General features: G+C 47.6%; 2 protein-coding genes across 2 annotated transcripts; one reads left to right on the top strand and one right to left on the bottom strand.

Moving 5' to 3' along the window:
• Nucleotides 1-31610: 31610 nt before the first annotated feature.
• Nucleotides 31611-49092, bottom strand: LOC144496842 (E3 ubiquitin-protein ligase TRIM39-like). The gene is made up of 6 exons (XM_078217409.1): nucleotides 48643-49092; nucleotides 44797-44892; nucleotides 39358-39588; nucleotides 38495-38517; nucleotides 36543-36658; nucleotides 31611-34379 (listed from the first exon to the last, which is right to left on the bottom strand). The coding sequence occupies exons 1-6, from the start codon at nucleotides 49069-49071 to the stop codon at nucleotides 33853-33855; spliced, it is 1422 nt and encodes a 473-aa protein (XP_078073535.1). The 5' UTR covers nucleotides 49072-49092; the 3' UTR covers nucleotides 31611-33852.
• Nucleotides 49093-58589: 9497 nt separating this feature from the next.
• LOC144497829 (zinc-binding protein A33-like) lies at nucleotides 58590-65425 on the top strand. The gene is made up of 5 exons (XM_078219269.1): nucleotides 58590-58969; nucleotides 61162-61359; nucleotides 62838-62860; nucleotides 62955-63070; nucleotides 64125-65425. The coding sequence occupies exons 1-5, from the start codon at nucleotides 58634-58636 to the stop codon at nucleotides 64685-64687; spliced, it is 1236 nt and encodes a 411-aa protein (XP_078075395.1). The 5' UTR covers nucleotides 58590-58633; the 3' UTR covers nucleotides 64688-65425.
• Nucleotides 65426-72089: the final 6664 nt, after the last annotated feature.

Genomic DNA, 72089 nt, shown 5'->3' with positions numbered 1-72089 from the left:
GGTGTAGAGAAAGATCAACTTAGTGCAAGGTACGTCCATTCAAAGGTCTGATGGCAGCAGGGAAGAAGCTGTTCTTGAGTCGGTTGCTACGGGACCTCAGGCTTTTGTATCTTTTTCCCGACGGAAGAAGGTGGAAACGAGAATGTCCGGGGTGCGTGGGGTCCTTGATTATGCTGGCTGTTTTGCCGAGGCAGCAGGAAGTGTAGCCAGAGGATGGGAGGTTGGTTTGAGTGATGGACTGGGCTTCATTTCTAACCTTTTGTAGTTTCTTGTGGTCTTGGGCAGAGCAGGAGCCATACCAAGCTGTGATACAGCCAGAAAGAATGCTTTCTATGGGGCATCTATAAAAGTTGGTGAGTGCCGTGGCGGACATACCAAATATCCTTAGTCTTCTGAGAAAGTAGAGGCGTTGGTGGGCTATAGTGTTGGCATGGGGAGGCCAGGAAAGGTTGTTGGTGATCTGGACACCTAAAGATTTGAAGCTCTCGGCCATTTCCATCCCCATGGAACTCAGTTGCGTTATTACTACTTTCCTCCAAAGCATCTTTTATATCAAATTACGAATTAAACTTGTTACCTTGCCTCATCATGTAATATTTGATCTAACAAAGTGTAGTCCCAATTTGTTTCACAATGTATTGCTCCAGGAAGCTGTCATGAAAGCATTCTACCCTACGTTTGCCAATTTCATTTGACCAATCCATCATAAGATTTCAGCCTCCCGCGACATCACATTGTCTTTGCTGCAAGCTTCATTGATTTCTTGCTTAATGCTCTATCCAATGGTATAACGACTGTTGACGGTGTATAAACTACTCCCACCAGTGTTTTATAACCATTGCCATTCCCAATCTCCACCCTGGAATGTTGCAAACATTCTCCAGATGTCATGTTTTCATTCAACATCCAAACGTCAACATCTTTCTCCAAGAGCCACCGAAGAAGGTAATGACCATTGACAGTGTATAAACTATGCCGGGTGTGTGGGTTTCCTCCAGGTGCTCTCGCAGTCCAAAGATGTGATAGTTAGGTGGATTGACAATGCTAAATTTCCCCTTTTTGTCAGACGTTTAGCAGGGTAAATATGTGGGGTTACGGGGATAAGGCCTGGGTGGGATTGTTGTTGGTGCAGGCTCAATGGGCTGAATAGCCTCCCTCTGTATGATAGGGATTCTATGAACCTATGGAACGAAAGGAAATCCACGCAGACACGAGGAGAACGTACAAGCTCCATATAGACATGCACCCAAGGCCGGAATTGAACCCGTGTCCCAGGCGCTGTGAGGCAGCAGGACTAACCATGTCCACCTGCATCTCCCTGACCCTCATGCCCTCCTCCCTCACCTCCATACCTCACCCCTACCCTGGAAACCTCAACATCAGGTAAAGACCACAAGTCATGTGTGTTTGTGGTGGAATACAGACCACTGGGCAGCGCGAGTGTAGCCATAACATTACTTAAGAGACTCAATCACATCCCAATTAAAGGGCAGTTTCCTTGACCCATGCCCCCCAGCTCAGTGCCCACTTCCCCCCATCGCTGGCACACGATGGCACCTGCAAATACAATCCTAAGGATATGACCCGCAACAACAAGGTATTTTTAACACGGTAACCTCATCTCCTGAAACTTCTCGTGCAGAGAGAAGGACAAAGATAACAGAACACCACAATGTGCCACTCACACATCATTCCAGCTCACAGGTCTGTTGCCATTCTTTTATGGTGGCTATTTCCAGAAACCTAGAGCTGCCTTCCTAACGTTATCACTGGCGTACCATCACAAGGAAGGCTGCAGTTAAAATTGCCGAGGAATTAGTCATGCGCAAAGCCTTGCCCAGCCCCAGAGGAAAGTAAATCAAGTATCCGGTGACAAAATGAATATGGTAAAAAAAAATTGCAACGCCAGAAAACGGTCCTGGGTGTCCTTGTGCACCAGTCGCTGAAGGTAAGCATGCAGGTGCAGCAGGCGATAAAGAAGGCAAATGGTACGTTGGGCGTCATTGCGTGAGGTTTCGAGTACAGGCTTGGGTCACTGTCTGTGTGGAGTTTGCACATTCTCCTCATGTCTGCGTGGGTTTCCTCCGGGTGCTCCGGTTTCCTCCCACAGTCCAAAGATATGCGGGTCAGGTTGACTGGCCATGCTAAAAATTGCCCTTAGTGTCCTGAGATGCGTAGGTTGGAGGGATTAGTGGGTAAATATGTAGGGATATAGGGGTAGGGCCTGGGTGGGATTGTGGTCGGTGCAGACTCGATGGGCCGAATGGCCTCTTTCTGTACTGTAGGGTTACTTTCTTTCTTTCTACAGGAGCAGGGATGTGTTGTGGCAATCATACAGGACCGTGGTGAGGCCACACCGAGAATTTTGTGTGCAGTTTTGGTCCCCTTGTTCTGACGAAGGATGTTCTTGTTCTCAAGGTAGAGCAGCGAAGGTTTACCAGGCTGATTCCGGGTTTGGCGGGACTGATGTATGAGGAGAGATTGACTAGGTTAGGATTGTTTTCACTGGAGTTCAGATGAATGAGGGAGGATCTCATAGAGACTTATAAAATTCTAACAGGACTAGACAGGGTAGATGCAGGAAGGATGTTCCTGATTGTGGGGGAGTCCAGAACTAGGGGTCACAGTCTGAGGATACAGGGTAGATCATTTAGGATGGAGATGACGGGACATTTCTTCACCCAAAGAGTGGTGAGCCTCTGGAATTCATTACCAAAGTAAATAATTGATGCCAAAACATTGAATATATTCAAGAGGCGGCTGGATATAGCACTTGGGGTGAATGGGATCAAAGGTTATGGGGAGAAAGCAGGATTAGGCTATTGAGTTAGACGATCAGCCATGACCGTGATGAATGGAGGAGCAGGCTCGAAGGGCCGAATGGCCTCCTCCTGCTCCTATCTTCTATGTTTCTTTGATTCCATGTCGGTCATTCGGACAAATTAGCCTCTGTCAGTTGTTGCTTTCTGCATAAGCTACACTTTTAAACATATCTGGTCTCCTGAGTCCGATATAAGTTTATTCCAGCGCTTTAATATCCTGGCAAATCTATTTTTTCAAATTGAGCACGGCTCCTGACTCAATGTTTGCACAGTTGGGCGATGAGGGAACGCGGATACTTCACCATGTTCTTGATCTCGGCTCGGAACCTCCGCTGGGTCAAGGCGTAAATGCAAGTGTTTGTGCAGGAGGTGGTGCACACCAGCAGAACCGTCGTTCTGACCGCCAGGTACAGCGAGCTCGAACCTCGGAAAGCGACGGTCTGCGTCACGCCGACGCAGATGTGGATAACGGTGATGGGCGCCGTCAGCACGATGAAGCTGCCGGAGATGCTGAAGAGTAAAATGATGGATGTTCTCCTGTTCCTCAGTTCCGGATCAGTGCCGCTTTGCCCACCGCTGCCACACTTCAGGGCTCTGCGTGCCCGACTGGCCACTAGGATGTGATGGGCGGTCAGGGAATTCAACAGGAGCAGCAAGGGAATCGGAAGCAAGGTGCTGGCGAGGTTGGTGATCCATTGGTGAGCTGTCCAGGCCGGTGAGGTGAAATACTCGGCGACAGTGCGGCAGCCCCACTGTATGTCGTTAAGAACATAATAGGGCTCGTAACGGAAAGCCATGGGGATATTGATGAGAATATTGAGAAGACACACGGTCGCTATAACCGCCGTGGCAGTTCTGGCATTGCAATAAATTGTCTTCAATTTCTGGCAACAAATTGCCACAAAGCGGTCAAAGGTGAAGGACATGGTGAACCAGGTGGAGAGTTGGATGCTCGTCCCTTGCATGAAGGCGCTGAAACGGCAAGCGTGCGTATAGTTCAGCAGCGAGGCTGGAAAGTGATACTTAACGATTTCGTTGACGATGACATTGAAGACCAGCACCATGAGGTCTCCCACTGCCATGGCCGCCATGTAGCGAGTGACTCCTTTGGAGAGGCCACACTTTCCTCGGTGAAGGATCACAACGGTCAACAGGTTCGCTGGAAGGAAAGGCAGAACTGAGACATTAACCCAAACATTCAGCTGAGACGCTCACTAACAGCCCACTGGGGTCCAGGGGATCAGGATCTGGAGACTGATGGAGTCATGGTGGGGTGGTGGCAGTAACCCTAGCCTCGGGAAACAGTGTAAGATAGTGAGATCTCTTTGTCAACACATTTTCTGACTAGAAAGTTATTGGAAGGGAATATCAGACGTGGTGTACAATGCTGGTCAGATCAATATTACCCAATTTGACACTGCGGCTAATAGATAACCTCGATCATAATAGTCATGTTAGTTGGAAACTTTCGCCACCTCGTCACTATGCTTTTTCCACTGTGCTAACTTGTTAATAAGATCTCTTAATGGTAAATACACAATAAAACAGCCATGATCATATTGAATAGAAACAAAGAAACATAGAAGGTAGGAGCAGGAAGAGGCCATTCGGCCCTTCGAGCCTGCTCCGCCATTTATGACAATCATGGCTGATCATCCAACTCAATAGCCTCATCCTGCTTTCTCCCCATAACCTTTGATCCCATTCGCTCCAAGTGCTTTCCCCAGCCGCCTCTTGAATACATTCAATGTTTTGGCGTCAACTACTTCCTGTGCTAATGAATTCCACAGGCTCACCACTCTTTGGGTGAAGAAATGTCTCGTCACCTCCGTCCTAAATGGTCTACCCTGAATCCCCAGACTGTGACCCTGGTTCTGGACTCCCCCACCATCGGGAACATCCTCCCTGCATCTACCCTGTCTTGCCCTGTTAGAATTTTGTAAGTCTCTATGAGATCCCCCCTCATTCGTCTGAACTCCAGTGAAAACAATCCTAACCGAGTCAATCTCTCCTCATACATCATGTGGAATGGCAGAGCAGGTTCGGAGAGCTGAGTGGCCTACTCTGCTCCGGGTTCTTGTGATTCACATAATATAAGTGAGTTTAGTTGAGTGTTAATCAAAGGGGTTCTTATGTTTTGATGTGAAACTCTATTGTGGGGTCAGTGAAATGGGATTGGACTCTCCTGAGTGACACAATCGGACAATTTTTCTAGCTTAGTGAAGTCAACACAAAAACGGCAACAACCTTATAAGTGAGCATTACTAAAATTACAAAATCTAACACGCCACATTGCCACGTTAATAGCATTGCGTTAAAATGAAACAACACCAGTTACTTGTTAACATTTCATGCATTAGATGGTGGGGTAAAATGAAGAAAGTCAACATAAAATGAAGGCTGCCATTGTAAAAGGTGTCTAGAAGCTTTGGGATCCGGGGACACGTATCCACTGATAGTCCAAGATGGCGGGGTGGGTGGAGAAAATGGGTGAAAGGACATAGGATATCCTGGAGGTTATAGACACAACCACAGGGTACAAAGCAAGGGAGTTTCAGCAAACTTTCCAGAAGGTTCTGTCCAGTTGAGGGCATCAGACTTTCCCACAGATTTGATTACAGAGGATGCAGTAAAAATCTTTTCTGGGGACGAGAGGTTTCAGTTAGCTGGATGGATTGGAGAATCTGCAACTCTTCACCTGACGAGAGGGAGGTTGAGAAGAGATTGGATACATTCATTCAAGAGCAGGAGGGGTCTGGGTGAAGGAGGGAGGGAGGATACCTGTCTGTCCCTGTTTGCAGAAGACTGGAGGACCCGAGGTTGGGGGGGAGGAACACCCGAGGTCAGGAGAATGGTGATCGATCTCCAGCACAGAGACAGAAGGAGACAGAACAAAGCAAGCGCATTGTCGCCCTGGTTTGCGGTTACTTACCAGGGACACCGATGATGACCAGGATGGGGTAGAAAATTTCTATCGGAAACGCGTGGCGCCCCATTCTCTGTTAAACTCAACAACAGCCCCAACCACAGAGCTGATTTATAGACTGATTAATCCCCCAGTGAGGGTGTGATCACACAGCAGGTATCTTTAGACACACTCTTCCTGACAAACAAGCTGGAATCTCCCTTCACTAATCACCAATTAAGATGAGCTCTCCAAAACCCGGGGAATTGGAAACGGCAGCTCAGGTTTGACAAATTCTCCCCTCTGAGGCTCTTCCAGCTCTGCTGAAGCTTCCTGTCACCGCCTCTGCATTGATGGCACATTGAGTGCCACTGGATCCGAGAGGCAGATGTTTAGACCACCAGCTTTCACCATCCTGATGTTGTCCCACCTCCACCCCTCTGGCAGCCAGTGCACCAGATGCTGAAAGCTGTCACACTCTGGTCTAAGGTCCACATTCGGAACAATTATTCCTGGACATGTTCCTGTTCTCGGCCTGCCTGGAGCATCATTCCATCCTCAGCGTTCTGTCTGTGTCACTGCTCCAGCTCTGAAATCCCAGCTGATCTCCTTCCCTTCCACCCTGAGCAGTCTTTTCCCCTCCATCCCATCTCCACTGGCAGCCTTGCCTGGACTCAGTGGCTCCTGATTATGGAAGCTGCTCTCGGAACCTTTCCATCTTATCCTGGCTCCTTTCCCTTTCAGATTTTCCCCATCACACACCTTTCAAATCTTTGATTTGATTTGATTTATTATTGTCACATGTATTAGTATGTCGTGAAAGGTAATGTTTCTTGCGCACTATACAGACAAAGCATACCGTACATTGTGAAGGAAAGGAGACTGAGTGCAGAATATAGTGTTAAAGTCATAGCTAGGGTGTAGCCACACCAAGCTGTGATACAACCAGAAAGGATGCTTTCTATGGTGCATCTCTAAAGGTTGGTGAGAGTGATAGTGGACATGCCAAATTTCCTTAGTCTTCTGAGAATGTAGAGGCATTGATGGGCTTTCTTGACTATAGTGTCAGCATGGGGGGACCAGGACAGGTTGTTGGTGATCTGAACACCTAACTCACAGACCACAATCAGTAAGGATAGGCAACAACACCTCCTCCACAATTATCCTCAACACGGGTGCCCCACAAGGCTGTGTTCTCAGCCCCCTACTATTCTCCTTATACACCTATGACTGTGTGGCCAAATTCCCCTCCAATTCAATTTTCAAGTTTGCTGACGACACCACATGGTGGGTGGGATCTCAAACAACGACAAGACAGAGTGCAGGAATGAGACAGAGAATCTGGTGAACTGGTGCGGCAGCAATAATCTCTCCCTCAGTGTCAACAAGACGAAGGAGATTGTCATCGACTTCAGGAAGTGTAAAGGGGAACATGCCCCTGTTTATGTCAATGGGGAAGAAGTGGAAAGTGTCGAGAGTTTCAAGTTTTTAGGTGTTCAGATCACCAACAACCTGTCCTGGTCTCCCCCATGCCGACAATATAGTTAAGAAAGCCCACCAGCACCCTCTAACTTCTCAGAAGATTAAGGAAATTTGGCATGTCAGCTACGACTCTCAACAACTTTCACAGATGCACCATAGAAAGCATTCTTTCTAGCTATATCACAGCTTGGTATGGCTCCTGCTCTGCCCAAGACCGTAAGAAACTACAAAAAGTCATGAATGTAGCCCAATCGATCACGGAAACCAGCCTCCCATCCATTGACTCCGTCTACACTTCCTGCTGCCTCGGCAAAGCAGCCAGTATAATTAAGGATCCCATGCACCCAGGACATTCTCTCTTCCACCTTCTTCTGTCAGGAAAAAGAAACAAAAGTCTGAGATCGCGTACCAACCGACTCAAGAACAGCTTCTTCCCTCCTGCCGTCAGATTTGTGAATGGACCTACCTTGCATGAAGTTGATCTTTCTCTACAGCTATGATTGTAACACTACATTCTGCACTTTCTCCTTTCCTTCTCTATGAACGGTATGCTCTGTCTGTATAACGTGCAAGAAACAATATTTTTCACTGAATGCTAATACATGTGACAATAATAAATCAAATCAAAGTCTATAAAATAATGAGGGGCATAGATCAACTAGATATTTAACATTGATTCCCAAAGGTAGGGAGTCTAAAACTAGAGGGCATAGGTTTAAGGTGAGAGGGGAGAGATACAAAAGTGTCCAGAGGGGCAATTTTTTCACACAGAGGGTGGTGAGTGTCTGGAACAAGCTGCCAGAGGTAGTAGTAGAGGCGGGTACAATTTTGTCTTTTAAAAAGCATTTAGACAGTTACATGGGTATGATGGGTATCAAGGAATATGGGCCAAATGCGGGCAATTGGGACTAGCTTAGCGGTTAAATATAAGGGCGGCATGGACAAGTTGGGCCGAAGGGCCTGTTTCCATGCTGTAAACCTCTATGACTCTACAGGGTTGTGGGGATAGGGTCTGATTGGGATTGTGGTCAGTGCAGACTCGATGGGCCGAATAGCCTCCTTCTGTACTGTCGGATTGTATAATTTTATGATTCTGTGACTCTCTGGTGAATCTATCCTGCACCCTCTACTGCAGCGTTCACGTCCTTCCTGCAACGGGGTGCACAGATTTCCACCCCGGACTCCAGCTGAGGCGGATATTTTGTAAAGGTTCATTGCCACATCTTTGCCTTTCTTCATAAATCTCCAGATCCGGCACAACCTTTTCCCGCTGCTTTCAGATCCAGTTCCACCACAAGCAACAATCCATGTACAGAAACCGCCAAGTCTCTCTGTAACCACTTGATATTGTATCCCAATGTGGCCTTCACAAGCTTTCTCTATTCTTCCAGGAGATGTGGACAACATTTGATGCCTATTCCCAATTGCCCTTCCTCGGTCACTCCGGAAGACAGATGTTGCCTTTTGTCACAAAAACAGAAAATGCTGGAAAATGTCAGCAGATCTGACAGCATTTGTGGGTAGAGAATAGAACCAACGTTTTGAGTCTAGGTGACCCTTCGTTAGGGCTCTGATGAACTGTCATCTAGATTTGAAACGTTGGCTCTGTTTTCTCCCCACAGACGTGCTGAGATTTTCCAACATTTTCTGTTTTGTTTCAGATTCCAGTATCCTCAGTATTTTGCTTTTGCCTTTTGTCACATGTAGGGCAGACTTCCTGCCTCAAGGGAATTAGGGAACCAGATGGGGTTTCACTACAATGCGTTGTTGTGGTCACTGTTACTGAGACTAACTTTCAATTCAAGATTCATCAATTGAAATTCAATTCTACCAGGTGCCGTGGTGGGATTTGAACCTGCGTCTCTTGAGATTAAACTGCTCTCTACAACATTCGTACAGCGAAGTTACCACTACACTTCTCCTTACTACATCTCTCCTTAAATTGCATCTGCCATTTGTCTGCCTATTGCACAAGCCAGTTTCTCACTTTTTGATTTGATTTGATTTATTATTGTCACATGTATACAGTGAAAAATATTGTTTCCTGCACACTATACAGGTAAAGCATACCGTTCATAGAGTACATAGGGGAAAAGGAAAGGAGAGAGTGCAGAATATAGTGTTACAGTCATAGCTAGAGTGTAGGGAAAGATCAACTTAGTATGAGGTAGGTCCATTCAAAAGTCTGAAGGCAGCAAGGAAGAAGCTGTTCTTGAGTCGGTTGACGCGTGATCTCAGAATTTTGTACCTTTTTCCCAAGGGAAGAAGGTGGAAGAGAGAATGTCCGGGGTGTGTGGGGTCCTTAATTATGCTTTTCCGAGGCAGCAGGAAGTGTAGACTGAGTCAATGGATGGGAGGTTGGTTGGCGTGACGGGCTGGGCTACGTTCGTGGCCCTTTGTAGTTCCTTGTGGTCTTGGGCAGAGCAAGAGCTACACCAAGCTGTGGCACAACCGGAAAGAATACTTTCTATGATGAGTGATATGGAGGATTGGTGCCAAGGGAAGCGAGGATGCGGGTAGTTGCCCCCTGAAAGCTGATGCTTGCTGGGCAATTACCTCAGGCAATACTGTAAAAAAATGAAATGAACCCAATCAAATGCTGCAAACTGCGTCAATATCACAAACTAAAGCACCTTGGGCCAAAGGGCCTGTTCCCATGCTGTAAACCTCTGTGACTCTGACCTGACAGAAGCCCACGTGGTGATTCACCCCTCAGGCATCTTCTGTTGCTTTATACAACCCCTTTATATAAAAACAGAAAGCTCTGGCAAAAAAAACTCAGCAGGTCTGACAGCATCTGTGGAGAGAGAGAAAAACAGAGAGCCGGGTTCTCCGACCTCACCCGCGGCTGGGATTCTCCTGTCCCGCTGCAGTGAAGGGAGATTTGGCTGTGCGCTAAATTCTCCCTTCCCGCTGGCAGCAGCACTGGAGCGGGAACAGGCCAGAGAATTCCGGCCACAGAACTGCAGACATTTTGGCCAACGTATCAATTGGTACCAATCTCCCTTCACTGCAGCGGGACCAGAAAACCCGAGGGCAAGGTCGGAGGACGAGGTCCTCTTTCCCACCCTGGTTGAAGTTTGTGGCAAAAATGTGAAGGCTACCTGGCCAATCGGCCCATCACCAACCAGAAAGCTAGACGGGCTAGCCCAGGGAAAACCGTTGACAATTAGCAGCAATTGAATACGGACTTCTAAATGGTATTTGATAAGGTCCGCACATAATAGACTTCAGCAAGGTGAACAAACATGGAATAAAATGGAGAGAGGCAGCAAGGATACGGAATTGGCCGCAGGAAACAGAGTAATAATGAAGAGTTATTTAATAGAAGGTATTTCCCATTGGCCAATATTTGGATAATTGTTTTTCTCAAAGTGCATTAATAGTCTTGGACTTTGGGGTACAGGAAACACTTTCAAAAGTTTCAGCTGACATAAAACATAGTGAGGTGTGAGAAGGAGAGGGGTAGGCTGAAGTGTTCAGATCACCAACAACCTGTCCTGGTCCCCCCATGCTGAAGCTATAGTTAAGAAAGCCCACCAACGCCTCTACTTTCTGAGGAGCCTAAGGAAATTCGGCATGTCCACTACGACTCTCAGCAACTTTTACAGATGCACCATGCTTTCTGGATGTATCACAGCTTGGTATGGCTCCTGCTCTGACCAAGGCCGCAGGAAACTACAAAGGGAAACTACAATCATGACTGATTGCACAGAGTAACAGTTCTGTTCCAGTACAATTAGACACAGTCAGGTCATCATTCAGGGAACCCAAGCTGGTTAGTGTTGAAGAACCATGTTCTGAAGTGATTTCAGCGAACACTTACACTGCTGAAGGAGGACATTTGGTCCATTGGGTCTCCACTGAATCTCCAAAAGAGCATTTACCCAGGCCCACCACCCCGCCCTATCCCCATAACCCCGGCCATTTACAATGGCCAATCAACCTAACCTGCACATCTTGGGACACTCAGGGGCAATTTACAATGGCCAATCAATCTAACCTGCACATCTTGGGGCACTCAGGGGCAATTTAGCATGGCCAATCCACCTATCCTGCACATCTTGGGACACTAAGGGTCAATGTAGCATGGGCAATCCACCTAACCTACACACCATTGGATAGTAAGGCAAGATTTGGCATGGCCAATCCACCTATCCTGCACATCTTGGGATATGAAGGGTCAATTTAGCATGGCCAGTCCACCTAACCTGCACATTTTGGGACACTAAGGAGCAATTTAGCATGGCCAATCCACCTAACCTACACATTATTGGACAGTAAGGGACACTTTACCATGGCCAATCCACCTAACCTGCACATCTCTGGATACTAAGGGACAATTCAGCGTGGTCAATCCACCTAACCTGCACATTTTGGGACACTAAGGGGAAATTTAGCGTGGCCAATCCACCTAACCTGAACATCTTTGGACACTAAGGGGAAATTTAGCATGCCCAATTTACCTAATCTGCACATCTTTGGTCTCAAGGGCAATTTGGCATGGCCAATCCACCGAACCTGCAGATTAGGTGGACTGGGCATGCTAAATATTCCCTTAATGTCCCAAGATGTGCAGGTTAGGTGGATTGGCCACGCTAAATTATCCCTTAATGTCCCAAGATGTGCAGGTTAGGTGAATTTGCCATGCTAAATTATCCCTTAGTATCCCAAAATGTGCAGGTTAGGAGGATCGGCCATGCTAAATTGTCCCTTACTATCCAATGATGTGTAGGTTAGGTAGACTGGCCATATTTGGACACTAAAGGGTAAATTTAGCATGCCCAATCCACCTAATCTGCACATGTTTGGACTAAGTGGCAATTTAGCATGGCCAATCCACCTAACCCGCATATTTGGGACACTGAGGGGCAATTTAGCATGGCCAATCCACCTAACCCGCATATTTGGGACACTGAGGGGCAATTTAGCATGGCCAATCCACCTAAGCTACACGTCTTTGGACACTAAGGGGTAATGTAGCATGGCCAACCCACCTAACCTGTAGGTTCGGTGGATTGGCCATGCCTAATTGTCCTTTAGTCCAAAGGTGTGCAGATTAGGTGGGTTGGGCATGCTAAATTGTCCCAAGATGCGCAGGTTAGGAGGATTGGCCATGCTAAATTGTCCCTTACTATTCAATGATGTGTAGGTTAGGTAGATTGGCCATCTTTGGACACTAATGGGTAATTTAACATGCCCAATCCACCTAATCTGCACATGTTTGGACTAAGGGACAATTTAGTATGGCCAATCCACCTAACCTGCACATCTTGGGACACTAAGGGTCAATTCAGCATGGCCAATTTTTTAAAAAATTAATTCTTGGGACATGGGTGTCACTGGATGGCCAGCATTTATTGCCCATCCCTAGTTGCCCTTGAGAAGGTGGTGGTGAGCTGCCTTCTTGAATCGCTGCAGTCCACATTCTGTGGGTTGACCCACAATGCCATTAGGAAGGGAATTCCTGGATTTTGACCCAGCTATTGCGAAGAAACGATGATATATCTTCAAATAACGATGGTCAGTTGCTTGGAGGGGAACTTGCAGGTGGTGGTGTTCCCATTTATCTGCTGCCCTTGTCCTTCTCGATGGAAGTGATCGTGGGTTTGGAAGATGCTGTCGAAGGATCTTTGGTGAATTGCTGCAGTGCATCTTGTAGATAGTCCACACTGCTGCTACTGAGCGTCGGTGCTGGAGGGATTGAATGTTTGTTGATGTGGTGCCAATCAAGCGGGGCTGCTTTGTCCTGGATGGTGTCGAGCTTCTTGAGTGTTGTTGGAGTTGCACCCATCCAGGCAAGTGGGGAATATTCCATCACACTCCTGACTTGTGCCTTGTAGATGATGAACAGGCTTTGGGAAGTCAGGAGGTGAGTTACTCACCGCGGTATTCCTAGCCTCTGACCTGCTCTTGTAGCCAGTGTTTATGTAGAGACTCCAGTTGAGTTTCTGGTCAATGGTAACCCCAAGGATGTTGACAGTAGGGGATTCAGTGATGGTAACACCATTGAATGTCAAGGGGCGGTGGTTAGAGTGTCTCTTATTGGTAATTGTCATTGCCTGGCATTTGTGTGGTGTGAATGTTACTTGCCACTTGTCAGCCCAAGCCTGGATATTGTTCAGATCTTGTTGCATTTGAACATGGACTGCTTCAGTATCTGAGGAGTCGTGAATGGTGCTGAACATTGTGCAATCATCGGCGAACATCCTCACTTCTGACCTTATGATGGAGGGAAGGTCACTGATGAAGCAGCTGAAGATTGTTGGGCCTAGGACACTACCCTGAGGGACTCCTGCAGAGATGTCCTGGAGCTGAGATGACTGACCCTCCACAACCACAACCATCTTTCTATGTACCAGGTATGACTCCAACCAGCGGAGAGTTTGCCCCCCGATACCCATTGATTCCAATTTCGTTAGGGCTCCTTGATGCCACACTCAGTCGAATGCGGCCTTGATGTCAAGGGTTTTCACTCTCACCTCACCTCTGGGATTCAGCTCCATATTTGAACCAAGGCTGTAATGAGGTCAGGAGTTGAGTGACCCTGGCAAAACCCAAACTTGGCGTCACTGAGCAGGTTATTGCTGAGCCCTTTCATCACTTTACTGATGATCGAGAGTAGGCCAATGGGATGGTAATTGGCCAGGTTGGATTTGTCCTGCTTTTTGTGTGCAGGACATACCTGGGCAATTTTCCACATTGTTGGGTCGATGCCAGTGTTGTAACTGTACTGGAAGAGCTTGGCTCGGGGATCGGCAAGCTCTGGAGCACAAGTCTTCAGTACTATTGCCAGAATGTTATCAGGGCCCATTGCCTTTGCAGTATCCAGTGCCTCCAACTGTTTCTTGATATCACGTGGAGTGAATCGAATTGGCTGGAGGCTGGCATCTGAGATGCTGGGGAGCACTGGAGGAGGCCGAGATGGATCATCCACTCGGCACTTCCGGCTGAAGATTGCTGCGAATACTTCAGCCTTACCTCTTTCACTGATGTGCTGGGCTCTTCCATCATTGAGATGGGGATATTTGTGGAGTCTCCTCCTCCAGTGAGTTGTTTAATTGTCCACCACCATTCTCGACTGGATGTGAAGGGACTGCAGAGCTTAGATCTGATCCGTTGGTTGTGGGATCGCTTAGCTGTGTCTATCATTTGCTGTTTTTGCCGTTTGCCATGCAAGTAGTCCTGTTTGATAGCTTCACCAGGTTGACACCTCATTTTTAGCTATGCCTGGTGCTGCTCCTGGCTTGCCCTCCTGCACTCTCCATTGAACCAGGGTTGATCCCCTGGCTTGATGGTAATAGTTGAGTGGGGGATATACCGGGCCATGAGGTTGCAGATTGTGCTGGAGTACAATTCCGCTGCTGTTAATGGCCCACAGCGCCTCATGGATGCCCAATCTTGAGTTGCTGGGTCAGTTCGAAGTCTGTCCCATTTAGCACGGTGATGGAACCACACAACACAATGGAGGTTATTCTCAATGTGATGGCGGGACTTCGTCTCCACAAGGACTGTGCGGTGATCATTCTTACCGATACTGTCATGGACAGATGTATCTGCAGCCGGCAGATTGGTAAGGATGAGGTCAAGTATGTTATTTCCTCTTGTTGGTTCCTTCACCACCTGCTGCAGACCCAGTCTAGCAGTTATATCCTTTAGGACCCGACCAGCTCGATCAGTAGTGCTGTTACCAAGCCACTCTTGGTGGTGGACATTGAAATTCCCCACCCAGAGTACATTTTGCACCCTTGCCACCCTCAGTGCATCCTCCATGTGTTGTTCAACATGGAGGAATACTGACTCACCAGCCAAAGGAGGACGGTACTTTTCTTGCCCATGTTTAATCTGAAGCCATGAGACTTCATGGGGTCCGGAGACAATGTTAAGGATTCCCAGGGTAATTCCCTCCCGACTGTATATCACCATGCTCCCACCTCCGCTGGCTCTGTCCTGCCGGTGGGACAGGATATATCCAGGGATGGTGGTGTCTGGGGTTTTATCTGTAAGGTATGATCCTGTGAGAATGACTATGATCCTATTGCTTGACTAGTCTGTGAGATAACTCTCCCAGTTTTGGCACTAGGCCCCAGATGTTAGTAAGGAGGACTTTGCAGGGTCGACAGGGCTGCTTGTTTTGCCGTTGTCTTTTCCGGTGCCTCGGTCGATGCCAGGAGGTCCGTCCGGTTTCATTTCTTTGTTGAGACTTTGTAGCGATCGTTACAACTGAGTGACTTGCTGGGCCATTTCAGAGGGCAGTTAAGAGGCAACCACATTGCTGTGGCTCTGAAGTCACATATAGGCCAGACTATGTAAGGACAACAGATTTCCTTCCCTAAAGGACATTAGTGACCCAGATGGGTTTTTCCAACAATCGACAATGGTTTCATGGTCATCAGTAGATTCTTAATTCCAGATTTTATTTTTATTGAATTCAAATTCCACCATCTGCCGTGGCGGGATTCAAACCCAGGTCTCCAGAGCATTATCTGGGTTTCTGGATTAATAGTCGAGCAATAATGCCAATGGGCCATCACCTAACCTGCAGATCTTGCACCTAACCTGCACCTAACCTGCAGATCTTCTGATACTAAGGGGCAATTTAGCATGTCCAATCAACCTAACCTGCACATCTTGGGACACTAAGGGGCAATTGAGCATGGCCAATCCATGTAACCTGAATTCCTTAGACTAAGAAGCTATTTAGCATGGCCAAACCAACTAACCTGCACATCTTTGGACACTAAAGGGGCAAGTTAGCATGGCCAATCCACCTAACCTGCATATTCTGGGACAGTAAGGGACAATTGAGCATGGCCAATCCACCTAACCAGCACAGCTTTGGACACAAGGGGCAATTTAGCATGACCAATCCACCTAACCTACACAACATTGACACGAAGGGGCAATTTAGCGTGGCCAATCCACCTAACCTGCATATCTTGGGGCATGAAGGGACAATTTAGCATGGTCAATCCACCTAACCTACACATCATTAGATAGTAAGGGACACTTAAGCATGACCAATCCACCAAACCTACACATCTTGGGTCACCAAGATGTGCAGGGAGTGCCTGGGATCTGGTTCGGGGTGAGATGGGGGTTCTTGGGGATGCAGCTGCTACGAATCCTGAGAGGCCCACAGCTGCAAGGGGGGGGGGGGGGGGGGGATCCCCGCTGATAGTACTGTCAGGAACATCAGCAGCGAGGGTCGACCCATATGGAGGTGGGGGGCTTTGTGTGGCCTCAGCTGGACTCGACTGTGAATCGATGAAGGAGGATACGGGGGCGACCAATCTTCCTCCCCATCGTGCTTGTTTGTGAGGACGCTGTGCGACCAAGATCTTGGCTTTAACATCTCCCTTACAATCCCTCAGCTCCTCAGACCTTCTAACATTCTCTAAACCCCTTTTCCTGGACTCATCCAACTACTTCTGCATCTCCATTCGCCACTGGGAATATGCAGACCACCCCACATTTCTCATACCTTTCCTCTCCTTCACTCATTTTGGAAGGTGGTTCACGCTTTCTTGCCCAGAGTTCACTGACATGTCTGCACCAGCTGTTCCCTTGAAAGGAGGCTCATCTGCCTTCCCTAATGAACTTCCCATGATCAAAGAGGGGATTGGTTCCATCCTATTGGCCGGCGTGAGACACGGTTACACACAGACAGACAAAAACCGACAGACAAAACAGTCAAGACGAATGAAAAAGGTGAAAAAAGGGTTAAAACACTGAGGGTTCGAGCAGCTCGAGATCATCTGGCTCAGCGCCATCATGTGGCAGAAAAGGGTATAACAGCAAAAAGATCTGAATCAATTTGGAATTAGGTTATCAATCAAATCGGGACCGCGGTTTTCCGGGGACTCAAGCCCTGGAATAAAATGCCTATACTGGGGGTCCAACCCCCAACCCTTAGCTGTACCCTCGGGAGACTTGAACCCCCGCCTCTACCTGCTTCCCCTGGTAATGTCCACACAATAAGAAGTTTAACAACACCAGGTTAAAGTCCAACAGGTTTATTTGGTAGCAAAAGCCACACAAGCTTCCGGAGCTCTAAGCCCCTTCTTCAGGTGAGTGGGAATTCTGTTCACAAACAGAGCATATAAAGACACAAACTCAATTTACATGAATAATGGTTGGAATGCGAATACTTACAACTACATTATTCATGTAAATTGAGTCTGTGTCTTTATAAGCTCCGTTTGTGAACAGAATTCCCACTCACCTGAAGAAGGGGCTTAGAGCTCCGAAAGCTTGTGTGGCTTTTGCTACCAAATAAACCTGTTGGACTTTAACCTGGTGTTGTTAAACTTCTCACTGTGTTTACCCCAGTCCAACGCCGGCATCTCCACATAATGTCCACACATGACAGCGTGTGCATTCCCCTGGTCAAGTTGGCTCAATGCCCAAATCAGGCAGTCGCTGACTCCGAGCCCTGGTCAGCGAGGTAGCACGCTTCCTTCTCCTGTAGACACTCCAGGGGTTTGCAATCTTGGCGGAACCTCCCAAAACTGTGAGAGTGCTTTAGGATAACAGCAATCTAAAGGCCCTCAGTTCACTCCTTACACAAACAGCGCTGGACACTATGCATCCAGTGCAAGGTCTTTAATTACTTGTGCACAAGGAGAGCTCTCCACGGCCAACACAGGATGGCCGGAGCAGTTCTGAGGTTACAGAGAAACTGCTCAGCAGTTATAGTCACTTACAGCAAATCAGGAACAAGAGATTTTTCACATCATTCATTGACAAACATATTTGCCAATTAAATCCTGGCCTTTCGCCCATTCTCATTCGATAAAAAACTGATTTCAGATAATCCTTTATTTGCATAGCATATCCTCATATCTTGCCTTGGTATTTGTTATGGAAAAAACTCTGGTCTTATTCACCCTCTGGTGAAGGCCGAAAAAGGAAAATGTATGGGGGCTAGTGAAGAAATAGTAGACTGACTCCTTTACAAGGTCAGTAACTGATAAATATTTTCCACTACTGTACAGAGAAAGCATGAACACTTTAACTTCCGCACAATTTAACTTCCAAACTATGAAACTTCAGTCTGAACATTGTAACTTCCATACATGGCCAATCCGCCTAACTGCACATCTTGGGTCACTGAGGGGCAATTTAACATGGCCAATTCACCTATCCTGCGCATCTTGGGACAGAAGCTAAGCAGCAATTTAGAATGGCCAATCCACCTAACCTACACATCATTTCATAGTAACTGATAACTTAGCATGGCCAATCCACCTCACCTACACATCATTGGATAGTAAGGGACACTTTAGCATGGCCAATCCTCCTAACGTACACATCTTTGGACACTAAGGGACAATTTAGCATGGTCAATTCATCTAACCAGCACATCTTGGGACACTAAGGGACAATTTAGCATGGCCAATCCGCTTAACCTGCACATCTTGGGCAGTAATGGACAATTTAGCATGGCCAATCCACCTAACCTACACATCTTGGGACACTAAAGGACGATTTAGCATCGCAAATCCACCTAACCTGCACATCTATGGACACTAAGGGACAATTTAGCATGGTCAATCCGCCTAACCTGCACATCTTGACACTAAGTGGAAATTTAGCATGGTCAATCCGCCTAACCCACACATCAGTGGATAGTAAGGGACAATTTAGCATGGCCACTACACCTAACCTGCACATCTTGGGACACTAAGGGACAATTTAGCATGGCTAATCCACCTAACCTCTACATCTTTGGGCACTGAGGGCAATTTAGCATGGCCAATCCGCCTAACCGGCACATTTTTGCACACCACATGGTAGGTTGTTGCATAAGGTTAAATCTCACGGGATCCAGGGTGAGGTATCTAAATGGATACAAAATTGGCTTCTTGACAGAAGCCAGAGGGTGGTTGTAGAGAGTTGTTTTTCAAACTGGAGGCCTGTGACCAGCGGTGTGCCTCAGGGATCAGTGCTGGGTCCACTGTTATTTGTCATTTATATTAATGATTTGGATGAGAATATAGGAGGCATGGTTAGTAAGTTTGCAGATGACACCAAGATTGGTGGCATAGTGGACAGTGAAGAAGGTTATCTCGGATTGCAATGGGATCTTGATCAATTGGGCCAGTGGGCTGATGAATGGCAGATGGAGTTCAATTTAGATAAATGCGAGGTGATGCATTTTGGTAGATTGAACCAGGGCAGGACTTACTCAGTTAATGGTAGGGCATTGGGGAGAGTTACAGAACAAAGAGATCGAGGAGTACACGTACATAGCTTGTTGAAAGATGCAGAGTGGTGAAGAAGTCATTCAGCATGCTTGGTTTCATTGGTCAGAACATTGAATACAGGAGTTGGGACGTCTTGTTGAAGTTGTACAAGACATTGGTAAGGCCATACTTGGAATACTGTGTACAGTTCTGGTCACCCTATTATAGAAAGGATATTATTAAACTAGAGAGAATGCAGAAAAGATTTACTAGAATGCCACTGGGACTTGATGATTTGAGTTATAAGGAGAGGCTGGGTAGACTGGGACTTTTTTCTCTGGAGCGTAGAAGGCTGAGGGGAGATCTTATGGAGGTCTATAAAATAATGAGGGGCATAGATCATCTAGATAGTCAATATCTTTTCCCAAAGGTAGGGGAGTCTAAAACTAGAGGGCATAGGTTTATGGTGAGAGGGGAGAGATACAAAAGTGTCCAGAGGGGCAATTTTTTCACGCAGAGGGTGGTGAGTGTCTGGAACAAGCTGCCAGAGGTAGTAGTAGAGGCAGGTACAATTTTGTCTTTTAAAAAGCATTTAGACAGTTCCATGGGTAAGATGGGTATAGAGGGATATGGGCCAAATGCGGGCAATTGGGACGAGCTTTGGGATTTTAAAAAAAGGGTGGCATAGAAAGTTGGACCGAAGGGCCTGTTTCCATGTTGTAAACTTGTCTGGCTCTATGACTCTATGAGTAAAGGGGCAATTTAGCATGGCCAATCCACCTAACCTACACATCATTGGGTAATAAGGAACAATTTAGCATGGCCTATCCACTTAACCTACACATCTGTGGACACTAAAGGGGCAATTTAGCATGGCCAATCCACCTAGCCTGCACATCTTGGAACACTAAGGGGCAATTTAGCATGGCTAATCCACCTAACCTGCACAGCTTGGGACACTAAGGGGCAATTTAGCAAGGCCAATCTACCTAACCTGCACATCTTGGGACACTGAGAGGCATTCAGCATGGCCAATCCACGCAACCTGAATTCTTTGGACTAAGGAGCTATTTAGCATGGTCAATCCACCTAACCTGTACATATTTGGACACTAAATGGCAATTTAGCACAGCCAATCTACCTAACCTACATAACTTTGACACTAAGCAGTAATTTAGCGTGGCTAATCCACCTAACCCGCACATCTTGGGACATTCAAGGGCAATTTATCATGGCCAATCCACCAAACCTACACATCTTTGGATACTAAGGGACAATTTAGCATGGCCAATCCATCTAACCTGAATTCTTTTGTCTAAGGGGCTATTGAGCATGGCCATTCCACCTAACCTGCACATCATTGGATAGGAAGGATCAATATTGCATGACCAATCCACCTAACCTGCACATCGTGGGACACAAAGGGGCAATTTAACATGGCCAATCCAACCAACCTACACACCTTTGGACACTAAGGGACAATTTAGCATGGCCAATCCACCTATCCTACACATCTTTGGATACTAAGGGACAATTTAGCATGGTCAAACCACCTGACCTGCACATCTTTGGACTGTTGGAGGAAACTGGAGCTCCCGGAGGACACCCACACAGATAAGGCCGGAATTGAACTCGGGAGCTTGGAGCTGTGGGGCAGTAGTGCTAACCACTGTGCCACCGTGCCACTCTGCATCATGTTTAACGTTTAAAAGCCCATCCAAAGAAACTTCAGCCCAACCTTATCAAATAACAATAGATGCCAAGGCAAAGAATGGGCATTCCTATCCTATCCTATTGGAAAAAGGCTTGATCTGGATGGTGTGTGATGGGGAAAGTCTGAAAGGGAAAGGAGCCAGGATAAGATGGAAAGGTTCCGAGAGCAGCTTCCACAATCAGGAGCCACTGAGTCCAGGCAACGCTGCCAGTGGAGATGGGATGGAGGGGAAAAGTCTGCTCAGGGTGGAAGGGAAGGAGATCAGCTGGGATTTCAGAGCTGGAGCAGTGATACAGACAGAACGCTGAGGATGGAATGATGTTCTGGGCAGGCAGAGAGAACAGGAACATGTCCAGGAATAATTGTTCCGAATGTGGACCTTAGACCAGAGTGTGACAGCTTTCAGCATCTGGTGCACTGGCTGCCAGAGGGGCGGAGGTGGGACAACATCAGGATGGTGAAAGCTGGTGGTCTAAACATCTGCCTCTCGGATCCAGTGGCACTCAATGTGCCATCAATGCAGAGGCGGTGACAGGAAGCTTCAGCAGAGCTGGAAGAGCCTCAGAGGGGAGAATCTGTCAAACCTGAGCTGCCGTTTCCAATTCCCCGGGGATTGGAGAGCTCATCTTAATTGGTGATTAATGAAGAGAGATTCCAGCTTGTTTGTCGGGAAGAGTGTGTCTAAAGATACCTGCTGTGTGATCACACCCTCACTGGGGGATTAATCAGTCTATAAATCAGCTCTGTGGTTGGGGCTGTTGCTGAGTTTAACAGAGAATGGGGCGCCACGCGTTTCCGATAGAAATTTTCTACCCCATCCTGGTCATCATCGGTGTCCCTGGTAAGTAACCGCAAACCAGGGTGACAATGTGCTTGCTTTGTTCTGTCTCCTTCTGTCTCTGTGCCAGAAATCAATCACCACTCTCCTGACCTTGGTTTCCCACCCTCCGGGTCCTCCAGCTTTTCTGCAAACAGGAACAGATAAGTATCCTCCCTCCCTCCATTGCCCAGATCCTCCTGCTCTTGAACAAATGTGTCCAATCTCTTCTCAACTTTCCTCTCGTAAGGAGAAGAGTTGCAGACGCTCCAATCTATCCAATCTGAAACCTCTCACCCCCAGGAAAGAATCTGCTAAATTTTTACTGCACCCTCTGTAATCAAATCTGTGATAAAGGCTGGTGCCCACAACTGGATAGAACGTTTTGGAAAGGTTCACTGTAACTCCCTTGCTTTGTACCCTGTGGCTGTGTCTATAACCTTCAGGACACCCTATGTCCTTTCACTCATTTTCTCCACCTACCCTACCACTTTCAACTATTAGTGGATATGTATCCCCGAATCCCAAAGCTTCTAGACACCTTTCAGAATGGCACCCTCCATTTTAGTGTGTTCCTGTCCCACGAAACTCATTTCTTCCTATCTTTACTATTCTTTTCTAAAATTTTACAGTTTTAAAGTTTTTAAAGTTTATTTGTTCGTATCACGAGTCAGCTTACATTAACACTGCAATGAAGTTACTGTGAAAATCCCACAGTCGCCACACTCCGGCGCCTGTTTGAGTCAATGCACCGAACCAGCACGTCTTTCAGAATGAGGGAGGAAACCGCAGCACTTGTTTCTCAGACTCGCTCAGAATGTGGAAACTCCACGCAGTGACCCAAGCCGGGAATTGAACCCAGGTCCCTGGCGCTGTGAGGCAGAAGTGCTAAACACTGTGCCACCTACATTCGCAATTCCTCTGATGCCCTATGCAAAAACAACACCTGTTCTTGATCCTTTCATCGAGAACTGTTGGCGTGGCATCGGCCGTCTCAATTTCTCTGCTCCTCTCACCCTCTCTAACTTGTCTCCTTGCTGCACTTCGCTCTCTCAGGTCCAACCCTGACCTTGTCATCAAACCCACCGACAAGGGTTGTGCTGTTGGTGACTGGCGTATGGACCTCTACCTCGCCGAGCGCCAGCTCTCGGGCACTTCCTCCTACCTCCCCCTTGACCACAACCCCACCACTGAACATCAAGCCACTGTTTCCAGGACTGTTAATGACCCTTGTCTCCTCCAGAGATCTTCCCTCCACAGCCTCCAACCTCATAGTCTCCCAATCTTCCTCCTTCCCAAAATCCACAACCAGGCCTGCTCAGGTAGGCCCACCTTGTCAACCTGTTCCGACCCCACTGAACTCACTTCTTCCTACCTTGACCCCATTCTGTACCCGCTTGTCCAGTCCCTTCCCACCGACATCCACTGAGGCCCTACGCAAAACCAAGAGCTCTGACGAAGGGTCACCCAGGCTCGAAATGTTGGCTCTACACACTGTCAGACCTGTTGAGATTTTCCAGCATTTTCTGCTTTTGTATTCCAGCATCCGCAGTAATTCGATTTTATCCTTTCTTTTATGTTGACTTTCTTCATTTCCCCCCCCCATTTAACACATGAAATGTTAACCAGGAACTGGTGTTGTTTCATTTTAACGCAGTGCCTTACGATTAACGTGGCAATGTGGCGTGTTAGATTTTCTAATTTTAGCAATGTTCACTTATAAGATTGTTGGCATTTTTATGTTGACTTCCATGAGCAAGAAAAATTGTCCAGTTGCATCATTCAGGAGAATCATAGAATCTACAGTGCAGAAGGAGGTCTTTCGGCCCATCAAGCTTGCACCTACCACAATCCCACCCAGGCCCTATCTCCGTAACCCCGCGCATTTACCCTCGCTAGTCCCCCGACACTAAATGGCAATTTATCACGGCCAATCCGCCTAACCAGCACATCTTTCGGATTGTGGGAGGAAACCGGAGCACCCGAAGGAAACCCACGCAGACACGGGGAGAATGTGCATACTCAGCACAGACAGCGACCCGAGCCGGGAATCGAACCCAGGTCCCTGCCGCTGTGAGGCAGCAGTGCTAACCACCGTGCCACCCTCTGAGATCCCAATCCCAAATCACTGACCCCACAATAGACTTTCACATTAAAAACATAAGAACCCCTTTGATTAACGCTCAACTAAACTCACTTAAATCCTACGAAGCATAAAAACTAGGAGCAGGAGCAGGCCATTCAGCCCATCAAATCTGCTTCTCCATGCAGTACAATCATGGCTGATCTCATCTCGGCCTCAACTCCACTTTCCTGCCTATTCACAATGACCCTTCAACCCATTGCTAATTAAAAATTTGTTCACCTCTCCTTTAAGTTTACTCAATGTCCCAGCATCCACCACACTCTAGGTTAGGGAACTCCACAGACTCATGACCCTCTGAGAGAATTAATTTCTCTATATCTCTGATTTAATATCTCTGATGTCTCTGGGGCAGCACGGTGGCACAGTGGTTAGCACTGCTGCCTCACAGCACCAGGGACCCGGGTTCGATTCCCGGTTTGGGTCACTGTCTGTGTGGAGTTTGCACATTCTGCCCCGTGTCTGTGTGGGTTTCCTCCGGTTGCTCCGGTTTCCTCCCACAGTCCGGAAGATGTGGCTGGTTAGGTGCATTGGCCATGCTAAAATTCTCCCTCAGTGTACGGCACGGGCGGCACAGTAGCACAGTGGTTAGCACTGCTGCTTCACAGCTCCAAGGACCTGGGTTCGATTCCCGGCTTGGGTCACTGTCTGTGTGGAGTTTGCACATTCTCCTCGTGTCTGCGTGGGTTTCCTCCGGGTGCTCCGGTTTCCTCCCACAGTCCAAAGATGTGCGGGTTAGGTTGATTGGCTATGCTAAAAATTGCCCCTTAGTGTCCTGAGATGCGTAGGTTAGAGGGATTAGCGGGTAAATATGTAGGGATATGGGGGTAGGGCCTGGTTGGGATTGTGGTCGGTGCAGACTCGATGGGCCAAATGGCCTCTTTCTGCACTGTAGGGTTACTATGATCTATGGTCTTCTATGTACCTGAACAGGCGCTGGAGTGTGGCTACTAGAGGATTTCCATAGTAACTTCATTGCAGTGTTAATGTAAGCCTACTTGTGACTAATAAATAAAATGAACCTAACTTAAATCTGCCACTCCTTATCCTAATATATTCCCACTGTTTCTATTTGCACTGGGAGGGGGTTAAGCTGCTTGAATCAATAAGATGAAATAGGGAGGGAAATCTGCTGTCCTTACCTAGTCTGGCCTACCTGTGACTCCAGATCTACAGCAATGTGGTTGGCTGTTAAATATCTCTTGAAAATGGCCCCAGCAAGCCACTCAGTTTAAGGGCAATTAGGAATTGGCAGCAAATGCTGGCCCTACATTTATACGAATTAAACTAATTCAGCAGGGGGGTGGGTACCTGAATTGTAGCTCCGGTGTACAGGAGGTTGAGACTCGTGAGGTCATGTATGAGGTTTCAGAGTCGCAGGAGGGTACTGGCAGGCAGGAAGGCGGTTTGACGTGTGTATACTTCAATGCCAGGAGCATCCGGAATAAGGTGGGTGAGCTTGCAGCATGGGTTGGTACCTGGGATTTCGATGTTGTGGCCATCTCGGAGACATGGATAGAGCAGGGACAGGAATGGTTGTTGCAGGTTCTGGGGTTTAGATGTTTCAGTAAGTGCAGGGAAGGTGGTAAAAGAGGGGGAGGTGTGGCATTGTTAGTCAAGGACAGTATTACGGTGGCAGAAAGGACATTTGATGAGGACTCGTCTACTGAGGTAGTATGGGCTGAGGTTAGAAACAGGAAAGGAGAGGTCACACTGTTGGGAGTTTTTTATAGACCTCCGAAAAATTCCAGAGATGTAGAGGAAAAGATTGCAAAGATGATTCTGGATAGGAGCGAAAGTAACAGGGTAGTTGTACTGGGGGACTTTAACTTTACAAATATAGTTCGAGTACTTTAGAGGGGTCGCTTTTTGTCCAGTGTGTGCAGGAAGGCTTCCTGACGCAGTATGTAGATAGACCAACAAGAGGCGAGGCCACATTGGATTTGGTACTGGGTAATGAACCAGGCCAGGTGTTAGATTTGGAGGTAGGTGAGCACTTTGGTGACAGTGACCACAATTCGATTACGTTTATTTAGCAATGGAAAAGGATAGGTATATACCAAAGGGCAAGAGTTATAGCTGGGGGAAAGGAAATTATGATGCGATTAGGCGAGATTTAGGTGGCATAGGTTGGGGAAGGAAACTGCAGGGGATGGGCACAATTGTAATGTGGAACTTGTTCAAGGAACAGCTACTACGCGTCCTTGATAAATATGTACCTGTCAGGCAGGGAGGAAGCAGACGTGAGGGAACCGTGGTTTACTAAGGAGGTTGAATCTCTTGTGAAGAGGAAGAAGGAAAATTATGTTAAGATGAGACGTGAAGGCTCAGTTAGGGCGCTTGAGAGTTACAAGTTAGCCAGGAAGGACCTAAAGAAAGAGTTAAGAAGAGCCAGGAGGGGACATGAGAAGTCTTTGGCAGGTAGGATCAAGGAAAACCCTAAAGCTTTCTATAGGTATGTCAGGAGTAAAAGAATGACTAGGGTAAGATTAGGGCCACTCAAGGACAGGAGTGGGAAGTTGTGCGTGGAGTCTGAAGAGATAGGAGAGGCACTAAATAAATATTTTTCGTCGGTATTCACACTGGAGAGGGACAGTGTTGTTGAGGGGAGTACTGAGATGCAGGCTGTTGGACTGGATGGGATTGAGGTTCATAAGGAGGAGGTGTTAGCAATTCTGGAAAGGGTAAAAATAGATAAGTCCCCTGGGCCGGATGGGATTTATCCTAGGATTCTCTGGGAGGCTAGGGAGGAGATTGCAGAGCCTTTGGCTCTGATCTTTGTGTCGTCATTGACTACAGGAACAGTGCCAGAAGACTGGAGGATTGCAAATGTTGTCCCCTTGTTCAAGAAGGGGAGTAGGGACAACCCTGGTAATTATAGACCGGTGAGCCTTACTTCTGTTGTGGGCAAAGTATTGGAAAGGATTATAAGAGATAGAATTTATAATGACCTGGAAAGGAATAATTTGATTAGGGATAGTCAGCACGGTTTTGTGAAGGGTAGGTCGTGCCTCACAAACCTTATTGAGTTCTTTGAGAAGGTAACCAAAGAGGTGGATGAGGGTAAAGCGGTTGATGTGGTGTATATGGATTTCAGCAAAGCGTTTGGTAAAGTTCCCCATGGTAAGCTTTTGCAGAAAATACGGACACATGGGATTGAGGGTGATTTAGTGGTTTGGATCATGAATTGGCTCGCTGTAAGAAAACAAAGGATGGTGGTTGATGGGAAATATTCATCCTGGAATTCAGTTACTAGTGGTGTACCGCAAGGATCTGTTTTGGGGCCACTGCTGTTTGTCATTTTTATCAATGACTTGGATGAGGGCGTGGAAGGATGGATTCGTAAATTTGCGGATGACACTAAAATCGGTGGAGTTGTAGACAGTGCGGAGGGAAGTGGCAGGTTACAGAGGGACATAGATAAGCTGCAGAGCTGGGCTGAGAGGTGGCAAATGGAGTTTAATGTGGAAAAGTGTGAGGTGATTCACTTTGGAAGGAGTAACAGGAATACAGAGTACTGGGCTAATGGTAAGATGCTTGGTAGTGTGGATGAACAGAGGGATCTGGGTGTCCATGTGCATAGATCCCTGAAAGTTGGCACCCAGGTTGATAGGGTTGTTAAGAAGGCGTACGGTGTGTTAGCTTTTATTAGTAGAGGGATTGAGTTTCGCAGCCAAGAGGTCATGCTGCAACTGTACAAAACTCTGGTGCGGCCGCATTTGGAGTATTGCGTACAGTTCTGGTCGCCGTATTATAGGAAAGATGTGGAAGTGTTGGAAAGGGTGCAGAGGAGATTTACCAGGATGTTGCCTGGTATGGTGGGAAAATCATATGAGGAAAAGCTGAGGGGCTTGAGGTTGTTTTCGTTAGAGAGAAGAAGGTTAAGAGGTGACTTAATAGAGGCATACAAGATGATCAGAGGATTAGATAGGGTGGATAGTGAGAGCCTTTTTCCTCGGATGGTGTTGGCTAGCACGAGGGGACATAGCTTTAAATTGAGGGGTGAGAGATATAGGACAGATGTTAGAGGTAGGTTCTTTACTCAGAGAGTAGTAAGGGCGTGGAATGCCCTGCCTGCAGCAGTGGTGGACTCGTCAACGTTGAGAGCGTTCAAGTGGTTATTGGATAAACATATGGATGATATTGGAATAGTGTAGATTAGAGGGGCTTTAGATTGGTTTCACTGGTCGGCGCAACATCGAGGGCCGAAGGGCCTGTACTGCGCTGTAATGTTCTATGTTCTATGTTCTATAACCCAATCCAGTAGTTTACAAATTCCCGGCATTTGGGTCCAACACTGAATTTATCCTCCCCCAGCCCTTTGTATTCTCCATTAAAGTCACACTGCTGAATTGGGTTGGAGTGTTAAACTGGCATGGGCATCCCACCCAGTGAGGCACAGTGTGTATTTTATTGTGTATTTCATATAAGGAGATCTTATTAACAAGTTAACACAGTGAAATGTGCATGGCAAAAGTTTTCACCTGACACCTTTATAACGATCGAGGTTATCTATTAGCTGTAGTGTCAAGTTGGGTGATTTTGAACTGAGCAGCCATTGCACACCACACCTGAGATTGTTACAGGGTGAGTGAGTGGGCCTGTGCATGGCAGATGCAGCATAATGTGGATCACGGTGAGGTTATCCATGCAAAAATAAGAAGGCAGATTATGGTTTGAATGGGTGCAAATTGAGAGGTGTGGATACTCAGCGAGACCTTGGTGTCCTCGTGCATCAGTCGCTGAAAGTAAGCGCGCAGGTAGAGCAGGCAGTTAAGAAGGCAAATGGTATGCTGGCCTTCATAGTGAGAGGATTTGAGTATAGGGATAGAGATGTTTTACTGCATTTGTACAGGGTGTTAGTGAGGCCACACCTGGAGTATTGTGTGGAGTTTTGGTGTTCTTATCTGAGGGAGGATGTCCTTACTATAGAGGGAGTACAGCGAAGGTTTACCAGGCTGATTCCTGGGATGGCAGGCCTGTCACATGAGGAGAGACTAAGTTGGTTAGGATTATATTCACTGGAGTTTAGAAGAGTGAGAGGGGATCTCATAGAAACTTATAAAATTCTAACAGGAATAGACAGGGTGGATCCAGAAAGAATGTTCCCAATGGTGGGGGAGTCCAGAACTAAGGCTCATAGTTTGAGGATAAGGGGTGAACATTTTAGAACTGAGGTGAGGAGAAATGTCTTCACCCAGAGGGTGGTGAATTTGGGGAATTCGCTACCACAGAAAGTAGTTGAGGCCAAATGTTGTGTGATTTCAAGAAGAAATTAGATATAGCTCTTGGGGAGAAAGGGATCAAGGGATATGGGGGGAAAGTGGGATCAGGATGTTGAATTTGGTGATCGGCCATGATCAAAATGAATGGTGGAGCAGGCTCGAAGGGCCGAATGGTTTATTATGCTTCTATGTCTCTAGGTTTCTATTCCATTCCAGTAACTAACTTGTCAGAAAATGTGTTGACAAATAGATCTCACTATCTTACAATGTTTCCCGAGGCTAGGGTTACTGCCACCACCCCACCATGGCTCCATCAGTCTCCAGATCCTGATCCCCTGGACCCCAGTGGGCTGTTAGTGAGCGTCTCAGCTGAATGTTTGGGTTAATGTCTCGGTTCTGCCTTTCCTTCCAGCGAACCTGTTGACCGTTGTGATCCTTCACCGAGGAAAGTGTGGCCTCTCCAAAGGAGTCACTCGCTACATGGCGGCCATGGCAGTGGGAGACCTCATGGTGCTGGTCTTCAATGTCATCGTCAGCCAAATCGTCAAGCATCACTTTCCAGCCTCGCTGCTGAACTACACGCACGCTTGCCGTTTCAGCGCCTTCATGCAAGGGACGAGCATCCAACTCTCCACCTGGTTCACCATGTCCTTCACCTTTGACCGCTTTGTGGCAATTTGTTGCCAGAAACTGAAGACAATGTATTGCAATGCCAGAACTGCCACGGCGGTTATAGCGACCGTGTGTCTTCTCAATATTCTCATCAATATCCCCATGGCTTTCCGTTACGAGCCCTATTATGTTCTTAACGACATACAGTGGGGCTGCCGCACTGTCGCCGAGTATTTCACTTCACCGGCCTGGACAGCTCACCAATGGATCACCAACCTCGCCAGCACCTTGCTTCCGATTCCCTTGCTGCTCCTGTTGAATTCCCTGACCGCCCGTCACATCCTAGTGGCCAGTCGGGCACGCAGAGCCCTGAAGTGTGGCAGCGGCGGGCAAAGCGGCACTGATCCGGAACTGAGGAACAGGAGAACATCCATCATTTTACTCTTCAGCATCTCCGGCAGCTTCATCGTGCTGACGGCGCCCATCACCGTTATCCACATCTGCGTCGGCGTGACGCAGACCGTCGCTTTCCAAGGTTCGAGCTCGCTGTACCTGGCGGTCAGAACGACGGTTCTGCTGGTGTGCACCACCTCCTGCACAAACACTTGCATTTACGCCTTGACCCAGCGGAGGTTCCGAGCCGAGATCAAGAACATGGTGAAGTATCCGCGTTCCCTCATCGTTCGACTGTTCAAATGAAATCAAAAGGAAAAGATGGAGTGTCTGAAACAAAATCAAAGTTAATCATCTGGCATTCCACTGCAAATGTGTACAATGCCCTTTGAAATTCTGTGTGCGGTTTTGGAAGGGTGCACTTGGTTTCCGACTCTCAAGGAATTTATAGATCAAGGAAGTATACTGTGAAAGGTCTGACACTGGGAAGTTCTGAAGGACAAAGAGACTTTGGCGTGTTTGTCCATAGATCTCTGAAGGCAGAAAGGCAGGTTAATGGGATGCTGAAAATGGCATATGGCACACTTGCCTTTATCAATTGGGGTATAGATTACAAAAGCAGAGGTCATGATGGAGTTGTACAGAACTTTGGTGAGGCCACAGCTGGAGTACTGTGTGCAGTTCTGGTCGCCACATTATAGGAAGGACATGAATGCATTGGAGGAGGAGGAGATTCACCAAGATGTTGCCTGGGATGGAACATTTGAGGTTGGATAGGCTTGGATTGTTTTCACTGGAGCAGACAAGATTGAGGGGCAACCTGATTGAGGTGTTCAAGATTATGAGGGGCATGGATAGGATGGATAGGGAGCAGCCGTTCCTCTTATTTGAAGGGTCAGTTACGAGGGGAGACAAGTTAAAAGCGAGGGAGGTTTAGGGGGGAATTTAAGGAAAAACTTTAGTACTCAGAGGGTGTTGAGGGTCTGGAATGCGCTGCCTGGGAGGGTGGTGGAGGCGGGTTGCCTCACATCCTTTAAAAAGTACCTGGATGAGCACTTGGCATGTTAGAACATTCAAGGCTAGGGGCCAAGTGCTGGCAAGTGGGACTAGGGTCCACTTGGGAGGTCAGGGCCTTTCATGCATCAGTGAGGACTCGATGGGCTGAAGGGCCTCTTCTGCACTGTAGTATTCTGTGATATTATATTGGACTGCCAGAGTGTCACAACACCTTGTTTCTGCATCAGGAGAGACCAACAGAACGATTCTTTACTAACAGAATCCAGGAAGTAATCAATGAATCACAACCAAACAGGTTAAAATATGTTTTTAATTGATGACCAAATTAATAATTTTGAGTCGCAAAACAACAAGAGCAATTAGAACTAAGTCAAGTGAACAGAGAGAGTGCCACCGAAGAACATACTTCAAATTTGAAGTTTAATTCTAAACTTCTCAAAATTAGAAGTAATAAATTCACCCCAAGCCCAACTAGACCCCGGTACAATTTCAGAATATTGATCTGTCTGGCCATGGATTGCGCACAAGTCTTTTCATACTCCTCTCAGCATTTTTCCAGTTCATGAATTCCATTCATCATAAATAATGCGCAAGTGTTTTGATATTTTGAGCTGGTTTATTAGTCAACGGGTTAGGCGGATTGGCCATGATAAATTGACCCTTAGTGTCAAGGGGATTAGCAGGGTAAATACTGGGGTTACGGGAATAGGGCCTGGGTGGGATTGTGGTCGGTGCAGACTCGATGGGCCGAATGGCCTCCCTCTGCACTGTGAAGATTCTCTAATTCTATGAAGGCTATATATATATATGGTAAGCAATGAACGGGAGGTGAAAGGGCGAGCGAGATTAATTAAACTGAGTTCTCAGGTCCGTTGGCTCACAGTATAAATGACAAGCACCATTATTATTTACTCTTTTTAAAAAATGTGTTCTTGGGATGTGGGTATCGCTGGCTAGCCCAGCATTTCTTGACCATCCCTAACTGCCCTTGAGAAGGTGGTGATGAGCTGCCTTCTTGCACTGCTGCAGTCCCCGAGATGTACATCCACACACACACTGCTGGTGGGGAGAGAGTTCCAGGAGTTTGACCCGGTGAAAGGGAACTGATATAGTTCCAATTCAAGATGTGGTGAGCCTGGAGCTGGTGGCGTTCCCATGTGCCTACTGTACTTGCCCTTCTAGCGGCACGCTGGCACAGTGGTTAGCACTGCTGCCTCACAGCGCCAGGGACCCAGGTTTGATTCCTGACCCGGGTCACTGTCTGTGCGGAGTCTGCACGTTCTCCCCGTGTCTGCGTGGGTTTCCTCCGGGTGCTCCGGTTTCTTCCCACAGTCCGAAAGACGTGCTGGTTAGGGGTGCATTGGCCGTGCCAAATTCTCCCTCACTGTACCCGAACAGGCGCCGGAGTGTGGCGACTAGGGGATTTTCACAGTAACTTCATTGCAGTGTGAGCCTACTTGTGACTAATAAATAAACTTTAACTTTTGATCCGGGTCATTGATCTAGAAGGTGCAGGGGAAAGAGCCTTGGTGAGCTGGCAGCACGGTGGCACAGCAGTTAGCACTGCTGCCTCACAGCGCCAGGGACCCGGGTTCAATTCCCAGCTTGGGTCAATGCCTGTGTGAAGTTTGCACATTCTCCTCGTGTCTGCGTGGGTTTCCCCCGGGTGCTCCGGTTTCCTCCCACACTCCAAAAGATGTGCGAGTTTGATGAATTGGCCATGCTAAATTGCCTCTTAGCATCAGGGGGAAACTAGCAGGGTAAATACGTGGGGTTATGAGGATGGCTGGGATTGTTATCGATACAGGCTCGATGGGCCGAGTGGCCTTCTTCTGCACTGTCGGGATTCTATAAGGATAATTGCATTCCGCAGTTGGCACACACGCTTTATGTTCGCAAAGATAGGAAAGCCAAAGCATTAAGAGTCTATGTGGTTAAAGCATTTAAAGAGCATTTTAAAAGTGGAGAAAGGCAGGTAAGGCTCAGGAAGGGATTTGCAGAGCCTGGGCTCGAAGCATCTGAAGGCAGAATTCTTATTAAAAGCAAATTACTGCGGATACTGGAATCTGAGACCAAAAGAGAAAATGCTGGAAAATCTCAGCAGGTCTGGCAGCATCTGTAAGGAGAGAAAAGAGCTGACGTTTTGAGTCCAGATGACCCTTTGTCAAAGCTGAAAGGCGTAAAAAATGGGAGATATTTATACTGCAGGGGGACGGAATGAAAGATGAGTCATAGCCACAGAAACAAGGGGAAAGGCTGCTAATGGCAGCCCATAGAGAGAATAGAAGGTGAATGGCCAAACGGCAGAGAAGCTGATATCAGAGGGTGACGGATGAAGATGTGGAGGGAGGGGGGAGGTGGGTGGGAGAGAGGTCAAAATGGGAAGCAAAGGCAGAATTCTTATTCTTGTAAAGGGAGAATTTCACAATACACAGGGATGGTTTAGATGAAATATTCCTGAATTCCCTTCACGTGGAGCAGGTTGCGGGTCACCATGTTACAGACGCTGCGGGGGTCTCATAACGAAAGGGTTTTCATATCTGTAAGGGGACAAATTTCAAACAATCGACAGCGCAGCCTGTGAGGAGGAAGGGGTAGAGTTTCTCCGTGAACCTGTCGGTGAACGTGTACAGGTGAGACATATTGTCAGCATTGTACAGTGAGACCTGCCCCGCTTCATAGTCCAGGTACACAGCCAGCTTTCGGGGTTTGGTTGGGAGGTGGAGAGGGGTGCGAGTCACTTTCATTATGACGTATTCCTCCTTCAGATGCCACAGAGCCCAGACGCCGGATTTGGGCTCGGGGGAGAAGTCCTTCTTCCGGGGCACCGAGCTCCGCGCCACCCCGACGGCCCAGGTGCTGTTCTTCCCCACCTCGACCTCCCAGTGGTGCCTGCCGGTTTGGAACCCCTGCCAGGCCAGGACCATGTGCCAGTTGGTGAAGCGCTCCGCTCTGTCGGAGACCTGCTGCTTGATGTCACCAAGTCGGACGCTGGTCTGGTTGTCGGACAGGATGAGTTTGGGGTGCGCCGTATTCGCATCGAGGTTCAGAGCGGCTGGAACTGAAGGAGAGGCAATGTTAGCGTCTGGGTGACATAAGCCATTTGACACACTTGTTCCCCACAAGTATTTGGCGCTCTCTTTGCAGACATGAGCCGAGGACAGAAGTAAGTTCAATAGACCATCAGATGTAGGAACAGTATTGGGCCATTCAGCCCATTGAGCCTGCTCTGCTATTCAATCATGGCTAAGTTTCTCAACCCCATTCTCCCGCCTTTTCTCCGTAACCTCTGATCCCCTTACCAATCAAGAACCCATCTATCTCTGCACTCAATGACCCGGCCTCCACAGCCCTCTGTGACAATGAATTCCACAGATTCACCACCCTCTGACTGAAGAAATTCCTCCTCATCTCGGTTCTAAAGGGTCTTACTCTGAGGCTGTGCCCTCGGATTCGAATCTTTCCTACGAATGGAAACATCTTCCCCACTCTATCCAGGCCTTTCAGTATTCTGTAAGTTTCAATGAAATCCCTCCTCATCCTTCTAAACTCCATCGAGTACAGACCCGAGTCCTCAAACGCTCCGCATATGTCAAGCTGTTCATTCCCGGGATCATTCTCGTGAACCTCTTCTGGATCTTCCCCAAGGCCAGCACATCCTTCCTTAGGGCCCAGAATTGCTCACAATATTCTAAATGGGGTCTGACCAGAGCCTTATAAAGTCTCAGCAGTACATCCCTGCTTTTGTATTCTCATCCTCTCGAAATGAGTACTAACATTGTGTTTGCCTTCCTAACCACCAACTCCACCTGCAAGTTAACCTTAAGAGAATCCTGAATGAGGACTCCCAAGCCCCTTTGCGCTTCTGATTTCTGAATTCTCTCCCCATTTAGAAAATAGTCCGGCTGCAACCAATGCATTGGGCAGTGAGAGATCTCAAAGTGAATGGTGCAAATTATGATTGGAGCAATTTGATCACTTTGACAATCTACTTTGATCTTTCTTCACTGTTTACATCAACCCTTTCATCAGTGGAGACAGTTGACCTTTGTTTATCCTCCCAAATCTTTTCAGAAATTTGGACATCTCCATTCGAGTCTCCCCACACCTTCTCTTTTTTGTATTCATTCGTGGGACATGGGCATTGCTGACTGGCCAGCATTTATGGCCCACCCCTAGTTTACAGATTCCCTACAGTGCAGAAGGAGGCCATTCAGCCCATCGAGTCTGCACCAAACACCATCCCACCCAGGCCCTATCCCCATGACCCCACGTTTTACCCTGCTAATCCCCCTGACACTAAGGGGCAATTTATCATGGCCTATCCACCTAATCCACATGTCTTTGGAGTGTGGGTGGAAACCGGAGCACCCGGAGGAAACACAAGTGGACACGGGGGAAATGTGCAAACTCCACACAGACAGTGACCCAAGCCGGGAATTGAACCCATGTCCCTGGCGCTTTGAGGCAGCAGTGCTAACCACTGTGCCACGTGCCGCCCATGAAAACAATTCCACCCAGGTCCCTTGAGAAGGTGGTGGTGAGCCGCCTTCTTGAATTGCTGCAGTCCACATGCTGTGGGTTAACCCACAATGACATGAGGGAGGGAATTCCAGGATTTTGACCCAGCGACTCCCGATCGATCCCGAGGCACTTCCCATACGCCAAAACGTAAAAGAGCCATTCACTGGGGTATGCAACTGAATATTAAAACTCCCACTGAAGCAGAGGCCCAGTTAACACTTAACTTTGTGGCACAGTGGTTAGCACTGCTGCCTCACAGCGCCAGGGACCCAGGTTCGATTCCGGCCTCGGGTCACTGTCTGTGTGGAGTTTGCACGTTCTCCCCGTGTCTGCGTGGGTTTCCTCCGGGTGCTCCGGTTTCCTCCCACATTCCAAAGATGTGCAGGTTAGGTGGATTGGCCATGCTAAATTACCCCTCAGTGTCAGGGAGACTAGTAGGGTAAATACGTGGGGTTACGGGGATTAGGTGGATTGGTCATGCTAAATTGCCCCTTAGTGTTCTAAGATGTGTAGGTTAGGAGGATTGACCATGGCAAATGCATGGGGTTACAGGGGGTGAGGGCCTGGGTAAGATATTCTGTCAGAGAGTCAGTGTAGACTCGATGGGCCGAATGGCCTCTTCTGCACTGTGGGGATTCTATGATAAACAAATATATTTCAGTAACCCCCCTCTCCGTCCCTACCGGGCAACAAACCTTACCTGGATTGATCAGTTTGAGCATCCGTTTCCAAGCTGTGTACTGCAAGGGGCCATTAAAATCACCAGGGCACAGGTCGGTGCAAACACTCGCCGGCTTCTCAAATTCCACTGTCGGCCTGAGCAAAGGTCGAAACGGAGAATGTCACCGAGATTTGAGAATAGGCACCTTAACTTCAGAACCCTGACACAAAGAGGTGACCCACGGATAAAACAACATGATACAGAGCCTCAGATCATGTTACCCAATCGCTCTCTTACGGCGCTTCACACACTAAGGTGGTTACCTCACTCAGAATGAAGGGTGAAAGATCGATAGGGCGGGAAAAAGGAGGGAAAACCTTGCACTTATGTTGTGCCTTTTGCAGCTTTGGGACATCTCGAAGCACTTTGCAGTGAATTCCGTACTTGTACACTGCTGTAGAAGTACAAAGTACACAATATATACATCAATATCCTACAAACAGCAATGAGATAATGCTCAGATTCCTGTTCAATTCATTCACGAGATTGGGCATCACTGGCTGGGCCAGCATTTGTTGTTTGTCCCCAATTACCCAGAGGACAACTGAGAGTCAACCACATTGCTGTGGCTCTGGAGTCACATGTAGGCCAGACCGGGTAAGGACGGCAGATTTCCTTCCCTAAAGGGACATTGGTGAACCAGATGGGTTTTTCCGACAATCGACAATGGTTTCACGGTCATCATTAGACTTTTAACTCCAGATTCTGGGTTTTAATTTTGATTGAGGGGTGAATGTGGCAAGGTAACCTGTCCTGGTTCCATCCACGCCAGCGCTATAGTTAAGAAAGCCCACCAACGCCTCTACTTTCTCAGGAGGCTAAGGAAATTCGGCATACCAACTTTCAGAGATGCACCATAGAAAGTATCCTTTCCGGATGTATCACAGCTTGGTGTGGCTCCTGCTCTGTCCAAGACCGCAAGAAACTACAAAAGGTTGTGAACGTAGCCCAGTCCCATCATGCAAACCAGCCTCCCATCCACTGACTCTGTCTATACTGCCTCGGAAAAGCAGCCAGCATAATCAAGGAGCCCACGCACCCTGGACATACTCTCTTCCACCTTCTTCAATCGGGAAAAAGATACAAAAGTTTAAGATCACGTATCAACCGACTAAAGAACAGCTTCTTCTCTGCTACCATCAGACTTTTGAATGGATCTACCATATATTAAGTTGATCTTTCTTTACACCCTAGCTATGACTGTAACATTACATTCTGCACCCGCTCCTTTCCTTCCCCCCTATGTACTTATGAACGGTATGCTTTGTATAGCAAGAAACAATACTTTTCATTGTATCCCAATACATGCGACAATAATAAATCAAATCAACTGGGACTCCCCCCTTGCTCTTCTGATGTCTACCTGAGAAGGTAGACAGGGCCTCAGTTCATGACTTCATCTGAAATACGGCACCTCTGACCCACCTCAGTGCACATCGATGCTCATCCCCATGAAAGTAGGCCTTATGTCCCCATTCTGCATTCCTGCACATGATCCTGCCTCTGATTGCCAGAATGGATCGCAATGCTCGGATACATTGGACATGAGCATGCCTCAGAATGTTACTGCGTCCATCGACACAGGAGGAGGCATCGAGGCACAGTGGTTAGCACTGCTGCCTCACAGCGCCAGGGACCTGGGTTTGATTCCCAGCCTCGGGTCACTGTCTGTGCGGAGCCTGCACGTTCTCCCCGTGTCTGCGTGGGTTTCCTCCAGCTGCTCCCGTTTCCTCCCACAGTTTGAAAGACGAGCTGATTAGGTGCATCAGTCAAGCTAAATTCTCCCTCAGTGTACCCGAACAGGCACCAGAGTGTGGCGACGAGGGGATTTTCACAGTAACTTCATTGCAGTGTTAATGTCAGCCTACTTGGGACACTAATAAATAAACTTTAAAACGTACACTGAACATAGTGAAGAAACACTCACATACCTGTCAATAAAAGATTTGATGCCCTAAAAATAAGAATAATTTTATTAGAGTTTAAACTGAGAGAGAAAAACAAACTTCTTTCAGCAATCAGTTCTATTTTGCTGGCCTTATGTGAAGATTTCATTTATAATTCGATACAGGCCTAAATTTCACACTCCCCCTCTGGCAGGTTTTAGGTGGGGGAAGGGGGAAAGGCCTCAGAGGAGCCATTGCAGCTATTGAAACCCTGAAGAGGCCAAGAGACCATAATGCTGCAATTATGGGCCTTTCCCCATCCAGCCTCAACTTTTAGGCTAGCGGGAGGCTTGGGGGGTATCCTGAAGCTGATCAGGCTTAGACATGAGGTGGGGACAGTGGGGTGGGGGTGGGGGGGTGGATGGGTGTGGGTTTCCTCCGGGTGCTCTGGTTTCCTCCCACACTCCGAAGTTGAGCAGGTTAGGTGGATTGGCCGTGCTAAATTGTCCCTTAGTGTCCAAAAATGTGCAGGTTAGGTGGATTGGCCGTGCTAAATTGTCCCTTAGGTGTCCCAAGATGTGTAGGTTAGGTGGATTGGCCATGCTAAATTGCTCCTTAGTGTCCAAAGGTGTGCAGGTTCGGGGGATTTACTGGGTAAATAGGTGGGGTTACAGGGAATTGGGTGTGGGAGAAGGCCTGGGTGGGGTACTGTGTTGGAAAGTTGATGCAGGTTCGATGGGCCGAATGGCCTCCTTCTGCACCGTAGGGATTCTGTGATTCGATCAGTCAATGATGACTTGCACACCACTAAAATTGGCCGTGATGTTCCTGCAAAATATATCTTCTGGTTGCCCAGCTAATACAAGAATGAGTTTGCTTTGTTACAGAGTGGATGGTTTCCCAAGTACCTGTAGAAATTCACACTCCTGCAGGGTCAGTCTCCTCTGCATCTCTGCCATCGCTCGTTTGAGAGCGCCACTTTGTTGGGAGATTGCGTCCAGGTTTAATTGGATTTTTTGCAGTAACACGTTCTTCCTTTGCGCCAGTTTTATTTCCAGCTCCTGTTGCTCCCGATGGAGAAATTGGTGCAACTGGTCGAATTTGGAGGCAATGTTTTTCCGTAGACCCTCGGCCTGTTGCTGTCAAAGTGAATGAGAAAACCCGCGGTCAAAAGCACCACCCAAGTAACATTCCCCAAGACATGATTAAGGAATAAAGATTTGTCTGTGCGATTTGGACAGATTTTCAAAAGGTTAATCAAAGAAGTTTTAAGGAGGGATGCAAATCATAGAATCCTACAGTGCAGAAGGAGGCCATTCGGTCCATCGAGTCTGCATCAACCACAATCCCACCCAGGCCCTATCCCCATAACCCCATGCATTTACCCTAGCTAGTCCCCCTGACACTAAGGGGCAATTTAGCATGGCCAATCCACCTAACCCGCATATCTTTGGACTGCGGAAAGAAAGCGGAGCACCCGGAGGAAACCCATGCAGACACGGGGAGAATGTGCAGACCTGCACAGACAGTCACCCGAGGCCGGAATCGAACCCGGGTCCCTGGCGCTGTGAGGCAGCAGTGCTAACCACTGTGCCACAAAGTTAAATGTTACCTGGGCCTCTGCTTCAATGTTCAGTTGCATACCAGTGTACAAAGATGTGTGGGTTGGGTGGATTGGCCATGGCAAATGCGTGGGGTTATGGGAATAAGGCAAGAGGACTTGGGTAAACTGCTCTTTAGGAGGGTTGAGGCAAGCTCGATGGGCCAAATGGCCTCCTGTCGGGATTCTCAGGTCAAGTCCCTCAGTTAGCACATCAGGGGTTTGTTTTCCATGCTCCCTGCATGGCAAGTCCCCACCTGAATACCAGTGGGGGCACCATGAGGCCTTCATGGTATTAACGTGCCCCCCTCCCCCCTCCCCCCCCCCCCCCCCCCCCCTCGACCCCATGGCCTGAATTGGCAGTAGAGTGGAGTAACGGGGTCCCCAGCTGCCATCCTCCCACCTAACTAATACTCCAGCCCCTGATGCAGGGAGGGCATTCAATTCTGCCCCAGAAGTGCAAAAAGAGAGTTCCTGATAGTAGACTAGTGGGCAACATCAAAGAGAACCCAAATTCCTTTCGGCATTTAGAAATAGCCGAAAGGTAGAATAAGGAAGAGTGGGTCTGACCACCAACCAGAAAATTAATCTCCTTCTGAAGCAGAGATTCATTAACTCTTATTCTGCGATCCTACCTTTGCCACTATTAACACTCGTCAGTCCCTGATGGTACCATTAGCCCCTTTGTCTCACTTCCATGACACCTTTGCCAATTTCTCCTTAGCTCCGACTATCATTCCCCCATGGGGATGAAGTAGAAAGGGTCGAGAGCTTCAGGTTTTTAGGTGTCCAGATCACCAACAACCTGCCCTGGTTCCCCCCATGCCGACACTATAGTTAAGAAAGCCCACCAACGCCTCTACTTTCTCAGGAGACTAAGGAAATTTGACACGTCCGCTACGACTCTCACCAACTTTTACAGATGCACCATAGAAAGCATTCTTTCTGGTTGTATCACAGCTTGGTATGGCTCCTGCTCTGCCCAAGACCACAAATAAACTACAAAGGGTCGTGAACGAAGCCCAGTCCATCAAGCAAACCAGCCTCTCATCCATTGACTCCGTCTACACTTCCCGCTGCCTTGGAAAAGCAGCCAGCATAATCAAGGACCCCACGCACCCGGACATTCTCTCTTCCACCTTCTACCATCAGGAAAAAGATAAAGAAGTCTGAGGTCACGTTCCAACTGACTCAAGAACAGCTTCTTCCCTTCTGCCATCAGACTTTTGAATGGACTTACCTCGCATTGAGTTGATCTTTCCCTGCATCCTGGCTATGACTGTAACACTACACTCTGCACCCTCTCCTTTCTCAACGTACGCTATGCTTTGTCTGTATAGCACGTAAGAAACAATAGTTTTCACTGTACTCTAATGCATGTGACAATAATAAATCAAATAGAATCATGGGCATTCCATTCTGTCCCACTGCCATCACCCCACCCACTCCACCTCCATCTCCAGGTATATAATTCATCACATTTCTATTCCCTTTAAAGTTCTGTAGAAGGATTATATGGAGTCATTTTAGGACTGTATTTGGGTTATCATAGAATCCCTACAGTGCACAAGGAGGCCATTCAGCCCATCGAGTCTGCACTGGCTCTCTCTGACAAAGTACCACCTTACCCAGGCCCTTTCCCCACCCTATCCCAGTAACTTCACACGATGCCCAACCCATCCAACCGACACATCTTGGGGCAATTTGTCACTGCCGATCCATCTAACCTGCACATCTTGGGGCAATTTGTCACTGCCGATCCATCTAACCTGCACATCTTGGGGCAATTTGTCACTGCCGATCCATCTAACCTGCACATCTTGGGGCAATTTGTCACTGCCGATCCATCTAACCTGCACATCTTGGGGCAATTTGTCACTGCCAATCCATCGACCCTGCACATCTTTGGAGTGTGGGAGAAAACCAGAAGAAACCCGCACAGGCATGGGGAGAACGTGCAGACTCCGCACAGAGATAGTGACCCGAGGCCGGAATTGAACCCGGATCACTGGCGCTGTGAGGCAGCAGTGCTAACCACCCTGCCACTGCGTCGCCGCATAAATAGTTTTAATCGTTCTTAGACATTGGAAGGGTAAAAGTTATGAAGGTTACAGCCCTGTTTAAAAATAGAGGAGAGAGATAAACCCACAATCGCAGCTCCCTCAGCCTAACTGAGTGGTGGATAAACAACTGGAGATATTTGACTGGGGTAGGTGGCGCTTGTTATTCATCATAGAAATCATAGAAACCCGACAGTACAGAAAGAGGCCATTCAGCCCATCGAGTCTGCACCGACCACAATCCCACCCAGGCCCTACCCCCATATCCCTACATATTTTACCCACTAATCCCTCTAATCTACGCATCCCAGGACACTAAGGGGCAATTTTAGCATGGCCAATCAACCTAACCCGCACATCTTTGGACTGTGGGAGGAAACCGGAGCACCCGGAGGAAACCCACGCAGACACGAGGAGAATGTGCAAACTCCACACAGACAGTGACCCGAGCCGGGAATCAAACCCAGGTCCCTGGAGCTGTGAAGCAGCAGTGCTAACCAAGCACAAGTTAACGTACAAAAGTCACCACAGAATCAGTTGAGCCAACTCCTGTTTGGCTGACTTGACTGAGTCACTCGGTAACGGAGAGGTTGGATAAGGAGTGTGTGGTTGATAGTGTGTGAATAGACTTTTAAAAGGTATTTGATGCAATACCACTATAGACTTCAATCATTCTAAAATTTCCAGGCAAAACACAGCTCGACAAAGCGGCACGGTGGCACAGTGGTTAGCACTGCTGCCTCGCAGCACCAGGGACCTGGGTTCAAATCCGGACTCAGGTCACTGTCTGTGTGGAGTTTGCACATTCTCCCCGTGTCTGCATGGGTTTCCTCCCAAACTCTAAAGATGTGTCCGTTAGATGGATTGGCCATGCTAAATTGACCATTAGTGTCAGGGGGATTAGCAGGATAAATAAGTAGGGTTACGGGGATAGGGCCTGGGTGGGATTGTAGTCGCTGCAGACTCAATGGGCCGAAGGGCCTTCTTCTGTAGGGATTCTTTGATTCAAAAGAAACTTTGTTCTGTAACTCTCCCCAGTACCCTACCATTAACTGAGTAAGTTCTGCCCTGGTTCAATCTACCAAAATGCATCACCTTGCATTTGTCTAAATTAAACTCCATCTGCCATTCGTCAGCCCACTGGCCCGATTGATCAAGATCCCATTGCAATCCAAGATAACCTTCTTCACTGTCCACTATGCCATCAATCTTGGCGTCATCTGCAAACTTGCTAACCATGCATCCTATATTCTCATCCAAATCATTAATATAAGTGACAAATAACAGTGGACCCAGCACTGATCCCTGAGGCACACCGCTGGTCACAGGCCTCCAGTTTGAAAAACAACTCTCTACAACCACCCTCTGGCTTCTGTCATCAAGCCAATTTTGTATCCATTTAGCTACCTCACCCTGGATCCCGTCAGATTTAACCTTATGCAACAATCTACCATGTGGTACCTTGTCAAAGGCCTTGCTAAAGTCCATGTAGACAACATCAGCTGCACTGCCCTCATCTACCTTCTCGGTTACCCCTTCAAAAAACTCAATCAAGTTGGTGAGACATGATTTTCCACTCACAAAGCCATGCTGACTGTCCTTAATCAGTCCTTGCGTCTCTAAATGCCTGTAGATCCTGTCTCTCAAAATACCTTCCAACAACTTACCCACCACAGATGTGAGGTTCACTGGCCTGTAGTTCCCATGGTTTTCTCTGCAGCCCTTTTTAAACAAAGGCACAACATTTGCCACCCTCCAATCTTCAGGCACCTCGCCTGTGACATTGATGATTCAAATATCTCTGCTCGGGTACCTGCAATTTCCCCCCTAGCCTCCCACAATGTCCTGGGATACACGTCATCAGATCCCAGGGATTTATCTACCTTGATGCACTTTAAGACTTCCAGCACCTCCTTCTCTGTAATATGTACACTCCTCAAGACATCACTATTTAGTTCCCCAAGTTCCCTAACATCCATGCTTTTCTCAACAGTAAATACTGATGAGAAATATTCATTTAGGATCTTACCCATGTCTTGTGGATCCGCACATAGGTGACCTTGTTGATCCTTAAGAGGCCCTTCTCTCTCCCTAGTTTCTCTTTTGGCCTTTATGTATTTGTAGGATCCCTTGATCCCTAAGAGCTATATCTAATTCTTTCATAAATTCATTGCCACAGAAGGCTGTGGAAGCCAGGTCATTGAGTGTATTTAAGACAGAGATAGATAGGTTCTCGATTGGTAAGGGAATTAAATGTTATGGGGAAAAGGCAGGAGAAAGGGGTTGAGAAACTCGATGGGCTGAATGGCCTAACTCTGCTCCTGTATCACATGAAATCACTCAATGCTTTGGCCTCAACTACTTTCTGTGGTAGTGAATTCCACACATTCGCCACTCACTGGGTGAAAAAATTTCTCCTCACCTCAGTCCTAAAAGGTTTACCCCTTATCCTCAAACTATGACCCCCTCGTCCTGGACTCCCACCAGGATTGGGAATATTCTTTCTGAATCGACCCTGCCTAACCCTGTTAGAATCCTCTCTTAAAGGGGCAGTATGCATCCACAAACCCCCCCAACATACGTATATCACATCAACTTCCTATTCTGGGTCAGTATTCACATACATGACAATGCCGTCCTGTACTGAAGAAGGCATTGCGTGAGTGGAGGATTTGGAGAGGGCTTACCTTCAGTGTCTTTATATCTGTCTCTTCCTCCTTCTGACTTTTGCATGCCTCGTCCATTTGCTTCTGAAGTGCAGCCACTGCTTTTTGCAGCATTTCCTGGAAGGCAGACAGTTCACCAGGAAATCACCAAACGTTTTTGAAAGACAGACACAAACAATCTGTTTCCACCGATTGTGTGGTTCATTCCTATATCAACGCAACCATTCAGGGAGAACCAATCTATCGTAGAAGCAATGGAAAGTGTGGTGGAGAGAATAGGCTCTTGAGCCACAGAGGTCCACAGCAAAAAGGCCCTTCAGCCCATCACAGCTCTACCAGTCAAACTATTATCAGCCCATTTTCCAGCACTTGGTCCATAGTCTTGCAAGCCTTGGCGCCTCACTTTAAGTATTAGTGTCACAAGTAGGTTTACATTAACACTGCAATGAAGTTACTGTGAAAATCCCCTAGTAGCCACACTCTGGTGCCTGTTGGGGAACAGTAAGGGAGAATTTTAGCATGGCCAATGCACCTAACCAGTGCTTCTGTCGGACTGTGGGAGGAAAACGGAGCATCCAGAGGAAACCCACGCAGGCACGGAGAAAATGTGCAGGCTCCACACAGACAGTGACCCAAGCCAGGAATCAAACCCGGATCCTTGGCGCTGTGAGGTAGCAGTGCTAACTACTGTGCCACCGTGCCACACAATGAACATCTAAATACTTCTAAAATATTATGAGGGTCTCTGCCTCCACTACCCTTTCGGGCAGTGAGTTCCAGACTTCCACTATCCTCTGGGTAAAAATGTTTTTCCTCACATCCCCTCTAAAGCTCCTGCCCCTTACCTTAAATCTACGCCCCCTGGTCACTGATCTACACCCCTCGATCTACACCCCTCATAATTTTATATGTCTCAACCATGTCCCCCTCAGTCTCCTCTGCTCCAAGGAAAACAACCCCAGTCTATCCAATCTCTCTTCATCACTAAAACTCTCCAGCCCAGTTTTGAGGACCCGGGTTCAAATCCTGCCACAAGAGATGGTGGAATTTGAATTCAACAAAAAAATATCTGAAATTAAGAATCTAATGATGACCATGAAATCATTGCCGATTGTCGGAAAAACCCATCTGGTTCACTAATGTCCTTTAGGAAAGGAAATCTGCCATCCTTACCTGGTCTGGCCTACTTGTGACTCCAGGGCTGCAACAATGTGGTTGATTCTCAATGGTGCTCTGCAACTAGGGATTAGCAATAAATGCTGGCCAGCCAGCGACACCCATACCCCACAAATGAATAAAAAAATTGGCTCTGCACCCTTTCCAGTGCTATTGCATCCTTCCTATAATGTGGATTCCAGAACTACACACAATTCTCCAGCTGTGGCCTAGCCAATGTTTTATAAAGTTTCAAGTTATAAAGTTAAAAATGTATTTATTAGTGTCGCAAGTAGGCTTACATTGACATTGCAATCAAGTTACTGTGAAAATCCCCTAGTCGCCACACTCCGGCGCCTGTTCGGGTACACTGAGGGAGAATTTAGCACGGCCAATGCACCCTAACCAGCACGTCTTTCAGACTGTGGGAGGAAACCGGAGCACCTGGAGGAAACCCACACAGACACGGGGAGAACATGCAGACTCCACACAGACAGTGGCCCAATCCAGGAATCGAACCCGGGTCCCTGGTGCTGTGAGGCAGCAGTGCCAACCACTGTGCCACCGTGCTGCCCTTTTGCAGCATAACCTCCCTGTTCTCAAAGTTTGACTAATAAAGGCACCTTGTTAACCACTGTCCTGCTACCTTAAGGGACTGGTGTGCACGCACACCCGGTTCCCTCCGATTGTTGGTGCTTCCCAGAATTGGCATATGAATGTATGAATGGCAATTCCCACTGACGTCAGCCCATGCCGGCGGGACTGGGAATCCCATTGGCATGAACGGGAATTGCCATTCATACATTCCCTCGCCTTGTCCGTCCTTGGTATTAGGATTATGCAAGGTAGAAACAGCATTCATGGAATTACTGATTGTGTTACAATATTCCAAAAGACTGGCTGATGACATGATACATAATGGGAATTAGATAATGGCTTTGTTTCTGTCTTGAGCTGAATATGGTACAGATTAATTTCTTCTTGGGCAAGGTCTGTAATTCCTCCACTCCTACATTGCTGCCAGATCTCTGAATTGCTCCAATCCTGGCCTCTTGAACATTCCCAATTTTTCAACGGCCAACTATCGCTGGTTGCGCCCAAAGACCACGGCAATCCCTCTCCTCCTCTCCACCTCACTCTCTCTCCCTCGCGATGCTCACCCACCCCTTTGGCCAAACCTCATGCCAACTCTCCCACTGTCTCCTCCTCATTTGGTTTGCTGCTGAATGTTGGCCAGAATTCTCCGGCCGTTCAGGCTGGCGGGATTCTGTGGCCCCGCCGGCACGGGGTGGCGTCAGTGGGAATTGCCATTGACAACGGCGGAACCAGAGAATCCCGCCACTAGCAAACAAGGGAGGGAACTACACGGCTGGGAGGCTGGAGGATCTCACCCGTAGTCTGACAATCACTCCTGTGAATCCCTTCCGGATGGTTTACCAGGTTGCAGTCGCGACGCAAATGCACATTATTTCTTTGCCTTTTAGTTTCTTTATTCTTTCAGTGGGCATCGCTGGCAAGTCCAGCATTTGCTGCCCATCTCTCATTGCCCTTGAACTGGGGTGACTTTCCAGACCATTGCAGAGGGGCAGTTAAGATGTGACCGCATTACCGTGGGTTTGGAGTCACTTGTAGGCCAGACTAGGTAAGGAGAACAGATTTCCTTCCCTTCCCTGAAAAGGGGGCATTAACGGTGGCCTTTTGCGACATTCGATTCACGGTCACCCATGCCTGAGACTAGCCTTTTTTTTTATATTGTGGATTTATTCATCGTAAACTTAATTAATTTTTAATCAATTTAAATGGCAAAGCAAAACGATATCAACGAGGGAAGAACATGCAGACATCGAGAAAGAGAACAAGGGGATGACACGGTGGCACAGCGGTTAGCACTGTGGCCTCAGTGCCAGGGACCCAGGTTCGATTCCAGCCTCGGGTGACTGTGTGGAGTCTGCATGTTCTCCCGCGTGGGTTTCCTCCGGGTGCTCCGGTTTACACCCACAGTCCAAAGATCTGCGGGTTAGGTGGATTGGCCATGCTAAATGTTCCCCGTCTTGTAAAAATATATGTCGGTTAGGTGGATTAGCCATTGAATCACAGAATCTCTACGGTGCAGATGGAGGCCATACGGCCCATCAAATCTGCACCAACTCTCCAACAGTCTTACCCAGTCCCAATCCCCCACCTTATCCCCATAACCCCACATATTTATCTCGTATTTATCATACATCGTGACACTAATGAACAATTTAGCATGGCCAATCCACCTAAACGTCGTAAATCACCATAGAATAATAGAATTCCTTCAGTGCAGAAGGAGGCGATTCAGCCCATCGAGCCTGAACTGGCCACAATCCCACCCAGGCCCTATCCCCGTAGCCCCCATATATTTACCCTGCTAATCCCCGGGACACCGAGGGAGAATTTAGCATGGCCAATCCACCTAACCCGCAGGTCTTTGGAGTGTGGGAGGAAACCAGAGCACCCCGGAGGAAACCCACGCGGACACGGGGAGCAAACTACACACAGGCAGTGACCCAAGGCCGGGAATTGAACCGGGGTCCCTGGCGCTGTGAGGCAGCAGTGTTAACCCACCGGGCTGCCCAAATGCGCCAGGGTTGGTCCTGGGTAAAAGATGCTCTTCCGGAAGGGTCGGTACAGACTCAATGGGCCGAGCAGCCTCCATTCTACCCTGCAAAAGGGATTGCATGGTACCTTGTACTGTCCGGTGGCTTCCTTGATGGGGCTGATGGTGTGGCCCTTGTGTTCCTGGGACACAGAGCACACCACGCAGATGGCTCTCTGGTGATGATGGCAGAAGAGTTTCAGCTTCTCATCGTGTTCCCCGCAGAATGAGTCTGTGCCTGGCTCCCCCTCCTGGACCTGGCCCAGGCCCAGTTTCCTGACACTCTCCACTATGTTGGACACGAAGTGGTTGGGGCGGACGTTCCTCTGGCTGAACTGGCTCCGGCATTGCGGGCAGCTGACCTTCCCCCGCAGCGGAGCCCAGTACTTCAGGATGCAGTGCCGGCAGAAGTTGTGGCCGCAGTCGATGGTCACCGGGTCGGTGTAGAAATCCAGGCAGATGGAGCAGATAACTTCATCTTTCATGTTCTTCAACACTTGCAAAGACGCCATTGCCATATTCACAATTGCAACATTAACATTGCGACTTTCAGTTTCACTCAATCAGGAAGTGTGGAGGAGGCGGTCCTTCCTGGAAGTTCAGATATTTAAAAGAGTGATGACCCAGGAATTGTTTTTCTCTCTCTCCCCCCCCCCCCCCCCCCTTGAACCCCTTCTCTGGCCTCCAAACTATTCATTGGCCACGCATTCCTATTCTGGTAGATACTGTGGCCACCAACATTTTTTTTAAAAAGTTTTATGGTTTATTTATTAGTGTCACAACACTGCAATGAAGTTACTGTGAAAATCCCCAAGTGTGCCTGTGTATTTGTGTCTGGGCATGGGTGTGAGTGTTTTAAAGTTTAATGTTTATTTATTAGTGCCACAAGCAGGCTCACATTAACACTGCAATGAAGTTACTGTGAAAGTCTCAGAGTATGTGTGTGTGTTTTCAAGTTTAAAGTTTTTTTTATTCACAAGTAGGCTTACATTAACACTGCAATGAAGTCACTGGGAAAATCCCTCAGTGTGCCTGTGTGTGTGTGTGTATTTGTATGTGTGTGTTTTAAACTTTAAAGTTTATTAGTGCCAAAAGTAGGCTCACATTAACACTGCAATAAAGTTACTGGGAAAATTCCTTCGTTAAAATTTATTTATTAGTCACAAGTAGGTTTACATTAACACTGCAATAAAATTATTGGGGAAATTCCCTAGTCGCCACACTCCGGCGCTTGTTCGGGTACACTGAGGGAGAATTTAGCAGGGCCGATGCACCTAACCAGCATGTCTTTGGGACAGTGGGAGGAAACCGGAGCACCCGGAGGAAACCCACGCAGGCATGGGAAGAACATGCAGATTCCGCACAGATAGTGACCCGAGGTTGGGAATCAAACCCGGGTCCCTGGCGCTGTGAGGCAGCAGTGCTAACCACTGTGCCACCGTGCCGCATCACATTGAAGCTCTCCTCCTGCCTGGCTAGGCTTTTGAGGAGAACGTTTAGATTTCTGTTACCCATTGCGAGGGCGGCACAGTGGTTAGCACTGCTTCCTCACAGCGCCAGGGACCCGGGTTCGATTCCCAGCTTATAGAATTATAGAAACCCTACAGTACAGAAAGAGGCCATTTGGCCCATCACGTCTGCACTGACCACAATCCCACCCAGGCCCTACCCCCATATCCCTATATATTTTAGCCGCTAATCCCTCTAATCTACGCATCCCAGGACACTAAGGGGCAATTTTAGCATGGCCAATCAACCTAACCCGCACATCTTTGGACTGTGGGAGGAAACCCACGCAGACACGAGGAGAATGTGCAAACTCCACACAGACAGTGACCCAAGCCGGGAATCAAACCCAGGTCCCTGGAGCTGTGAAGCAGCAGTGCTAACCACTGTGCTACCGTGCCGCCCTTGGGGCACTGCCTGTGCGGAGTCTGCACGTTCTCCCTGTGTCTGCGTGGGTTTCCTCCCACAATCCAAAGATGTGCGGATTTGGTGAATTGGCAAATGCCAAATTGCCCCTTAGTGTCAGAGGATTGCAGGGATAGGGCTTTGGTGGTGGTGCAGACTTGATGGGCCGAATGGCCTCCTTCTGCACTGTGGGGACTCTATGATAAACGAGCTTGCTGAGTTATACTCATGCGCTTGGCTCCCTCAAAGAATTGAATTATTTCTGCCTCATTGAATCCTTTCAACAGATGATTCTGAGGCCGGGATTGAACCTGGGTCCCTGGCGCTGTGAGGCAGCAGTGCAACCCACTGTACCACCATGTCGCCCATGCAATGAGTAACAGAAATTTAAATATTCTCCTCAAAAGGCTAGCCAGGCAGGAGGGGAAACGGAACTTGATGTGTGAAATTGCAACTCTGTCGTGTGTTCTTTGTTCTTTGTACTGGTTGCCACAGCATCTGCCAGAATAGGAACGCATCGCCAATAAACTGATGATTCTGCCCAAAGACTGTCGTCAATCGTCTACACTTATTATGTGATCATTTGTGATTTATACCATCCTTACTTCATCCAATCAAAGAACAGTACAGCACAGGAACAGGCCCTTCAGCCCACCAAGCCTGTGCTGACACATGATGCCTTCCGAAAAACCTTTTGCCTCTACACGGTCTGTACCTCCCTGCCTATTTATGTGTCTGTCAAGATGCCTCTTAAATGTTGTTATTGTATCTACTTCTACCACCTTCTCTGGCAGTGCATTCCAGGCACTTCCCCCCCCCTCAGTGTAAAAAACTTGCCTCTCACATCTCCTTTAAACTTTACCCTTTTCACATTAAACCGATGTCCCCTAGTTATTTCTACCCAGGGAAAGGGACTCAGACTATCATTTCTAACTATGCCTCTCATGTTTGTTTAAACATCTATACGGTCGCCCCCTCCACCTCCGACATTCAAGTGAAAACAAACCAAGTTTCTCCACTTGGGGGGGGAGAGTTCAGTTGTATGGAGAATTAGACAATCAAAGGTAAAGGAGAGGGTAGGAGTGCAAGTTAATGATGAGGACTTTCAACTAGTTAAAGGAGCCGAGGGCTCAGGAGAGCTCAGTAAAGTTTCCAGACCACGTAATAGAACAGAGAGTATAGAAGGTGGCAGGAATCTCACCTCAGGCAGAGCAAAAAAGGTGACAAGCATGAGAAGGGAGGTGGTCAACACAGTGCAAGGAGATGTTCTGGGGAAGAATAACCAGTCTGTGACAGGAAGGGACAGAGCATGCAAATAAAGGAATGCACTAACAAATCGGGTCCAGGTAAGAAAGACTAACATAAAGACACTTTACCTGAATGCACGTAGCGTTCGAAACAAAGTGAATGAGTTGACGGCACAAATCAGTACAAATGGGTATGATCTAGTGGCCATTACAGAAACGCGGTTGCAGGGTGACCAGGACTGGGAACTGAATATCCAGGGGTATCAGACATTTCGGAAGGATAGACAGGAAGGAAAAGGAGGTGGGGTAGCTCTGTTAATTAAAGATAACATCAGGGCGGTAGTGAGAGACGATATAGGCTCTAAGGAGCAAAACGTGGAATCGTTGTGGGTGGAGATAAGGAATAGTAAGGGGGGAAAGTCACTGGTGGGCGTAGTCTATAGGCCCCCAAATAATAACTTTGAGGTGGCTCGGCCTATAAACAAGCAAATAATGGATGTGTGCAAAAACGGAACAGCAATAATCATGGGGGATTTTAACCTCCATATTGATTGGTCAACTCAAGTCGGACACGGTGGACTTGAGGAAGAGTTCTTAGAATGCTGTCGCGATAGTTTCCTCGAACAGTATATTACAGAACCTACGAGGGAGCAAGCATCTTGGATCTGGTCCTGTGTAATGAGACAGGTAAAATTAATGATCTTCTTGTGAGGGATCCTCTTGGAATGAGTGATCACAATATGGTTGAATTTCTATTACAGATGGAGGGTGAGAAAGTAGGGTCCCAAACCAGTGTCCTCTGCTTGAACAAGGGGGATTACAATAGGATGAGGGTGGAGTTGGCTAATGTAGATTGGGAACGCAGACTAATTGGTGGGACAGTTGAGGAACAGTGGAGGATTTTTAAGGAGATTTTTCTCAGTACTCAGCAAAAATATATTCCAGTGAAAAAGAAGGAATGTAAGAAAAGGGATAACCAGCCATGGATAACTAAATTAAAAACCAATGCCTACAGAATGGCCAAAATTAGTGGGGAACTAGAAGATTGGGAAGGCTTTAAAAAACAACAAAGAACTACTAAGAAAGCAATAAAAAAGAAAAGATAGATTATGAAAGTAAACTAGCACAAAATGTAAAAACTGATAGTGAAAGTTTTTACAAATATATAAAATGGAAAAGAGTGGCTAAAGTAAACGTTTGTCCCTTAGAAGATGAGAAGGGGGATTTAATAATAGGAAACGAGGAAATGGCCGAGGCCTTAAACAAGTTTTTTATGTCGGTCTTCACAGTGGAGGACACAAATAGCTTACCAATAATTGATGGTCATGGGACTGTAGGGGGTGAGGGCCTTAAAACGATCACTATTACTAAAGAGGTAGTGCTGGGTAGGCTAATGGGATGACAGGTAGACAAGTCACCTGGTCCGGATGGAATGCATCCCAGGGTACTAAAAGGAATGGCAGAAGTAATAGTAAATGCATTAGTTGTAATTTATCAAAATTCACTGGACTCTGGGGAGGTGCCAGCTGATTGGAAAACAGCTAATGTAACACCACTGTTTAAAAAAGGAGGTAGACAAAAGGCAGGTAACTACAGGCCGGTTAGCTTAACATCCGTAGTTGGGAAAATGCTGGAATCTATCATTAAGGAAGAAATAGCAGGACACCTGGAAAAGAATGGTTCAATCAAGCAGACGCAGCATGGATTCATGAAGGGAAAGTCATGTTTGACTAATTTACTGGAATTTTTTGAGGATATAACGAGTGCAGTTGACAGAGGGGAACCGGTGGATGTGATGTATTTAGATTTCCAGAAGGCATTCGATAAGGTGCCTTACAAAAGGTTGCTGCATAAGATAAAAGTACACGGAGTTGGGGGTAAAGTGTTAGTGCGGATTGAGGATTGGCTATCTAACAGAAAGCAGAGAGTTGGATAAATGGATGCTTTTTCGGTTGGCAATCAGTGACTTGTGGCGTGCTGCAGAGATCGGTACTGGGGCCTCAACTATTTACCATATACATAGACGATCTGGAGGAGGGGACCGAGTGTAGGGTAACAAAGTTTGCAGATGACACAAAGATGAGTGGGAAAGCAAATTGCGTGGAGGACACAGAGAGTCTGCAGAGAGATTTGGATAGGCTAAGTGAGTGGGCAAGGATCTGGCAGATGGAGTATAACGTTGGTAAGTGTGAGGTTATCCACTTTGGAAGGAATAATAGTAAAATGGACTATTATCTAAACGGTGAAAAATTACAACATGCTACTGTGCAGAGGGACCTGGGGGTCCTTGTGCATGAATCACAATAACTCAGTTTGCAGGTGCAGCAGGTAATCAAGAAGGCAAATGGAATGTTGGCCTTTATCGTGAGAGGGATGGAGTATAAAAGCAGGGAGGTCATGCTGCAACTGTACAGGGTGCTGGTGAGGCCGCACCTAGAGTACTGTGTACAATTTTGGTCCCCTTATTTAAGAAAGGATATATTAGCTTTGGAGAGGGTACAGAGAAGGTTCACCAGGTTGATTCCGGAGATGAGGGGGTTAGCTTATGAGGAGAGATTGAGTAGTCTGGGCCTGTACTCATTGGAGTTTAGAAGGTTGAGGGGAGATCTTATAGAGACATATAAGATAATGAAGGGGCTAGACAGGGTAGAAGCAGCGAGGTTATTTCCACTTACAATGGAAACAAGAACTAGGGGGCATAGCCTCAAAATACGGGGGAGTCAATTTAGAACAGAGTTGAGGAGGAACTTCTTCTCCCAGAGGGTACTGAATCTTTGAAATTCTCTGCCCAATGAAGCAGTAGAGGCGACCTTGTTAAATGTGTTTAAGTCACAGATAGATAGATTTTTAACCATTAAGGGAATTAAGGGTTATGGGGAGCGGGCGGGTAAGTGGAACTGAACCCACTATCAGATCAACCATGATCTTATTGAATGGCGGAGCAGGCTTGAGGGGCTAGATGGCCTATTCCTGCTCCTATTTCTTATGTTCTTATGTTCTTAACCTCTCCTCATAGCTAATGCCCTCCATACCTGGCAACATCCTAGTAAACCTTTTCTGTACCCTCTCCAAAGCCTCCACATCCTTCTGGAAGTGTGGCGACCAGAACTGTATGCAATATTCCAATGTTGGTACGTTTCCCAATTTTGGCATTTCTGACTTAAGGACCTTTACTGTAAATTGCCACAAATATTTATACCCTCCGCGAGCACAGGATCAGCCTTGTGTACCATCCTACAAAATGCACTGCAGGAACTCACCAAGGCTCCTTAGGCAGCACCTTCCAAACCACAACCACTAATATCTAGACGGACATGGGCAGCAGACATGTGGGAACACCACCAGCTGGAGGTTCCCCTCCAAGCCACTCACCTTCCTGACTTGGAAATATATCGCCGTTCCTTCACTGTCACTGGGTCAAAATACCGGAATTCCTTTCCTATCAGCACTGGGGAAATTAGGGATGGGCAATAAATGCTGGCCTAGACCGCAACATCTACATCCTGTAAATGAATTAAATCCCATAGTTCATAAGCGCCGAAAATCTCTGACCTCGTTCGCGGCTGGGATTCTCCAGTCCCGCTGCAGTGAATAGAGTTTTAGCTGAGCGCCATTATCCATTTGCCTCCCTTGAGTATAGGAATTGGGGCATTATGGGCAGGATTTTACGGCCTCGCTCAACTGAGACTGGAAAACTCCACCCGAGGTCAACAGACATTTCCATTGTCCGCCCCTCGCCCGCTCCCATTCCGTGGAGGGCCATGCAGTAGAATTCTGGCTTTTGTTACAGTTGTACAAGTCATTGGTGAGGCCACATTTGGAGTATGGTGTACAGTTTCAGTCACCCTGTTATAGGAAAGACATTGATAAACTGGAAAGAGTGCAAAGAAGACTTGCGAGGATGTTGCCAGGACCAGTGGGCCTGTGTTATAGGGAGAGGTTGGCCAAGCTAGGACTTTCTTCCTTGGAATGTGGGAGAATGAAGGGTGACCTTATTAAGGTGTTTAAAATCATGAGGGATATAGATAGGATGAACGCACATAGTCTTTTCCCCAGGGAAGGGGAATTGAAAACTAGAGGGCATAGGTTTAAGGTGAGCAGGGAAAGACTTAAAAGGGACCCGAGGGGAAACTTCTTCATGCAGCTGGTGGTGCGGATGTGGTCTTATCGCTAGACTATTAATCCAGGAACTCAGCTAATGTTCCGGGTTCGAATCCTGCCACGGCAGATGGTGAAATTTGAATTCAAGAAAGAAACTCTGGAATTAAGAATCTACTGATGACCATGAAACCATTGTCAGAAAAACCCATCTGGCTCACTAATGTCCTTTAGGGAAGGAAATCTTCCGTCCTTACCTGGTCTGGCCTACATATGACTCCAGAGCCACAGCAATGTGGTCAACTTTCAATTGGCGCGGGCAACTTGGGATGGGCAATAAATGCTGGCCAGCCATGACACAGTGCTTCATATCCAGAAAGCAGACATCGAGTCATAGTCACAGAGTCATAGAGGTTTACAGCATGGAAATATTCCCTTCAGCCCAACTTGTCCATGCCGCCTTTTTAATGACTAAGCTAGTCCCAATTGCCCGTGTTTGGCCCATATCCCTCGACAGCCATCTTACTCATGTGACTGTCTAAACGCTTTTTAAAAGACAAAATTGTACCTGGCTCTACTACTACCTCTGGCAGCTTGTTCCAGACACTCACCACCCTCAGTGTGAAAAAATTGCCCCTCTGGACACTTTTGTATCTCTCCCCTCTCACCTTAAACCTATGCCCTCTAGTTTCAGATTCCCCTACCTTTGGGAAAAGATATTGGTGATCTAGCTGATCTATGCCTCTCATTATTTTATAGACCTCTATAAGATCACCCCTAAGCCTCCTACGCTCCAGGGAAAAAAATCCTAGTCTATCCAACCTCTCCTTATAACCCAAACCATCAAGTCCTGGTAGCATCCTAGTTAATCGTTTCTGCATTCTTTCTAGTTTAATAATATCCTTTCTACAATAGGGTGACCAGAACTGTACACAGTATTCCAAGTGTGGCCTTACCAATGTCTTGTACAACTTCAACAAGACATCCAAACTCCTGTATTCAATATTCTGACCAATGAAACCAAGCACGCTGAATACCTTCTTCACCACTCTGTCCACTTGTGACTCCACTTTCAAGGAGCTATGAACTTGTACTTCTGGATCTCGTTGTTCTATAACTCTTCCCAACGCCCTACCATTAACTGAGTAAGTCCTGTCCTGGTTCGATCTACCAAAATGCATCACTTCGCATTTATCTAAATTAAACTCCATCTGCCATTCGTCAGCTCACTGGCCCAATTGATCAAGATCCCATTGCAATCCTAGATAACCTTCTTCACTGTCCACTATGCCACCAATCTTGGTGTCATCTGCAAACTTACTGCCAAGTTTCTGTTTAATGTCCCTTCCCTGAAAGACAGGTAGTCCTCATCGGGGCTTTTTCTTAAAAACAGAGATCACTGAGGTAAGCTCGCCAGTGTGATATACACATATTACAGCTCTGGTTGCAACAGGCCAGTTAACCTTAGACCCCACAACTATTTGCCTTATGATTGGGTTGGTGGACGTGCAAAGTACAAACAATATGTAAAACAAGTTCTAACTGTGTTTCAGATCACCACATTAACAGAATCCCTACAGTACAGAAGGAGGCCATTCAGCCCATCGAGTCTGTACCGACCACAATCTCACCCTGGCTCTATTCCTGTAACCCCACGCATTTACCCTGCTAATCCCCCTGGCGATAGGGTCAATTTAGCATGGCCAATCAATCTAACCCACACATCTTTGGACTGTGGGTGGAAACCGGAGAACCCGCAGGAAACCCACACAGACACGGAGAGAAGGTGCAAACTCAACGCATACAGTGACCCGAGGGCAGAATCGAACCCGGTCCCTGGCACTGTGAGGCAGCAGTCCTGACCACTGTGCCACCATGCTGCCCTCATTGCTTTTTATTCATTAATGGGAGGTGTTGTCACGAGCTGGCCAGCATTTATTGCTCATCCCTGAGGGCATTTAAGAGTCAACCTCATTGCTGTGGCTCTGGAGTCACATGTAGGCCAGACCAGATAAGGATGGCAGATTTCCTTCCCTCAAGGGAGATTAGTGAACCAGATGGATTTTTACAAAAATCAATAATAGTTTCATGGTCTTAATTTCAGATTTGATTTGATTTGATTTGATTTATTATTAGCATACAGTGAAAAGTATTGTTTCTTGCGCGTTATACAGGACAAAGCATCCCATTCATAGAGAAGGAAAGGAGAGAGTGCAGAACGTAGTGTAACAGTCATAGTTAGGGTGTTGAGAAAAGTCAACTTAATGTGAGGTAGGTCCTTTCAAAATTGAATTCAAATTTCACCATTTGCCTTTGACACAGTCTCCTCGGCTAATCTCAACTCAGGACTGGTGATGGAATCAGTGCACCCCAGAGGGAAAAACAGACCCAAAGGGCGTCACATTAAAATGGCAGAGGAAGACGAACAAAGTACATCGGATCGACCTCTTGGAACGGTCTTGTGGGATTGATGGATTGATTGATCGATAGGAGATCAGTTAAGATAACATTGTCTTCACTGGTGTTTGGTCAAGGTCTAATATATATATATGTATAATATACACACAGACTGGCTCAGGGTGTATATATCTGTACATAATATATAACATAGTATACAGAGGATGGCTATGTATTTAACACATACACAAAGGCTGGCTCAGGGTATATATATATGATATATAATATACACACAGAGGCTGCACGTATACAGAGGCTGCTGTACATAACCTTTAATCCTTGGTGAACACCAATTATCGCGGTGCCGCCCTCCTGAGCAAAGTGAAAGTAAGAAAGCTTGAGGAAGTAGGACAGCAGAGGGATTGAGATGGAGCTGGGCAAACAGTTGGAGAATCTGAGTAAGGATGTGTCCTGCTCCATCTGCCTGGACTTCCTGCAGGAGCCTGTCTCCCTGGAGTGTGGACATGTCTTCTGCCGAGGCTGCATTTCCCTCTTCTGGGCGGACGGTCACTGCTCCTGCCCGGAGTGCCGGCTCCTGTCCCCGGGGAAGGTGCTGAGACCCAACCGGCAGGTGGCCAACATCGTGGCCACCGTCCGCTCCTTGACCCTGGCCAGCAGAGCAGCAGAGAGTGGCCAGAGGCGGAGTGCCAAGCCAAGACACACTAACACTGGCCATCTCACCCCCAGCACTGGACACATCAAGGTGGGTCTCATCTTCCTTTACAATGCAAGCCACTAACTGTCCAGTTTGCTTTAGTGGCCCAGTGGTTAGCACTGCTGCCTCACAGCTCCAGGGACCTGGGTTCAATTCCAGGCTTGGGTCACTGTCTGTGCGGAGTCTGCACATTCTCCCCGTGTCTGCGTGGGTTTCCTCCCACAATCCGAAAGACATGCTGGTTCGGTGCATTGGTTGCACTAAATTCTCCCTCAGTGTTCCCTGAACAGGTGCCAGAGTGTGGCGACTTGGGAATTTTCACAGTAATTTCATTGCAATGTTAATGTAAGCCTACTTCTGACTAATAAATACATGTTTTACTTTATATATTTCTGTAATAAAAATCGTTTTTGGGATGGGGGCATCACTGGCTCGCCCAGCATTTATTGCCCATCCCTAATTGCCCCTTGAGAAGGTGGTGGTGAGCTGCCTCCTTGAGCCGCTGCAATTCCTGAGTTGTAGGTACACCCACCGTGCTGTTAGGGAGGGATTTCCAGGATTTTGACCCAGCAACAGTGAAGGAACAGCCGATATAAAGTTTATTTATTTGTGTCACAAGTCGGCTCACATTAACGCTACAATGAAGTTATTGTGAAAATCCCCGAGTCGCCACACTGTTCGGGTAGACTGAGGGAGAATTTAGCATGGCTAATACTCCTAACCAGCACGTCTTTCGGACTTGGGAGGAAACCGGAGCGCCCGGGGGAAACCTATGTAGACAGCGCGGGGGTTGGGGGGGGGAGAACGTGCAGACTCCACAGAGACAGTGACCCAAGCCAGGAATCGAACCCAGGTCCCTGGCGCTGTGAGGCAGCAATGCTGAATACTGTGCCACCCTGCGCTCCCCCCGACCCCCCGCAAGCCAGGAATGGGTGTTCCCAAGTAACTGCTGCCCCTTCTCCTTTCAGTAGTGGTCGTGTGTTTGGAAGGTGCTGCCCGAGGAACCTTGGTGGGTTCCTGCAGTGTCGATGGTACACACGGCTGCCACTGTGCGTCCGTGGTGGAGGGATTGAATGTTTGTAGAAGGGGTAGCAATCAAGAGGGGCTGCTTTGTCCTGGATGGTTTCAAATAATTAATTAAATAGTCCTCATGTCATGGATTGTTGCCCAGTTGTAGGCTAATTTTGTAAAGGGTTTGTTTTGGCGGGACGAGGGAGGGGTCATGGGCAACAACTCATAAGGCAAATTTATCTATCCAGTCAGGAGGGAAGTAGAAGGTTTAAGAGTTACCATTGACCAGAAATTGAACTGAACTAGCCATATAAATATTGTGGCTTCCAGAGCAGGTCAAAGGCTAGGAATCCTGCAGTGAGTAACTCACCTCCTGACTCCCCAAAGCAGTGTTGCGCAACTGGGGGCCACACGCAGTTCATCTGGATTCTGAGTGCGGCCACCAAGACATTTTGTTAATTGTTGCCCACGCACAGGATTACCACATTCTGCTCATTTCCATCTGCGTGGTATTTACCTATTGGTGTGACTGACGTGATACACACTTAAAGAAAGGGCAAGTGGAATGATTGCACCCAATATTGACTGTGAGAGCCGTGCGCTCCCTCTGTGTCCAGAGTATCTTTTTATTCACTCGTGGGACATGGGCGTGACTGGCTGGGCCAGCATTTATTGCCCATCCCTAGTTGCCCAAGGGCAGTTGAGAGTCAACCCCACATTGCTGGGGCTCTGGAGTCACATGTCGGCCAGGCCAGGTAAGGACTGCAGATTTCCTTCCCTAAAGGACATTCGTGAACCAGATAGGTTTTTCCTGACAATGGTTTCATGGTCATCAGTAGATTCTTAATTCCACCACCTTCCATGGCGGGATTTGAACCCGGGTCCCCAGAACATTAGCTGAGTTTCTGGATTAATAGTCTAGCGATAATACCATGAAGCCATCCCCTCCCCTTTTTGATGTTGATAATTGATAGTTCAATTAATATGTGATTAAGCATTTTCTATAACTCGTGATGAAATATTTGGCCTGTATTAAATATATTCAGTCTTATTCATACAGACATGGGGAGGTGGGGGGCGCGGGAGGGGGGAGAGCATGCAGACTCTGCACAGACAGTGACCCAAGCTAGAAATCGAACCCGGGTCCCTGGCACTGTGAGGCAACAGTGCTAACCACTGTGCCACTGTGCCGCCCAGGAGAGTTGAATGCTGTGTTATTATCTTTGCAGGAAAAGGTACAGAAGCTGACAGAACATTTTGAAGGTGAATTTGCTGAGTTGCACCGAATTCTTAATGAAGAAGAACGGGAGATGAGAAGAAGACTCACCCAGAGAGAACAAGAATTATTTCCCAAGCAGGGGACAGCCAATGGAGCTACAACTGAAGTGAACCCTTCCTTCAAGCAACTGATGTGGAATGTTCTGCAGGTACTCAGTGAACCACTTACGCCTGATCTTCCAACCATTATAAGAAGCATCTGGACGAGCACTTGAGATCGCCAAAGCATAATAGGCTATGGACCCAAGTGCTGGTATATGGGATTAGTGTAGATTGGTAATTAATGGTCAGCATAGACATGGTGGGCCGAATGGCCTGCTTCTGTGCCGTATGACCCTATGGCAACACTCCTACTAGTCAAGGCCAGCACGGTAGCACAGTGATTAGCACTGCCGCCTCACAGTGCCAGGGACTTGGGTTCAATTCCAGTCTCAGGTGACTGTGCAGAGTCTGCATGTTCTCCCCGTGTCTGCATGGGTTTCTCCTGGGGATTTTCACAGTAACTTCATTGCAGTGTTAATTTACGCCTTCTTGTGATACTAATGCTTAAACTAAGCTAAACCGGAGCTCCGGTTTCCTCCCACAGTCCGAAAGACGTGCTGGTTAGGGTGCATTGACAATGCTAAATTCTACCTCAGTGTACCCGAACAGGCACTGGAGTGTGGCACACTAATACATCAACTAAACTTCTTTTTCCTCTGGGTGCTCCACCACCATCCGCTGGCATCGCATTCCAGGCACCAACCACTCTCTGTGTAAAAAACTTGCCCCTCACATCTCCTTTCAACTTTCCCCCTCACCTTAAGTGCACGCCCCCTAGTTTTAGACATTTCAACTCTTGGGAAAATGATTCGGACTGTCAAACTCTATCTTTGCCTCTCATAACTTTATAGACTTTTATCAGGTCTCCCCTCAGCCTCCGCCGGTCCAGAGAAAACAGCCCTAGTTTGTCCAGCCTCTCCTTGTAGCTCATTCCCTCTAATCCAGGCAGCATCCTGGTAAACCTCTTCTGCACCCTCTCCAAAGCCTCTACATCCTTCCTGTAATGTAGTGACCAGAAATGAACGCCGTACCCTAAGTGCGGCCCAACCAAAGGTTTATAAATCTGCAACAAGACATGTTGATTCTTGTACTAATGCCCCGACCAATAAAGGCAAACATGCCATAGGCCTTCTTTACCATCTTGTCTACTTGTGTGGCCACAAGTTCCACAATGCTGTGTGGCTTGGACGTGGTTGTGTTCCCATGGGTCTGCTGGCCTTGTCCTTCTAGGTGTTAGAGGTTACTGATCAAGCGGGGCTGCTTTGTCCTGGATGATGTCGAGCTTCTTGAGTGTTGTTGGAGCTGCACTCGTCCAGGCAAGTGGAGAGTATTCCATCACACTCCTGACTTATCGATGTTATGCTGGGACAGCAGTAATATCCCCGTAGCGTATACAAAATCACTTGTAGAGGTACATACCAGAGATGTGAATCTCCACCCCGTGCCAGACTTGGTATATATTTTGGCAAAAGAGCGAGACGTCAAAATAGTGAAAATCAGTTAACACAGTATATTACCCTTTGATATGGAGCCGAAAACTACTCTCGATATTTGTATTAATATTTAATACTATTTTTGATTTTAGGAGATGAAAATAATTCTGAGTGGGTAAGTACTTGCCTGTTTTGTTATTTGATTTTTCTCTCTCACACTCTCAGAGTTGTGTACAGCCGATCCCTAATTATTACTCCTATTTCTGAAGATCCAGGGATGAAATTGGACAAGAATGTGAATTTCCTGTCAGTACGCTGATTGGTGAATTCGGAGGCCCCCTTCAGTACGTCGTGTGGAAGCAGATGAGAAAGTCAATTAAACCAGGTAGACACACGTTTGCTGCTCAAAGTCTGTATCCATTATCTGTCGGTCATTTAGAATTTCTTCCATCGCACTTATGAACACATGCGCTTCAGAATTTTGGGTCAGGATATTTGGGATATGGGGAACAGGTGGGGAGGTGGATTTGGGACCAGGGAGAGATCAGCCATGATCTGATTGAATGGCGGAGCAGGCTCAAAGGGCGGCATTTGCCTTCATCTGCTCCTAATTCCTAAGTTTCCAGCATCGGGGAGGCAATGGCCTAGCGGTATTATCGCTAGACTATTAATCCAGCAACTCGGCTAATGTTCTGGGGACCTGAGTTCAAATCCCACCATGGTGGAATTTGAATTCAATTTTTTTTTAAAATCTGGAATTAGGAGTCTACTAATGACCATGAGACCATTGTCGGAAAAAACCATCTGGTTCACTAATGCCCTTTAGGGAAGGAAATCTGCCGTCCTTATCTGGTCTGGCTTGCATGTGAGTCCAGAACGACAGCAATGTAGTTGACTCTTAACTGCCCTCGGGCAACTAGGGATGGGCAATAAATGCTGACCTCGCCAGCAATGCCCATGTCCCACGAATGAATTAAAAAATACTTTCATCGAATCCCGACAGTACAGAAGGAGGCCATTCAGCCCATCAAGTCTGCATTGACAACAATCCCACCCAGGCCCCTATCTCTGTAACCTCACGTATTTGCCCTGCTAATCCCTCTAACCTATACATCCCGGGACACTGAAGGGCAATTTAGTGTGGCCAATGCACCTAACTTACTCATCCTTGGAATGTGTGAGGAAACCGGAGCACCCAGAGGAAACCCACGCAGACATGGGGAGAACGTACAGACTCCACACAGACAGTGACCCAATCCGGGAATTGAACCCGGGTCCCTGGAGCTGTGAGGCAGCAGTGCTAACCACTGTGCCACTGTGCTGCCTTTTCTGTTGCTGTGTGTTTTATTCAGATTTCTAACATCCTCAGTATGTTGTTTTTATTTCAATGTCTTTCACTTGTTCACCTCATCGGCACTAATCCTCTGGTTTCTTTACAGCGTTGACCCATTTGAACCTGTGCCCCAATTCCGCTCACCCCAGCCTCATCCTGTCCGAAAGCTTGACCAGGGCGAAGGTCGGTTACATGCAGCAGCGTCTGCCAGACTATCCCAGTCGCTTCCAGCGTCGCATCTGTGTGCTGGGGTCCCGAGGATTTACCTCAGGGAGACATTACTGGGAGGTCGAGGTGGAGCAGGGAGCCAAGTGGACGCTCGGGGTCGCAAGAGAGTCGGTGCACAGAAAGGAGCTGAGAGATCTGACCGCCAGGAACGGCTACTGGGTCATCAGTCCCCACACCACCGACTGGCTGCAATGGCTGCTGGAATTCTTTGCGCAGAAGGAACGAAACCCGCAGAGGGTCGACCACCTCGCACTCCAAGTCAACCCAAAGAAGGTCGGCATTTACTTGGACTACGAGGGAGGGCAGGTGTCATTTTACAATGGTGAGGACATGTCCCACTTGTACACACACAGGGGGATCATGACTGGCAAACTGATGGCTTTCTTTTCACCTGGCACTGCCTCTCACAACCAAATGAAACTCCTTCAACTGTCATCGTAAATCCCACCTCTTTTATTGTAGCGACTTGTCGTGTTGGGGAATCTCTAAAGATCAAATCACATTTCATATTCTTAACTTGGAGTCGCTTTGTGGATCTTTTATCTTTCAAGCAATGAAAGGAGACTAAGGAAATTTGGCATGTCCACTACGACTCCCACCAACCTTTACAGATGCACCATAGAAAGCATCCATTCCACATGTATCACAGCTTGATATGGCTCCTGCTCTGCCCAAGACCGCAAGGAACTACAATGGGTTGTGAACGTAGCCCAATCCATCACGCAAACCAGCCTCTCATCCAGTGACTCTGTCTACACTTCCCGCTGCCTTGGAAAAGCAGCCAGCATAATTAAGGACCCCACGCACCCCGGACATTCTCTCTTCCAGCTTCTTCCATCGGGAAAAAGATACAAAAGTCTGAGGTCACGTTCCAACCAACTCAAGAACAGCTTCTTCCCTGCTGCCATCAGACTTTTGAATGGACCTACCTCGCACTAAGTTGACCTTTCTCTGCAGCCTAGCAATGGCTATAACACTACATTCTGCACTCCCTCCTCTCTTTCTGAATGAACGGTATGCTTTGTCTGTATAGCGCACAAGAAACAATACTTTTCACTGTATCCAAATACATGTGACAATAATAAATCAAATCAAAAATCAGATCAAAAACACAACAGCTCTTCCTTTGTTGAGAGGTGTCATTGGAATGATTAAATAAAATAATTGACTTCCAACTGTATTCAAGTGTTGCTGTTCTTGTACGTCTGCCTGTCTTTGATTACAAGATGTAAGGTAAAGTAAAGTTTATTTAATAGTCACAAGTAGGCTTACATTAACATTGCAATGAAGTTACTGTGAAAATCCCCCAGTTACCACACTCCGGCACCTGTTCAGTTACTCTGAGGGAGAATTTAGCATGGCCAATGCACCTCACCGGCAGGTCTTTCAGACTGTGGGAGGAAACCGGAGCACCCGGAGGAAACTCACGCAGACACGGGGAGAAAGTGCAAACTCCACACAGGTAGTGACCCAAGCCGGGAATTGAACCCGGGTCCCTGGAGCTGTGAGATGGCAATGCTAACTACTGTGCCACTTCTGGACCCTTTTGTATCACTCCCCTCTCACCTTAAACCTATGCCCTCTAGTTTTAGACTCCCCTACCTTTGGAAAAAGATATTGACTATCTAGCAGACCTGTGCCCCTCATTATTTTATAGACCTCTATAAGATCACCCCTCAGCCTCCTACACGCCAGAGAAAAAAGTCCCAGTCTATCCAACCTCTCCTTATAACTCAATCCATCAAATCCTGGTAACATCCTAGTAAATCTTTTCTGCACCCTTTCTAGGTCCTGGTCAAAGGATTTTGTGTCTGGAGTGTCAGGCAATGTTAGACTCCTCACTGGGCTGTAAGTTTGTGGGCTACAGTCTGTGAGTTGTATCACCTTACATTTTTCCTCTGCTGTGATCTCATTAGCTACAAAAAAAAACGCAGCCTTTTGATGTATTGCCTCCAGTTTTCCACTTCTGGGTTAAATGTCTCAATCTCTCCACATTTTTATGTGGCGTATGTATCTTGCTTCTTGAAGTTTTGACACTCACTCTCCTCTCCCTCTCACTGCACATTGCAATATTGAAACACCTAACAAAGGTTTTTCCTCATCGCCAGTGTAACTATTCGAAGGCGACTCATTGTATCCTTGTTATGAAGGGTTTATTATCAAAAATATTTATATATGTACAAGTGATGGTCTACAGAACTGCAATACTCCTCCCTGACTCCAGCTGAAGTTCCTCCCTGACCCGGGATACATGCCCTTGCTCCCGATTGGCTCGTCTTTCCCATGCTGCCTCTCCATAGGCTCTGTATCGATCATGTGGCCCTCAGGAATCGCCCCCCCCCCCCACCTTAAAGGGACCACGCTATCACACCACCACCAGTGGTGCTGCCATAGCTGTCGAGCCGTCAGCCCTCTGATTGGCCTGGCTGGTGGCCTCCAGTAAAAGAAAACCATCTCTGCCATCCATTGCTGTGAGGGCGGCAGCCATTTTCAACCCCAGAGGCAGACCATCTTCACTGTGCATAACAAATCCAAATTCAATCCAGTATCCCACCATGCTTTTTCCCACTTGGTGAATTCAGGTAAAAGGAACCTCACCTCAGAATGAGATAGGCCATAAGATATAGGAGCAGAATTAGGCCATTCGTCCCATCGAGTCTGCTCCACCATTCAATCATGGCTTTTTGAGGAGGTAACTAAGTATGTTGATGAAGGTAGGGCAGTTGATGTCATATACATGGATTTTAGTAAGGCGTTTGATAAGGTCCCCCATGGTCGGCTTATGATGAAAGTGAGGAGGTGTGGGAGAGAGGGAAAGTTGGCCGATTGGAAAGGTAACTGGCTGTCTGATCGAAGGCAGAGGGTGGTGGTGGATGGAAAATTTTCCGATTGGAGGCAGGTTGCTAGCGGAGTGCCACAGGGATAAGTGCTTGGTCCTCTGCTCTTTGTGATTTTTATTAATGACTTAGAGGGGGGGGCTGAAGGGTGGATCAGTAAATTTGCTGATGACACCAAGATTGGTGGAGTAGTGGATGAGGTGGAGGGCTGTTGTAGGCTGCAAAGAGACATAGATAGGATGCAAAGCTGGGCTGAAAAATGGCAAATGGAGTTTAACCCTGACAAATGTGAGGTGATTCATTTTGGTAGGACTAATTTAAATGTGGATTACAGGGTCAAAGGTAGGGTTCTGAAGACTGTGGAGGAACAGAGAGATCTTGGGGTCCATATCCACAGATCTCTAAAGGTTGCCACTCAAGTGGATAGAGCTGTGAAGAAGGCCTATAGTGTGTTAGCTTTTATTAACAGGGGGTTGGAGTTTAAGAGCCGTGGGGTTATGCTGCAACTGTACAGGACCTTGGTGAGACCACATTTGGAATATTGTGTGCAGTTCTGGTCACCTCACTATAAGAAGGATGTGGAAGCGCTGGAAAGAGTGCAGAGGAGATTTACTAGGATGCTGCCTGGTTTGGAGGGTAGGTCTTATGAGGAAAGGTTGAGGGAGCTAGGGCTGTTCTCTCTGGAGCGGAGGAGGCTGAGGGGAGACTTAATAGAGGTTTATAAGATGATGAAGGGGATAGATAGAGTGAACGTTCAAAGACTATTTCCTCGGGTGGATGGAGCTATTACAAGGGGGCATAACTATAGGGTTCGTGGTGGGAGATATAGGAAGGATATCAGAGGCAGGTTCTTTACGCAGAGAGTGGTTGGGGTGTGGAATGGACTGCCTGCAGTGATAGTGGAGTCAGACACTTTAGGAACATTTAAGCGGTTATTGGATAGGCACATGGAGCACACCAGGATGACAGGGAGTGGGATAGCTTGATCTTGGTTTCAGATAAAGCTCGGTACAACATTGTGGGCCGAAGGGCCTGTTCTGTGCTGTACTGTTCTATGTTCTATGGCTGATTTGATTCTCATCCCCATTCTCCTGCCTTCCCCTTGCAACCCTTGATCCCCTTACCAAACAGGAGCCTATCTATCTCTGTCTTAAAGACACTCAATGACCTGGCCTCCACAACCCTCTGTAGCAATGAGATTAATGCACCCTTGATTGCTTGCATTCATTACAAATGGCAATGGAAAGCCTGTCACACAGTTTGATTCTAAAGAGACTAAATGAAATGTGGAACGACAAGCGTTGATATGTGGCATTGCTTTGTGTCAGCAGCAGGATGTCATAGAATCCCTACAGTGCAGAAGGAGGCCATTCGGTCCATCCAGGTGCAAATTATACAGTAAATGGCAGAACCCTTCGGAGCATTGTGTTGCTAAGGTTGATCCCTTTGTGAGAAGCCACACTGAATTCCCCAAAGAGGAATACCTCGCTTCGTAATCTGTTAAAAGTGTTTGAGAAGTTGTGAACTGTTCTTCATTAATGTTTAGAGGTTGATTAACAGAAAGACCTGACACTCACTTTAAGTGAACAATTAACAAGTTATTTATTTAACCAATCGGGAACTTTAATTAAACAAATAATATTTCAATTAAAGTAAGATGCTACTGGAATGCTGTTCAAATAAATACAAGGATCATTCATTACCAAAAAATAATAAGAATAATTTAGTCACTCTCAAAAAATATACAAACTAGTTTTGTGGCTTTGGAAAAACCTTTGGAGTTCTTCTGGTGATTCCGCTGTCTGTAAGCTCTTTCTGATTGGGTACCCTTTTGTTCGATAGATGGAGAGTTCTCTTAAGGGATATGTTTTTAGCTGGCAGAGAACCGCTCTTCCCTCTTTAGGTGTTCATAGAATCCTACAGTGCTGAAGGAGGCCATTTGGCCCATTAAATCTGCACCAACCACAATCCTATCCAGGCCCTACCCCCATAACCTCATGCATTTACCCTAGATAGTCCTCCTGACACTAAGGGGCTATTTAGCATGGCCAATCCACCTAACCCGCACATCTTTGGACTGTGGGAGGAAACCGGAGCACCCGGAGGAAACCGGAGCACCCGGAGGAAAGACATGGGGGAGAACGTGCAGACTCCGCACAGACGGTGACCCAAGTCAGGAATCAAACTCAGGTCCCTGGGCGCGATGAGGCAGCAGTGCTAACCACCGTGCTACCGTGTCGCCCTAAGAGGTGGCAGCCCTTCAGTTGAACTGCAGGCAGGCAGTTGAGTTCCTCTTTACAACTCTGATGACCTAATCAACTTCCTTATACCAGGATTGGTCTAATGTTGTCAACAACAGCAAATTCAAATTTGATTGGTTCTTGATAGCTGAGTGTCTTCTTTAAACTGATAGGCTGTCAAAATTCAAAAGCCTGTTACCAAGGCAACCCTGATGCTTGGTCCTGGTTACAAATGTTGCAATCTGTGTGCCCTGTGTACCTGCATTTTAAACATCCCAGCACTGACACAAAACCAGCTTTTACAGGAACCACACTTCACAAACACAACTTTACAACAATTGACGTTAACAGGTCCACAGATCCCTGAAAGTGGCAGGTGGATAAGGTGATCAAGCAAGCATACAGCAAGCTTGCCCTCATCGGCCAGGGCATCGAGTATAAAAGTTGGCAAGTTATGTTGCAGCTACATAAACTTTAGTTAGGCTACATTTGGAGTATTGCGTGCAGTTCTGGTCGCCACATTACCAGAAGGATGTGGATGCTTTGGAGAGAATGCAGAGAAGGTTCCTGCCTGGTCTGGAGGATATGAGGAGAGGTTGGATAAACTCGGATTGTTTTCCCTGGAAAAGCGGAGGCTGAGGGGAGACCTGATAGAGGTTTACAAAAATTATGAGAGGCACAGACAGGATAGTCAGAGGCTTTTTCCCAGGGTGGAAATGTCAATTACAAGGGGGCACAGGTTCCAGGTGAGAGGGGGAAAGTTTAAGGGAGATGTGTGGGGGAAGTTTTTGACACAGAGAGCGGTGGGTGCCTGGAACACGCTGACAATGGAGGTGGTGGAAACAGGCACATTAGCAACGTTCAAGGCCTATCTTGATTGGCACATTGGGCCCTATTTTGGTTCTAAGTGCTGGGCAGGCTTGAAACTGGGAGTGTTTCAGATCCGACTTTTACACCCGTTCTCAGGCACCCCCATACACACCCTGCCTGAGAAAATATCAGCGATTCCAAATCGCACTGCAGAAGCCTGTGGGCGGGGCCTAATGCTCCCGAAAATCTGCAGCTCCGATCGGCACCTCCAACTGCGCATGTGCAGAAAAAAATGATAGAATAACGCTCCCCTGCCACATCACTGCCGGGCCTGATAATGCCTCCCCGTGGCCCCCAAAGACACTGCCCCACCCCAACAATATTACTGACCCCCTTATTCCCCCCACCCCCCACCCAGACTGATCACAGGTTCCTCCCCTTCCCCCCACCGATCTCAGGCAAAGAGATCCACCCTCCACCCTACAGATATCAAGCAGGGTGATCCCCCTCACCCCCACCCCAGACACTCCCGCACAAGGCCCCCACCTCCTCCGGACTCCGATGGCTGTGTGACACCTCCCTCTCTCTCTCCCCTGTCCCCAGTCACTGAGGCACTGATCCACCCCTCCCCCCCTCCGCCCCCCTCCCCAGCAGCACCTACAAGTGCTCACTTGCCTTCCCCTCAATGCTAATAAGCAAACTGCATGGAACTTGTTGGAATGTTCTGCCAAGCCACCTGCAGCTGATCTGCCCTAACGAGGGGCAGCTCCATTAAAAACTCAAGAATGGACAGGCAGGCAGGCATTCCTGCACAAAATGTGTGTACGGCCAGCCCCCCAATTTACTGAGGGCGATCTGGAGAGGCTGCTGGGTAGGCCAGAGGCGAGGTGGGACACCCTCTTCCCCCCAGGAGGACACAGATCCAGGGGGCTGATAGAAATGCAGCCTGGGAGACAGTCGCCACTTCAGTCAGTGCCAGGGCAGTGGCACCCCCGAGCCGCAAAGCAGTGCTGGAGAAAGGTCCATGATCTCATCCGTACAGCAAGGGATCAACCCCTTCTTGCATTTTCCCCCAAATCTCCCCCAGATTCTCCCATCCCCAGCACCCTGCATGGTTCCAGCTCCTGACCCCCAAGCACCTCCTTCCTATCCCCCCCAAAAGCCCCACTCCACTTGCCCTCTAAGGGCCACTACCTGATACTCTGCAGGAGTCACGCCATCATTTCCTTCATGGCTCCTTTTGGCTCCACAGGAGAAGACCGATCATAACATGAGAGGGCAAAGACAGGGGGTGGTGAGCCAGACCCCCGGGATCCTCACCCCCTTTGAGGAGCGGGTGCTGGAGCTCTCAAGGGAAGGGGAGATGTGGGCTGTCAGCATGGTCAGGCTGCCGTCCAGACGTGAGCACCTGTCATTCCTCCACTCACTTTGAGGCAACTTCTCGGGGGCATGAGTTTCGGGTGTGAGGGGCAAGGTGTAAAGGAGATGTACGAGGCATGTTTATTTGCAGAGAGGGTAGTGGGTGCCTGGAACTTGCTGCCGGGGGAGGTCGCGGACGCAGATACGATAGTGACCTTTAAGGGGCATCATTACAGCTTTGTGAATGGGATGGGAATAGAGGCATATGGTCCCCGGAAGGGTAGGGGGTTACAAATCAGATGGGTCGCTACAGGCTTGGAGGGCCGAAGAGCCTGTTCCTGTCTTGTAATTTTCATGGTGCTTTGTCCCATGTTCAATGGAGAAATGTGTCCTGCATCCCGGATTCCTCTCCCTCCCTTGCACTTAACCTTGTGTCCTGTGTTGTAGGGACAGATCCGGACGACCAGGGCCTTCTGGACTACAGGCCCCTGCACAGCACCCATCCTGGTCCAGACAGCTCGGACAAGTCCTCGGAGGATATGGGTGAAGGGACCTCCGAGGGTGGCACCGTTTATCGGTCAGCTTCTACCTCACAAC

The sequence above is a fragment of the Mustelus asterias genome, chromosome 8 (assembly GCF_964213995.1).
Source record: "Mustelus asterias chromosome 8, sMusAst1.hap1.1, whole genome shotgun sequence".
Taxonomy (NCBI): Eukaryota; Metazoa; Chordata; class Chondrichthyes; order Carcharhiniformes; family Triakidae; genus Mustelus; species Mustelus asterias.
Note: the sequence above shows the minus strand (reverse complement) of the source record. Positions and strands in the feature narration are given on the sequence as shown.

Coding starts and splice junctions, on each gene's coding strand:
- LOC144496842 (XM_078217409.1), bottom strand. CDS start 49,071: ATGGCAATGGCGTCTTTGCAAGTGTTGAAGAACATGAAAGATGAAGTT. Junction 44,893..48,642: donor AAGCCACCGGACAGTACAAG/GTACCATGCAAT, acceptor TCTGCCTTCCAG/GAAATGCTGCAAAAAGCAGT. Junction 36,659..38,494: donor ATCAAATCTTTTATTGACAG/GTATGTGAGTGT, acceptor ACCTTTGCTCAG/GCCGACAGTGGAATTTGAGA.
- LOC144497829 (XM_078219269.1), top strand. CDS start 58,634: ATGGAGCTGGGCAAACAGTTGGAGAATCTGAGTAAGGATGTGTCCTGC. Junction 58,970..61,161: donor CCAGCACTGGACACATCAAG/GTGGGTCTCATC, acceptor TTATCTTTGCAG/GAAAAGGTACAGAAGCTGAC. Junction 62,861..62,954: donor ATGAAAATAATTCTGAGTGG/GTAAGTACTTGC, acceptor CTATTTCTGAAG/ATCCAGGGATGAAATTGGAC.